At 38.3% G+C, this 65,561-nt stretch overlaps 5 protein-coding genes, 1 long non-coding RNA gene and 1 pseudogene across 11 annotated transcripts in view; 1 reads left to right on the top strand and 6 right to left on the bottom strand.

The window, feature by feature from the left end:
• Nucleotides 1–844: 844 nt before the first annotated feature.
• Nucleotides 845–1,756, bottom strand: LOC140857828 (uncharacterized; annotated as a pseudogene).
• Nucleotides 1,757–3,136: 1,380 nt separating this feature from the next.
• LOC105035627 (pathogenesis-related thaumatin-like protein 3.5) lies at nucleotides 3,137–5,501 on the bottom strand. Its single transcript, XM_010911239.3, has 3 exons — nucleotides 5,387–5,501; nucleotides 4,081–4,376; nucleotides 3,137–3,646 (listed from the first exon to the last, which is right to left on the bottom strand). Exons 1-3 carry the CDS (start codon nucleotides 5,454–5,456, stop codon nucleotides 3,227–3,229), a joined length of 786 nt encoding a protein of 261 aa, XP_010909541.1. The 5' UTR covers nucleotides 5,457–5,501; the 3' UTR covers nucleotides 3,137–3,226.
• Nucleotides 5,502–7,463: 1,962 nt separating this feature from the next.
• Nucleotides 7,464–8,412, bottom strand: LOC140857732 (uncharacterized). The gene is made up of 4 exons (XR_012141212.1): nucleotides 8,272–8,412; nucleotides 7,944–8,188; nucleotides 7,661–7,864; nucleotides 7,464–7,558 (listed from the first exon to the last, which is right to left on the bottom strand). It is a non-coding gene; the product is annotated as an uncharacterized lncRNA (long non-coding RNA).
• A 12,680-nt stretch (nucleotides 8,413–21,092) lies between these two features.
• LOC105044504 (uncharacterized) lies at nucleotides 21,093–28,501 on the bottom strand. The gene is given in 6 exon segments (XM_010922434.4): nucleotides 21,093–22,236; nucleotides 22,326–22,509; nucleotides 24,215–26,239; nucleotides 26,678–26,766; nucleotides 28,110–28,178; nucleotides 28,181–28,501. Coding segments are annotated over 6 exon segments (3,039 nt in total). The 5' UTR covers nucleotides 28,224–28,501; the 3' UTR covers nucleotides 21,093–21,607.
• A 13,162-nt stretch (nucleotides 28,502–41,663) lies between these two features.
• Nucleotides 41,664–55,209, bottom strand: LOC105044502 (uncharacterized). Of its 5 annotated transcripts, none has more exons than XR_831917.4 (11): nucleotides 48,441–49,096; nucleotides 47,955–48,050; nucleotides 47,136–47,220; nucleotides 46,822–46,943; nucleotides 46,629–46,653; nucleotides 46,452–46,535; nucleotides 46,316–46,345; nucleotides 46,077–46,182; nucleotides 45,879–45,943; nucleotides 42,109–42,182; nucleotides 41,664–42,009 (listed from the first exon to the last, which is right to left on the bottom strand). XR_831917.4 is itself a non-coding variant. In XM_010922429.4 (10 exons), exons 1-9 carry the CDS (start codon nucleotides 48,528–48,530, stop codon nucleotides 45,880–45,882), a joined length of 702 nt encoding a protein of 233 aa, XP_010920731.2. In that variant the 5' UTR covers nucleotides 48,531–49,094; the 3' UTR covers nucleotides 41,664–42,009; nucleotide 45,879. The 5 variants fall into 5 exon arrangements, 3 of the variants coding, with proteins under 3 accessions (XP_010920731.2, XP_010920730.2, XP_073113299.1); XR_831918.4 differs by having other exon boundaries at nucleotides 42,109–42,177; XM_010922429.4 differs by lacking the exon at nucleotides 42,109–42,182 and having other exon boundaries at nucleotides 48,441–49,094.
• Nucleotides 55,082–56,209, bottom strand: LOC105044501 (protein SLOW GREEN 1, chloroplastic). Its single transcript, XM_010922427.4, is given in 2 exon segments — nucleotides 55,082–56,040; nucleotides 56,043–56,209. Coding segments are annotated over 2 exon segments (1,002 nt in total). The 5' UTR covers nucleotides 56,086–56,209.
• A 7,918-nt stretch (nucleotides 56,210–64,127) lies between these two features.
• The window catches only part of LOC105044500 (probable glutathione S-transferase DHAR1, cytosolic), a 6,012-nt gene continuing 4,578 nt past the window's right edge, over nucleotides 64,128–65,561 (top strand). The window contains exons 1-3 of one of the 2 annotated variants that reach the window (XM_010922425.3): nucleotides 64,128–64,339; nucleotides 64,443–64,533; nucleotides 64,651–64,797. In XM_010922425.3, coding sequence (XP_010920727.1) covers nucleotides 64,273–64,339; nucleotides 64,443–64,533; nucleotides 64,651–64,797 — 305 coding nt within the window. In that variant the 5' untranslated portion in view covers nucleotides 64,128–64,272. The remainder of the gene's footprint in view (nucleotides 64,340–64,442; nucleotides 64,534–64,650; nucleotides 64,798–65,561) is intronic. The other variant, XM_010922426.3, reaches the window with a different exon arrangement.

Here is a 65,561-nt window from a genome sequence, read left to right as displayed (position 1 = left end):
GAAGGTTTCGAAGGCATACGGCAGTGGTGCAATCCATTCTTGAGAAGGACGATTGGCAGTGGACTTGCAAAGATAGCTGTAGCACTACGTCAAATTAAAAAGGATCCTGATCTATTCTGTGTGGAACATCGTTGGAGAGCTTCTACTTTGGATCCTTGTAGAGATTTTTCTATTACCAGATCCTCATCTTCATGTTTGGTATATGACTTCTGATCCTTTGTTAATATGCATGTTAGAATTGTTTGTTTGTAATCATCAAGGAGTTCCTAGGGTTTGTGTTCCGGTAGTCATGTTTTAATTGTTAAAACTTGTTTTCAATAGTTGAATGCATGTAAAATTTTTGAAAAATTATATTCCACTAGTCACTGAAATCCAACAAATTTTCTTCTTTCGGTGCTTGCCACTATAGGAATTTCTATACCAGACAATTCTTAACAAGCATTTGGCTTCAAGAAAATTTTTTAGACAAAGTCATCCAACTATCATAGAAGATCAGAGGCATCGAGCTACTTCAATAATGAAAGATTTACATCTACAACTATTAACAAGAGATATATGATATTTGTGGAAGCATAGTAGATATCTTTTTTTAGTCCATCAATATAGCTACACCGCCTTTTCTTCTAAGGCTCTGGATGGAATACTCTTCCATGAACCAAATGCTCTTTTCCTATTTGCTCAAGGGATTGCATTCCATATAGCTGAATTTCTTCTTGGAGCCAATAATTTGACCTTCATTATTAAGCACTAGTTCGCTTCATATATTGATTAGATTTCCAACAATCTTTACCTGCAACCTAAGATGCCCTGCTTTATCTTCCACATCTAGTTGCTTTTAAGTGGCCTAGTGAAGAAGAACCACTCCAAATTTTAATTTGCCATAAAAATTCGAGTTAAAGAAAGGAAAATAAGAAAAGGATAACGAGTTAGAAATCTTAATCGCAACCAATGTAGATAGAGAAGAAGAAAAAGAAGGGATCATGGATGTTAATCTTTATATATCTTTACTTATCAGTAAGATTAATGTGGTGGTGTCCATAGACATTGGGTTCTTTGATTATATATCATGGAAGTGGTTGATGGAGGAGCTTCTCCGTGAGGAAGGAATGTAAGAGAGCTTCTCATCCCTTGGTTGCAAAATAAATCTAGATGGCACCATCTTGTATGCTGGCTAGTATTAGATGAGAGGGAGTTAGCAAAGGAGAAAGAGTAAAGTCTAAGGGTGAAGTTGACCAAGAAGAAGAAGATGAGAGAGAGAGAGAGAGAGAGAGAGGAGTAACACACCTCCTTCATTCTCCTTTTCATTATAGGCTCTGATGTAGCACTACTGACTAATCTTGAGAGCTTTTGATGTCATGTAGATCCTGTAGATGACCCAATCATCTAGCTATGAATATTAATCCTACAATCAAGCAAAAAATAGAGCAACAAGAACATTGATAGTTATTTAGGGTGATATGAACCTTATTTGTATCCCTGATCATGCCAGCACCACCTCTCCTTCTAAGGTTCTATGTAGAGAACTTTTCCATTAGCCATATACTTTTCTCCTCTCCATCCTTCTAATTCTATTCTATTCAATAAAAATTCTATTTTGAGCCAACAATGTTACCCTTGGAATCCAATACCATCTTGACACCATTAGTATCCCCTTATCATCTTAGGCCTGCATGTTGAGTTGTCTAGTAAGCATCGCACGTGGATGCTTTAAGTAGTAGAACTGAAGAAGAAACCATCCATAATCCTTATTTGCCATGCTATATTGCACCAAAACAACCCATGAAAACCCCATTAGAAATCCTAAATCAAGATAGTCTTGATAGAATGCAACAACGAAAGAGACAATGGAGAAGCAAAAGATAGTTACAAGCAAGTCCTTTGGGTGATTCCTATAGATATCGGCCTCCATGATAATGTCGTAAGGAAGTAGTCATTGGAGTATTTTGTTCTTAAGGTAGGAGATGAGAAGATCCTCATCACTTGGTTTGAATAAGAAGTCGAGTGGCAGTATTGTTGTCTCTAGCGATCTTTTTTATACTCCAAGCTTCTCAGATAAAGAGCAAAGGATCAAGGAGAGAGAGAGAGAGGGAAAAGAAAAAGATGAGGAGGACCAACTGATTGAAAGTATATATATGGGAGATATTCTTGAGATTTTTTCGTACCAAGGCACCCCCTCTTAAATAGTGATATTTTTTTCTCAATTTGTTATGTGTGACCTAGATTTGCTCTGATAGGAGTCTTGGAGATTTCTTGAACTTCTAAGCAACACAATATCTAGCTAAGCATATCTAGCAAATTAGAAGACTATCTATTAAATTATCTAAACCACATCTCGAGATATTTCAGGTTCTAAAGTCACAGCATAGGTTTGGCTGGCCTTGGCCTCACTTAAAGTAACCCATTATATTTGTTGGATTAAATGTGGCCTTGAAAGACAAAATTTTGCATTGAGTTACTTAACGAAGAAAATTAAATGACAATGCCTTTTTATAAATCGAAATTTATAATAGTTAATTGGCTTTCTGAATAATCTTTTGATAGATTTGGTTGAAGAATTAGGAAAAAAACCACAAAAAGAAAAGTAAGATTTAAAAGAAGCATACAACTATGCTGCATAAATATTTTGGACTTGGCTCGAAATCAAGCTAACAAAATTTCTCCATGCATTAAATTATATGCTACTCTTTTGTCCAGTCATTGGGTGTGTGCCCATTTACTAAAATATTTCTAGAGATACATTGATTCTTGCGAGCACACTTTTATGTGCATAGCTGCATGTATATACATGTATATGTGTGCCTCTATGTCCAATTTGTATATTCATGTGTGTACATATGCATGCAAGTGTATATGAGATGCAGTGTTAATTAGTATTGTCAACAATCAAGCAACCTGAGCCAATTCTTTTTTCATGAAAATATGGTGCTGTATCTCGCTTCTTGCATACAAGGTTCATGCAATATTGTTTGACACAAAGCATATTGATGTTTATTTCCTTGCATGTGTAAATGTAGCATTTCTCCTTTTGATTAATTTCTTGAAAGGAAGAGGAGGAATGTCACAGTGGTTTTTGTTAAAGCCAGTTGCTACATGGGTTAAAATGCAGTCTTAAGTTTACTAGAGCTCTCCATTTTGTAAGTTATAAAGAAGCATTTTTCATATAATTTCTTTTATCCTTACAAAAGTAACTTAACAATGTATACTGTCCCAATAGTATAATTTTCAATTACATAGATAGGTGAGTGCTCCATTTGGAGGGGCAGAATGTGATTACATAATCTTTGGAGTAGCAATTCACAAGTGGAGGTGGACTATCATAAGCATAGCTGAAATAGGAAGGGCATGCATCCTTGAACATCTTAGAGTACATGCTGGCCTTGCATTTCTGAGGCTTCCCATAGGAATTTCTACAGCAGAACACATCCAAATCGAATGCTAGACATGCACTCTTGCATGCGATAACACCTCCACTTTGATCTAAAACCTGGAGTTCTGGTGGGCATACGCTGTTGATGCTCTTTGTGCACCCACCAATCCAACACTTTCGATCAGCTGGCATGGTTGAGACAGAAATGGGTAGATTGTACCCATCAACCACACTAACATCATAGAAGCTAGGTTTGCTTTTATCTTCCTGCAATGCAACCTGCGCAAGCCCAGTGCACCAGTAGGTAAGTAGCATCTATGTTCTTAAAAGGGCATAGTCCTGATAGGATCAGGTGTGCTAGTGCTGGTATGATCACACCTATCAGTAGGGCATAGTCAGATGCATTCTCTTCTCAATAAAATTTTGATATTCTACATATTGTAAAAGTATTAATCAACAGTAAGTTTATTTTGACAGCAGTCCATATTCCTTGTGTACAATGCATGAATACATATTTTGACATGAATATTTCTGATAATGAGAGATTGTTTTTTTGGATTCCAAAAGAGTTGCTTTTGTTATACATTTATTTCCAAATCATAATATTATGGTATTGTTAGCATCTGACAATCAACGAAACGAGGCTTTTCAGAGATGTAGAACGGATATAACAAGGAAAAGAGTTAGAGTCAAAGGAAAAAAAAGAACACTACCTCAACAAGAGTGGCAGGAGGCATGCCTATAGATCCATTGCATGAGAGAAGGCTATCGCAGTCGCCAGTTTGGCAAAGAGGTTTAGAGGTGGAGTTGAAGTTGCAATCGGTTCTGGCCCAAAAGCGCCCATTCCATGTGGGTGGGGCATGGACTCGCTTGGTTTGTCCAGGTGGGAGGAAGAAGCCACCATCACCGATCACAGGATGGCCGGCATTAGGGGCAGCTGCTGGCCATATTGGGAAGGGGCACTTATTCGTGATGTGGAATGTCACCAGCTGCCCATTCACAAGGCTACCTGAAAAAAAAAAAAAAAAAAAAAATGATATAAGTTTTAAATAACAATGAATGAGCTCTAAATCCAACTGCCATGAGAAGCAAGAACTGACCAGCCAATGTTGAATTCATCAAAATTAAAGGTTTTTATTCCCATTGATTAATCTGCTTTCACATTGGCCTTCTTCATATCATTGATTTATGCATCTAGTAGTATATGAGAGGGTAAGTACTTGTGAATGTTTTATCATGGTGGATAAATCAGTGGGAAGATATTATTACGATTCATGCTTAAAGGTGAACAGTTTTAACTGAAAGATACCAACTGGAGATTGGTGCAAGAAGTGAGATTTTCTACTTGAACACATGCGCGTGGATATAAGCGTGTAGGTTGGTGTGCACAGAATATGGGGGATCATATTAACAAAATATATTGTTAAATCTCAATCACATCATTTTTCTTTTTTATCCTTTTAATTTTGTTTTTTTTGTCCTCTTTTTTTTTTTTCAAAAGAGAACCAAAGGCATTTCCTTCCAACCAGAGATGACCCCACTAAGTTCATTTGCGTTTAGTCAGATGATAGCTTGAACTCATCAAATATTAGTTGCCAGATACCAGCTGGTTTGTCAAGAGTGACTAGCACGACGCATTGAGTTGGTCATGTGTTTAATCTCACTGAGGTGCTCTGTAATTAAATCTGGATTCATCAAACGCGTGGCCTGTTGGAGGAATTTGTGATACAGTGAGCATGAGATGAACCCATGTAGAATAATTTTCTTCGAGCCCATTGTCAATTTGGTGGTTAGAGGCGCTTCTGTTCTTCCTTTCAAGTCCCTTTTTTGATTTACATCACAAACTATATCATCATAATGTGTATTAAAACAGTACAAGAGGGTCTAAAGTTATTGCAAAAAATACAAAAGGAATTAGGTCATGCACCAGCTGCCAAAAGAACTGCCTGTAATATTTCATTATAACTAATAAATAATTAGAAGAACATGAGGCAAAGTAAAAGAGAACCATTATATTACCAAACAAGATGAACTGCCATATCAAGGGAAAGAGGACAGAGGTCGAGAGCTTCAAAATGAGCTGCTCCATTGGGTTTGAGGCATGAGGAAACTGCACGAATGTGTAGGATTTATATCTTTGTCTATATCCTGTGCTTGTTGCAGTTTGATAGTTCCTTTTTATCATTCTTGCACTACAATTCAAGCGTTTTTTGGGATCAGAAATCTTTGCAGGCACGTTTGGTCCATGGTAGGTAGAATTAAAGGGACCAGGCTGATTTATAAGTTTGTTGGGTTCAACAGTGAGGACCTTGGCACTTCAGCTATTGGTTCTTTGTCTCATTTGGGTGGATGACACCGCTTTGAGTAGGAGGAGACGGGAAACAATGGACATGTCTGTCCTGAGTCACAAGCATAAGGTTTCAGTTCTCATTCTTCATGATAGCACTTGGAATGCTGAACTAACTTATTATGTTGTCTCTGGCACTACAGAAAAAATGGTCATTAACGACGCTATTAATGTTATTTTACGACGCTTTAAAGCGTCGCTATTTAGCTTTACGACGCTTCGAAAAGCGTCGGCAAAGCATCGCCTATGTAAGAGTGGAGAGGAAAAGCGCCGACGCTTTTTAAAAGCATCGTTATTTTTTAACGATGCTTTAAAGCGTCGTAAAGATTAACATTAACGACGCTTTAAAGCGTCGTTAAACTTGTCTTAACGACACTTATAAGTGTCGTTAAATATATTTTTAACAACGCTTTAAAGCGTCGCAAAAAGCAATTTTAACGGCGCTTTTTAGCGTCGTTAATGACTCCGCGTCATCCACTCTACCAAGACGCTTTTCGAAGCGTCGGCTTTTTTGTCTTTAACGACGCTTATAAGCGTCGTTAAAAAAATTTTAACGACGCTTATAAGCGTCGTTAAAGGTTTTAAGAGAAAAAAAAAATACAGGTATTATCTACAAAAAAAAAAAAGAATACATACATTCCTGTACGAAATTATATCAATTATTCGAACATAAACCTGTACAATCACCACATTCACACCTGTACAATCACCACCATTCACAGCAAAAGCAAACTTAAATAGAAAATTTAACCAAACCAAAAGATAATATTTTATATAAATAAAAATAAAGTACTAATCATCCATTACAATCAAGAGTAATATAAAAAAATATAAAAATATAATAAAAATAAAATAATATCAATCTGCAGGCGGATGGTCGTCGTTGTCTCCACGTGACGTGCCTCTATCTCGACGGATGCCTGATGTGCCAGGAGCCTACAAGAAACATATCAAAAGCATGATTTGTATATCTATAAATAAAAATATATAAATCATTAAATTAATACAAAATATATATTTAATATTATGTGTTTACCTGAGATGAACCATACATCTCTAATAAAGATGTAAGGCGATCAATCTGTCCCCTCATGGCCTGCATCTCGGCACGGCTCTGTCGCATCTCCTCCATCTCAGCAGCACGACTCTGTCTAATCTCTTGTATCTCCGCCTCGAGTCTGCGAACGCGTGAATCCTGAGCATCTGCTGTAGCATGCTGCGTATATCTACTAACCTCAGATAACTGAGTGGGGGTGACTCCTACTCCATAACCCCTCACTCGGCCGTAGCGCTCTGGTCCCATCAACTCTGTGAACACCTCGGCCTCGATACGGCTCTGCTGCGTAGATGCTGCGGACTTGTCGTCACGCTCCGCAATGAGAGATGTAGCCCTCTCCTGTATTTTTTTTGAAAACAAGAGTTATACATTAATAGCTAACAAAATTAAATTTAAATCATTGTAAAAAATATAATATTAATAATACCGTACATATAAATCTCTCGACTCATCTTGAACAAAAGTACCATCCTGATGAGTATGAGTCATCCGGTAAAACTCCACTTGTCCGGGTTCCCTCCCATGCTCATCCTCCTACACAAATAATTTCAATTTTAAGCAAACAGTTATAATAATTTAAAAAAATATATGAGTATCATGATACAGACATGGTCCACGATACATAATGATATTAGTTATATAAATATTTCAACATAAAAATTAAAAGTTAATTATGAAAGTTTAAGAAACATACAAACTCCTGTCGGAGTCGTGCATAACTCTTCGACCCCGATGTATGAGGAACAGACTGAGCTGCTCGTGCAGCTCTACCAATAGCAGAATAAGTCTGTAAAATAAAGTAAAGAACTTGTTATATATATAATGTATAATAAAAATCAATATTTTTATAAAATATTTAGAAAAAAAAGATAATAAACAGATAATATACCTGTGCCCTCTCGGAGAACCAATAATGAACCAACTCCATCCACTGATGAGGGGGTACATCAGGAGGACAATTCCTAGCAACCTCCTCCTCTGTCATACCCTGTCTCATATAGTCCTTCTTCAATTGTGCTCTATATTCTTTCCATTTGCGGTTGAGAGACTTCATTACAAAATCATGAGTGGATGGAGGGAGAACAAACTTGCTCTATAAAAAAAAAAGTTAAATGAAATAAATTATATAAATAATTAACAATTAATATACAGTATGAACATCAATTCATTACCTCTATAACTCGGAGGAGCTCAACTTTGTACGTTGGAAGCATGTCATTCTATTTTGCATAGCCCAACGGACATAGCTGAGGCCTCCGAGCAACAGTCCCCAAAAATGAAGTCAATAAGCAGGCAGCTTTCTTAATTGGCTGACCTAGCTGATTGCACTCCACAACAATCCTCTCGCCCTCACGCATCTGCCACACATCTCGTACTACTGTGGGTCCGCGTCTGGGGCGTACTCTCCCGGATCCGTCTGTAAAAAATACATAAAAGTAACTATATCATAAATATACATAAAATGAAATAAAAAAAAATTACATGAAAGACAATATATACCCTGCACGTGTATCTCATCATCTGGCTGATGAACAGGAGGATCGTGCTGTGCTGATGATGAAGGACAGGGCTCAGAATGCTGTGCAGCTGAACTGGCCTCAGGCTGCTGTGCTGAAGAAGACGTACCGGCCTCTGTCTGTGAATGCTGGAACTGCACACCAGCATATCGTCCCCTGCGACGCATGATGTCACCTAGCATTTATATAAATAAAAGGTAGAATCAGTTAATATATGGAGTAAAATAACACAATAATTAATACAAAATATATACATCATAAATAATTATTACCAGTAACAATCAAGCAGCAGTGTTTTCTTCGAATTCTGTTCTAACCAACGTCGTCGTAGCATTTAAATCATCAGCTGGCACAAAATTGTAGGGCATACATTGTGTATAAGTGTCATCGTCATCATCCTCCACTTGGTTTCCCATATCATATAAGTCTCTAGGTTTTGTTTTGATGACAGTAAACCAATCTTTATCTTTTGCGTCTTGTACATAAAATACTTGACGAGCTTGAGATGAAAAAATGAATGGGTCATCCTTCAATAACACACCAGTGTGTATCAACCTTGAAAAATTTATAAGTGTAAATCCATTTACATCTTGTTTCAAACCCCTTGGTGAGTTTATGTCTATCCAATCACATCTAAACAGTACTACTTTAAATTTTCATAATAATCCAACTCATAGATATCTTTAAGTGCACCATAATAGGATTTTCCATCCGCTTCCACCATAACACCGCTATTCTGTGTTTTTCTAAATTTCTCCCGTTCTCTAGTATGAAATTTAAAGCCATTAATTATGAAACCGTTATATCTATTCACAATCTTGTTAGGTCCTCGAGCAAGAGCTATTAGTTCATCTGAATTATTTGTCTCCATCATCTTTGATACCTAACAAAAAATGATATGACGAAGTGCAGTTGAGTTAAGAAATATTAAATATGTATCAAAAATTAATATATCCCATAATTAAATATAAATCACACCTGATTCGAAAGCCACATAGGGAATAACTCGACCAACCATCACTGTTCAATCCTTGCATTAGGACGAATGTTATGATTGGCTCGTCTTGATAAATTAAAAATTCACTGCATAAAATATAAATATATCATTTAGAACATTATATGTAATATAAAATTTAAATTTTGATGTCATTCCTTAAATATACTAACCTGCGATGGTCAGATATTATGTCACTATGAAGTAACATATAACGATGTGCTTGTGCTAAGGATTTTTGATCAAGTATAATACTTTCAGCTCTTCCCAAGAATTTTCCAGCAGTTAAGAACTTATACAGTTCTGCATTCTCCACAAAGTCATTATGCCGTTGAGGTCGACTAAAAATAGTCTCTACACCTTGAAGATATCTTGAACAAAATGTCAAACATTCATCCGCAATATATGCTTCAGCAATCGAGCCTTCGGGATAGGCTCTATTTCGCACATAATCTTTAAGACGCACAAGATACCTTCAAGAATTAAATATTTATTAAAATATCAGTATGCTGTTATTTCTAATAAAATTATCAAAAGATTTAAGGTTTGTAATAATACCTCTCAATAGGATACATCCATCTATAATGTACCGGTCCACCAACTTTAACTTCTGAAGCTAGGTGAATGAGCAGATGTACCATAATAGTGAAAAATCCAGGAGGAAAAATCTTTTCCATCTGACAAAGTGTAATTGTAATATTGGATTCTAACTGATCAAGTTCCGAGGATCAATAACTTTGGAACATAATGCCTTAAAGAATGACGATAATCGAAGTACAATTGTAACAACTTGTTTCGGCAATGACGATCTTAAAGCTATTGGAAAAATATCTTGCATCAATATGTGACCATCATGACTTTTAAGATTTGAAAGTTTTCGATCCTTTAGATGCACACATCGTGAAATATTCGATGCATATCCATCGGGTACTTTGATACTTTTCAAAACTCCCAAAAAATTATCTTTTTCTCGAGCAGACATTGTGTAACATGCAGGAGGCACATAAATTCTATCATTAGCAAGCATTTTAGGATGAAGTTCCTGTCGGATACCCATTTCTTTTAAATCAAGACGTGCCTTCATGTTATCTTTGCTCTTTCCATCAAGGTTTAAAAATGTTCCAAGTAAATTATCGCAAACATTCTTCTCTATATGCATGACATCAAGATTGTGCCGAATAAGATTATGTTTCCAATAAGGTAAGTCAAAAAAGATACTTCGTTTTTTCCATAAATGTTTACTTGGCTATTGTGTAGATGCTATCTGTGTGTCTTCCTCATTTTCATCCTCGAAATAATTGTCTGGATCTTGAAACACCTCTGCATCTATAGTACTGATACTGACTTCCTCTGGTAACCCTTCGTGCACTGAGCTTTCAACATCATCCCTTCTCTTTTTTTAGAGGACTTTGAGTGCTTACCATAGCTGTAATTCATGCCATCCATTTGTCTATGAACATCAATTCCAGAAGGTGGAATAGGGGCACATCCTAATTCTATAGTACCATCAAACAAATCTTTCTGAAATCGAAACGGATGATTTGCTTCCAACCATCGACGATGTCCCATGTAACAAAATTTACCTCCATGTTTTAACCAAATTGAATGTGTTGAATCTCCACAACAAGGACATGCGACCCGTCCCTTTGTACTTCAGCCAGATAAATTGGCATATGCTGGAAAATCATTAATAGTCCATAACAAAGCTGTCCGTAGTTTAAATGTTTGGCCGTTGGAAGCATCAAATGCATCAACACCCTCCCACAACTGTTTCAATTCCTCTATCAAAGGCTGTAGAAAAATATCAATATCATTGCCTGGACCCTTATCTCCTGGAATAACCATTGACAAGATAAGTGATGATTGTTTCATGCACATCCACGGTGGCAAATTGTAAGGTATCAAAACGACTGGCCAAGTGCTGTAGGTAGAACTCAGGGTCCGAAATGGATTGAAGCCATCAGAAGCTAAGCCAAACCTAACACTGCGAACATCAGAGGCAAAATCAGGATGCCTATCATCAAATGCTTTCCATTGAAGACTATCTGCTGGATGTCTCAACATTCCATCCTTTGTACGTCCTTCATGATGCCATCTCATTGATGAAGCTGTTTTTGATGATGCATAAATCCTTTTCAATCTAGGTATAAGAGGAAAGTAACGCAATACCTTGGCCGGTTTCTTTTTACTCCGCGTTGCATCCAATTCATTCAGTACATCATCTCGATCTTCTTTTTGTGTTATCCATCTTGAAGATCCACATACATTGCATGACTCTTGATTAGCATTTTCACCCCGATATAACATACAATCTTTCGGACAACTATGAATCTTTTCATATCCAAGATCCAATTCCTTTACTACTTTCTTGGCTTCATAATACGATGGTGGTAAACGAGTGCTTTCTGGAAATGCATCCTTTAATAACTTGAGCAGCATGGTAAAACTCTTTCCAGACCATCCATTCAAATATTTTATATGAAATAAATGTACAAGAAAAGAAATCTTAGAAAATTTTGTACAACCCGGATATAATTCTTCGTCTGCATCTTTCATTAAGATGTGATAACGAGCTGTCTCATCATTAGATGTATGTATGGGCTCCTCAACATGCATACGTTCCGTATGCGTACATCCATCAAACATCCCAACTGTTTCTTGTATACTACTGGATTCTCCTAAATTTTGAACATCAAATCCAAAAGCATCTGTGATCAAACCCCTTATATCATCATCTCTTGCAGAATTATCTTCTAGGCTAGTGGATCCAAAATGAGTCAAGGGTTGGTTACATGATGATGGCAACATAGATTCTCCATGAAAAATCCAGTCGGTATAACCTCTTAAAAAACCATTCCATACCAAATGTTCTTCAACATTTTGTGGATCTAAAGAAGAACTATTTACACATTTCCGACATGGACATAAAATCTTTCCATTCAAACTACTTTTCTCCATACCAAATTTAATGAAGTCATGAACTCCATCTAAATATTCTTTACTATTCCTTGGTTTATTTATCCAACTTTTGTCCATTGTAGGATAAAACTGACCGAACTTGCAATTTATCTAAAAATAAAAAAAATTATACAATCTATATTAATGCAATGAGTAAAAAATATCAGTCATTTATAAAATCCAAAAAAATAACAGCTAGATAAAGTTTACATAGTAAATGCTTGCTATCATCAACTAATAGGTAAAGAAGGTCCTATCCCATTCAGAAAATGCATTAATTCTATAGGTCAATTACAAAAATCAAATGATATGCAACAAGAGCCGAAAAAAATTTCAGCAGCATTTTCCCTTAGTTCTTCCGTATAGGAAGAACAAAAGGAAAATACCATCCGAAATTTATTCCGAACCCTCAGCATACCATTTGATTATGGTAATGACCTATAGAATTACTCACATTTTCCAAACTGTCCATACTGGACAATCAATTGATCAATGTACATAATTCTTTTATCCGTATAAAAATAAATAAATGTACGGATACAATAGAATATGTACATTAATCAAAAGATGGGTCTATGTTTCTATGCAATGTAATTTTTTTTTAAAATTAATTCATAATTAACATTGCCTGGCATTAAATTCACAACCATCACAAAAACACCCATGAAAATCTACTTAGCATGCATTTGAAAATCTAGCCATTTCTGTGATAAAAGTTGCAACTAATACTATAATTTAATGAGAGATTATCAACCAACTTGAATATTTCACAATGATATAGAAAACTATGCACCATGTGCTCATAATCTCCATATAACAGAAAAGATATTTAACTTTTCAATCACAACAAAATGAAGTCTAATCTGATAAATGAAAAGCTTGATATCTCGCTAGCATTAGGCTAAGAGCCACAAGGAAAAAAAAAACAAGTGTCATTTGATTGGACTGATCAGTAGTATGTGAACATTAGACCATACAAATCAAACAAAGCCACTTTCAACCATAAATACATGTCAAATAAGGACATACAAACTAGATTTGGGTAGTCACATCCTTTGTAGTTTACCTTAGATATTATTAGTATTTTTTGGTACAAACCTTGAATACCGTTTGATCACTCATATTTTATTGTATTATGATATTCCTTGCATAACCTAATAGAAACTACTATTTATACTTTTCACAAAAGGGAACCTAGTGTTGGAAGTGAAAAGGAAAGTAGTTTAAATTACTTTATTGTGCTAGGTAGTTATCTGTAATTTTTAGTTTCATCATGAGTGCATGACATGTATAAGGCTTGTGGTTTTGTTTTCTTTCCTGTTACTCTATTCTTTTTAATTTGTTAAAATTGTCACCCTTAATGACTAGACTTACCATTTTCTATTAGATATGCTTACTATTTTTATGTGTTGTTACAATCAATGTCTGGTGATCGAACCAAATGATACTTGAGCTTGCACAGGTCTGTCTTGATTTGTGTATTGCAGTTTTAGTAATCAAGCTTATGTTGTGTCTGTCATTTTCTTGTGTCTCCATATTTGGCTATTCCACTGAGACTTTGCCATGGTCAATTTGTAATCAAGCTTATGTTGTGTCTGTCATTTTCTTGTGTCTCCATATTTAACTTACAATCTAAACACTATTAGACATCTACAATGCTACTCCTGTTCTTCATTGACATTTTATCACTCAAGTAGTGCACAGAACAGAAACGGCAGGCAACACTAATTAATGGAAGAATCTGCGAACCTATTACAACATTCCGCAAGCTGCAATCTAGCTAAATCAAGATTACAAATTGGACTACACAATAAAATCGCGATTGCTATCAACGAAAAGTTCGATCAAAGAACACAATTTGATCACAGCGAAAGGACAGAAAACCGGGAAGGTGATACATCTCCGCAGTGTCGGCGTTCTGGAAGATGGATTCAAAGTAAGAGAACTGGAGAGCGGAGTCCGCGCCCTCCCTTCTCTGAGTTTCTCCATTGTCGATCTGCCTCCTTTCTGCGAACCTAGGGTTTGAGAGAGGAAGGAATGGGTGGCCACTGAGGAGGCGGAGAAGGGATGTCCACCGTCCGTCGGCCTATTGATTCGTGGAGAGCTTCCATGGCCGCCGGCGAGAAGAGGGATCGCCGGAGACCTTGGGAGGAGAGGCGACAGACAAAGGCGAGTCGGGTTCAAAATAAGCCACCAACGATTGGTAGGACGCTTTCGCTAATTTTACCCCTGCGTGACCATAGAATGTTAACCGGTTCCGCGCCACCGCAGCCCACCTCCCCCCACGATCCGCGGTTCTCTGCGCCACCACGCCCCGTCGGAGCCACCGCCCACCTACCCCCCGACAGCCCACCCCCTCCTATGGCCCGCGATTTTTCCACAGCACCAACCCCCCACCTACTCGCCCCCCCCCCTCACATTACCAAGAACTCAAAAGCTTAAATGACGAAGAGAAAAAGGGAGGAGAAGGACCAACTTCGGAGGACGGCGGCGGAGAGATACTCGAGGACGGCGGCGAGGAAGACCGGAGTGCACCGGTGGCAGAGATGGGGTCGGCGCGCGGAGGAAAAGATGGAAAGGGACGGCGGTAGATAGATTAGGGCACGGGAGGTTCGGGTATTAAACGAACCTAACGACGCTTTTTAGCGTCGTTACATAAGGGCGTAAAAAAGCATCGGCATTTTCTTTATTTAACGATGCTTTTGCTAAAAGCGTCGGCATTGACAATGCTATAATTTTACGACGCTTTTAAGCGTCGTTAAACTACGATGCTTTTTAGAAGCGTCGGCAGGTCAGCGCGACTTGCCGACGCTTTCCAAAAGCATCGGCAAAAAATCGTCGTCAAACACCTTTTTCGTTGTAGTGTATGTTGGAGAAGCTGTGTGATTAATAGCAAATTTAATACCTAAAATATGATAGTCTGATGATATATTAAGTTCATATTGATGGACCGATCATAATATATGGTCCTGGTTTCAGGCTTTGTTCACGGTGAAATATGTCTTATAGCTGTTGGTATATATTGTGCAAAAGCGGTCTATCCGTATTCGTCGGAGTTAAAAGTCCTCCAACGTTATTTTTAGTTTTCGATCGAATTCTTTTATTACAATGGATATATAAAATATATGAGGGTGGAAATGGCCGAGCGGCAGTGGCGATTATTGTTACAAGTTGGATAATCTTTTATAGAATTCCGGCGACTTTTAGCGATTAAATTGTTCCGATGATGCTTCCTTGGTTTCACGTGATTCCGGGGATGTTTCTTTCGACGTTAAGATATTGGAGACGCATTTGCAAAGCTCGACAGCATTCATGATACAAGTTTTCGGCGGTTTCAATTTCGAAGCTTTTTTTAATAAAAATTTTATGCGAAAAGCATAATTATTTCTTTACAATTTACCTCCACTAAATGAATCCTATCACATAATCAGTAATTGTGCCTTTATGATCTAAAGTTTAATGAGGTGACAAAGGAGATATATACGATACACATGGTAAACTATGGCCATGCATTTGTTCTAATGTGTAAAGTATTATCTAGATATAGATGCACCACATATTCTTTATAAATCTAGATATATCAAATAAGGGTTTCTTGCGTTTATATCCTCCTAAATATTTAAATTTACGTGAATACCTAATAAAAATTAATATTTATATTTATATTCTCATAAAATATTTATTTTGCATGTATACTCTTATTTTTCTTTATTTTTATATATATACCCATATCATCTAATATCATTAAAAAATTAACGATTTAAAATTGAAAAGAATAAAATACCCATATAGGTAGATATGCAAAAAAAAAAAAAAATGATAAGGATATATGTGCAAATAGAAATTTTGATTAGGGTATTCATGCAAATTTGAATGTTTAGGAGAGTATATATGTAAAATTTTTAATTTAATTTTTATCTATTACATCTTATTTTAACTAGATAGAAAGAATTCAAACATATTAATTAATATCATAGTAGGGATGATTCAAATACATTAATTTTGATCTCTTGTTTCTTTGTTGGTGCTTATAATAGGGACGGTTCCTTATTTAAAATTTTTTTATAGGTACCTATCGAAAAATTTTTTAAAAAAATAATTTGATCTAATTATAGGAGGTCTCTCCACAGCTTCACCCACCACTTTCTTGCCAATATTCTACCATCGCTGTTTGCAATATCACTTGAGAGAACTACCAACATCATTATTTTAGCAAAGTATATCCAAAAGTAATCTAAATGAATGCATAACACAGATTAATGCATAACTACTGCAAATTAGAAGCAATGAAGAAAAAGTAATAATAAAATAATTTTCATTTGTACTCTCCTCATCAAATAATATGCACTCAAATAATGTAACGTCTAATAAAATCACAATTAGAATTCATCATCATCTTCCTCAGTAATATGCTTCAAAAACTTATGTTCTCTGCGTCATAAAATCAGCAACCCAAACTCTAAGGAGTACTCGGCTTGGAGAACTCCGATAAGGTGTCGGGCATGAAAAAATCCGACGAAGTGCTCGGTTTGGTGTAGACAATGATCAGGATCAGCGATATCTGATGGAAGGAGATTCTGGTTGTCATCCTTGGCAACGACGATAAGTAGGAGTATGAATCTGGCACCGAAGAGATCACCGGCGAAGGAACACAGAGAGACAGTCCAGCTGGTCATACATGGGAGCGACGATGGAGGGACTATGAGTTCAGTGCCGAGGGGATTTCTGGTGAAGGGAAGAGAAGGAGAGTTTGGCTTCTCGTTTTTGGGAGTGGCGAAGATAGGGACTGAATCTGACAGTGAGAAGATCTGTAGCAAAAGAAAAAGTGATGCCGACAGTAGAGAAGAGAGTCGAGAGAAGGTGCTCGATGCTGTTGATGACGGCTTCAAGGGACGTCCGATCGTGAAAGGGAACGACAATGCGATCTCCGATGGAGAGAGGATCGACGATTAGGATCAAAGATAGAATAGGATTAGGACTTTCACAGAAGTAGATGTGCCAGTGATAGAAACAGTACCAAATTTTGAGAGAATGAAAGAAAATGGGCCTGGTGGCTTCAATCTAGACCCATTAACCCATTATCTATTTTAGGGATAAAGATGTAATTTCATAATTTATATTAATTTTTAATTTATAGAAATCTATTTTTAGCTAACGGTGTTAGAATTGTCGTTACGTGGAGGGTAGTTATGCAAAAATAAAGTTTTATAAGGGTATATATATATAATTTAATTTAAAAGGGTATCCATGTAAATTTGAATGTCTACGAGGTTGTACATTTAAAAATCCCATCAACTAATAATGTTTAAATAATCTAAAATAAATAATATATTATAATACTTAATTTATGCAACACTGGGATAGCATACATATCTAGGTTGATATCCATAATTAAATTATAAAAATAATATAATAACAATATTTAATTAATAAATACTTGCTTTATAATTTATATATTATATTTATATTATTAACAAAAGGGAGATAATATAGACCAGTCCAGGAAAAGAGGATTATCTCACCATCCACTTCGTGATGACTATTTCAGACCAACCAAACACCAAAAGTATGGAAGTGACTTTCTATAGCTTCCTTAAAAAAAATAAAAATAAAAAATAAAAAAATGAAAATGAAAACTTTCTATAATATACAACTGAATAGCCAAAGCTATGAAAATTAATAAGGATTAGTTACTGGTACCATTTCAAAGTTATTTTCACTGGCAGGCTCTGAGGAGAACTCACTATAGGCTGATGAAAAAGGTACCTTCAGCATCCGCATTGATAAAGAAAGCTAGCATAGGTGGAAATCCTTCCATCTAGATTTTTCTAGTCCGCTTGCAAAACTGGCTATTCAATCGGCTAAGTAGTTTGCTTTATGAAGAAATTAATAATAATTCAATGCACTCCTCCCATCATAAGAAATTAATAAATTTATTAGGCTACACCTTCGGCCACAGCCTATTTAAAGGTAAAGGTGCGGCGGAAATTATGTGGACCACCCAATTTGGAATGCAGACTGGCCTTGGAAAGCTATTTGAGGGATGGGAATCATGGCAACTTTATATATATATATACACACACACATATGTATGTATGTATTTATATAGATACATACATACATATCTGTGTGTGTATATATATACACATACATACATATGTGTGTGTATGTATCTATATAGATACATACATACATATATGCGTGTGTATATATATATATGTATGTATATGTGTGTCTGTACATACGTGTGTATATGTGTCTATATATATATATATTTGTTTCCATCGGTTGATTTTTTGTTGGATAAGATCTGGCAATTGCCCATCTCTTTTTCCTTTTATTTCCAACCTTACCATTAAATCATGATGTACACTTGCAAGATAAGTGGGTTTTACTTTAGAGACTACAGAATAGAAGAGAGACATTAAAATATGAAAGTATTTGCCCGCAGGGCAACCTTGCTCCTTCTAAAACTTGGTCCCTGTTACGTGAAGGGATCTTTCAATAAAAAAAAATAAGTTCGACCAAAAAAAATAATAAAAAAAATAAGTTGGTATAAGTTGGCCGGTCGAGATGGTGTTAGTGGTACACAAAGAGGTCGCGTTGCATTAAAGAGAGCGATTACCTTTGACGGAGACCCAAAAGATAGAATTTTAAAAAAGCTAAGTCTGCTTTTCAGTGGATAATGGAGGGTCTCTCTCTCTCTCTCTCTCTCTGCTGAAATAATGTGTTCGTTGGGGCTTACTGCCCCTTTTTGGACATGTCATGATATTTCAATGATATGGGGGAGGACACCATGGATGTGGACCTGACATCATCTCCGGACACTGTAGCTCCAAGGGTTCGATATTGTCAGGCCAGACAACAATATTGTAAACATAAATGTAATTGGTAATATTTTGAAATCCGGATAGTTGATCACATAGAAAGCTCACTAAGCCAGAGGTTTGTAGCATTGAAACACTACATCCAAAAAAAATCTTTATTTAGATTTTTTAATTTTATATAAAGATCTAAAATTTCTCTTCAATATATAATCGATGTGAAATTAAATATACGATTATCTAAATTATTATATTTTTTTTCTATTTAAACTATTGTATCCTCATCAAATTAAAGATCACATTCAAATCTAGTCATGAGTACTATAATTCTAATCATAAACACCACAATCAATTTATAATCATTCTAAATGAATCCATACTGTAATGTTCATTAATTCATAAAATTAGAAATTCAAATAATACCTTCCAATTAATCTTTTTGAATAACATTTTGGATTGTTACATATAATAATAAAAATAGATTTTCAAAATTGTCTTGCTTAGTTTTTATCAAATAAAGTTTTCGACATGCTAAATATACTGTAGATCTTATAGCCCATGGATTCATATACATAAAATACCTACGGAGCTATCACCATATAATCCACTTATTTTCAGAGAAATAAAAACATTTAAAAAATATCTATGATTCTCCAATAGATCTTCCATCAATACGTATAGAGCACTATCATGAACCGTATCTTGTTAAAAATCTTCAACGACTCAAAAGACCATTATGTAGATCAAATAGACGAGCAACAGTTCCAAAAAAGGAAAGGTGGAAAGCCCACTATTCCACTAAAACACCTTTGTTCTTTAAATCCTATGTGTCCCTATAAGCACAAATAAAATCCCACAAAGCTATTTTTCAAAAAGAGTATTGATGAAACTCTATCAATTAAAACAAAGATGATTAAAACTCAAAACATCAGAGACCCATAAATAGAAGAAAGAACGAGGCACACAGGTGGCAAAGTCCCTCCTAACCATCGTGCTTCAATGCAAGCCAATAGTTCAATCGCTGGTTCTTTTGTTCCGGTTTTTGGAATAATCTGAACCATCACCGGGCCGGTTGATGGTTCAACCGATTCATCCGGTTCGATTTTCAAAATATTGGTAATTAGGCCTCATCTTAACCCGAGGCCCCAAGGTCCCAACGCCGGGGCCTACAGGCCTGAACCCGGAATTTCCAAACCATTTTCTGGTTCGTGACAAGTTTTACAGGCCCTTCTATGACCACTTGTTGGTAGCTTTTCTTACAGATATAATTAGCGCAGTAGGAGTTCTAACTTCTACGGCACCGTTTGGAAAGGGGACAAATGGAGTTTATGCCCTTCATCCTGCGAATAACTCCCAAAAACCTTCAGCTACCAGGTGGATAACTACAATCCATTTATCTCATCAAACACTAATTATTACACTTATACAGGGACGGGGTACAGTATACACCGAGCGTTCCATGCTACAAGTTTAAACCCGGTATAACTTGGTTTTAACCTCTCCCTTATACCCTCTGTTATTAGTGAAAATGACCAAATTAGGATGCCGAAAGGACAACTCTTCTCCAGCGACAATTAAGGTCGAACAGATACTTCCATGACCATTTTGACAGCAAGGAATAATTATGATCCAGGAGATTTCTAACACCAGGTCTCCCTCAGCCTCCGCCTTGAAAACGACATTCCAGTTTACCAAGCAATGGAATCTGGCAATCTGATGATCTTTTCCTTACCTGAATTATAGACTGACAACAATACCCATCGATATCAGTTCATTATTAACCGTCGCAAAGTGCTTCTAGAACTGCCTCTTTCCTTCTCTTCCACATGTCCCACCATGCAACATAAAGAATAATTGTCCAAGATTAGATGAGCGCACAGTAGAAATCTGAATCTCCCTGTTCATTTAAGATATCAGAAACCTTCATGTCTGATCTGAAATCATCATCATATCCTACATATAACCAGTGAATAGAAAAAAATTGAAACAATTGATCAATGTATTGGGTCCTCCATGAGACAGCCAATCTTGCATAAATCTTTGATTCACATCATTGAGAAGTTGCATCATCCACCAGACAACTTGGAAAATAAGTGGTATGTTCAATTAAAAGTTCATTATGTCACAAAACCTCGGTACCAGAAATTAGCTTTCAATATAATGTGAATGTAGTATAGACATAAGCTCAGACGCAACCTGATTCGGAGGAATGATACCTCACCTATGAGTTGTAGATTACAATAGCTGAAACAACACTTGATGATTAGTGACCAATGATTTGCACCAGCCTTCTAGACAGATGGATTGGCTTTCCAATGAATTCACTAAATGGACTGGTGGAGATGCCACAGAGTTTGTGACAACCTGGTAAATCTTGTATGATGGAGGACACCTGAAATAGGTGTATGCTGAACCCAGTCTTAATTCCGATCCTTGAGGAATGTCAAGCCATTTCAATATTTATATGGGTAGTGACAAAGTCATTGATTCCTTGCCGTTGCCATCTAAAACTTCTAATGACAGAGCTCTAGCAGTCCTAACTCCTACCCTAAGATGAAGTCAGAAACCAGTTCCTCCAGAAGGTCTTCAGTCAACATCTTCTCTATCTCTCTTCCAATTGTATCAACATTTTCTTCTGTTCCCAACCACCTTGGTTCCACAACCAGCTCCTCCTGATTGCTGGCTATCTCTTTCCGTTTTCTGACCACGATCCGCCACACCCTTTCAACAAGACCCTCACGGTCCCACATGGGCTTACACCTTTTTGAGACCAGCCACGGCTGCAGATCCATGCATGGGGCAACCAGATCCACTAGAATGGAATTTATAAGATCAAACAACAGCTTCCTTTCTGATGTTGACCACAAAGCCAGCACATTGTACTTCTTTTCAAGTTTGTCAAACACACCTGGACCTACAGGAAAATCCGGTGAGTAGAATGCATCAGAGAGTCTACCCTGATTAACTCCATGAACAACAGATTCAATGAGCATGTCAAGCAGGTATGAGAAGTCTCTGTCATCATCATCCCTAAATGCTTGAAGCATTGATCCTTTTGGTAGTGGAGAGTGACAGCATGCAACAGTATCCTCATCGCTCATAAGAACCTCTGGTTCCTCTGCACAGGTGTTTGCTGACTCCAGCTTAAGAAGTCGAAGTTGCATTCGAAGCTCTGAAACAATTATATCATATTTTAATGGTCACAAATGTCCAGAGTAGGGTATTTGTAAAAAAATTAATAAATTGACATTTTACACTTGCCTTTAAGATCTGCACTGATTCTCTCAAAGCATCCTGAACTAGAAGTTTCTTCTTCAGATGGAGGCTCTAGAACAGAGATTGGACTTGGCTGTTCACACTCCTTAGAGCTAACAGGTGGCCCTGATTCCATTGCAACATACTTAAGGGGTAGGGAATCCACTTCAGGATGGTCAGTTGATGTTCCCTGAAGACACAGAATTTGTTACTTAAGAAGAGAATGGCTACGTAATTTTAAAAAAAACACAACTACAAACTGCAATAACTTTTTCAATTTTTTTTTTTTAAGAGTTAGGTAATACTTTGTCGTAAAAAGTTAAATGGATCGATAGAATTAATAAAATAGGCAACAGAGTATCACATTAATATTGTAACCACAGAACCTAAAATTAATAAGTCAGCAATCCTATGGGAACAAGAGAAGTTGGAAAAGAAGGCATAAAGAAATAAACAGGTATGACTAAAGATCAAATACAAATACAAAGTTTTGTGACAGAATTGTTGATGGAAAACTGATAACATGTTTGCTATTATTTAGGCCTAAAACTGTGCACGTGCTCACTAGCATGCTCATAGTCAGACATATACATGCATGCAGTTCTTGTTTGAGACAAAAGGGATATAAATTTAATATTCCATTTCATGATAAGACAACCTTGTATCAACAAAAATTCATGTATAAGTCATGAAGGTCTAGCTTCGAGCGTTTTTCCATTCCATTGCAATCAAGAATCCACAATATCGAGAAGAATCACAATATTAATGTGAGATATATACCTTTACAGCAAGTTGACCAGAATCCAAGATTTATAAAGATATACAATTGACATTTAACAACACAAAAGGTGCTCCTCAGTACCAGAATCTGTACCGGTAAAATTCTATCATAGTGTCGATATGCAGTATAGTACAGTATAGTAGTGTTGGTATAAGGCGGTATAGCAAACCAGTACAATATGGTATGCCCCATACCGGATGGTATGGGGTGGTATAGCAAACCATGATCCATACACATAGGCTGGTCAAATGTATCAAATATGACAACACTCGAGCAAGCATAAAAAATGATACTGATTGCAAGGAAGAAGACAATAGCATCCCTTTCTTTTAAATCACAAAGATTCTGATGTACCAAACATAAGCATCTGAAACATTAAGAAACCCATTATTGTGTATGGTAGCTTGTTTCTAGCATTATACAGATCCACCACAGCTGAGTCAAGGAAACTACATGATGCACAAAGGATATAATTACCCATACATTTTGTTGATGAGTTTAGTATGAACCTAGATATGGTAAAGAGCAGATTTTATAATTTGAAAGATATACAATTTGAAACACCAGATAACATTCTTTGATGGATAGAAGGATGCCAAGTCCAATTGCACGCTAGCCAATAACTGGCTCAACATGCATCTCTAGTAACATAAGAAAGAATAGAGAAAAAATGAATATGAAACAGATGACTTTCATTATGAAAAGTGATCAAACAACCATTAGAAAAGAAGAACTCACAGAAAGCATCATAATTGATGCTGCAAGAAACCATTAGGAAGAACAAGGATTGTATAGTTTAGAAAATTAAACTTTACATAGGACTAAAGCAAGAGTTCGGTGACTTCAAACAAAGTGAAAATGTAGACAAAACACATCATGCTACAAGTAGCAACAGAAGTCAACTTATGCTAATATATGTATAACAAGTGATGGCTGGGTAACCAAAAGTAAATAAATTATGTGAGATAATACAAACTTATTATGGCATACAATTCAATCAGGGAAAAAGAAAGATGAAAGGAGATGAAATCATATTAATTTATTATGTTTCTTTTCATCTGTTGCACTAAGAGAAAGTGCTATTCAAGTATCACAGTTCATGCAAGAAACATACCTCTATGACTATATCGTCCTGATTATGAGCAGAAAGTCCTTCATCATCCGATAGCATGTTAGATGCTATCCGCTGCTGCACCTGCTCTTCTTGAGCTGTTGGAAGCTGCATTACATCTCTACACCCAAGAAGCATGGAACTCTCAGTCAGATATTTTCTGTCAGAAAGAGCATCATCAGGGTGTGCAGGTCGTACAGGCTCCTCTTCATCAGGGTGTGCAGGTCTTACACGAATGTTATTCCTTATTTCTTCTGAATTCACATGAATCTCTTGTTCCGGCAGCATAGTTTCCTCTCCATAAGAATCAGACAACTGAGGCTTGTTACTGCGATTCTTAGAGCTCCTGCTCAATGGCCTCCGTCTGCAAAAGTCGCCATCTGAAGAATCATCTGGGCCCATATTAAGTACATCCTTGAGCATATAACAATTATTGTTTCTACCAACTCGCTTTCTGTTGCTTAATTTTGGACTTCCATAAACAGTGGATGAAGCTGGAAGAGACTTGGACCTTGTTAAGTTTCTAGAACTCCCATCCTTCCAGCCATCTTTACTGCTGATACCCAATGGACAATCCCACATCCCAAGTATCTCATCTCTGGCCAGCTTTTCATCTGGAAGTTTCTGAACAACTAATGGATCCAGAGTGCTTTCTCTGTCAGATAAAGCAAGCATTTCACCCAATGTGCTCGAACCTCTAGCAACAAGTCCCACCTCCTGATACTGGTGGGTCATTTTCCATCTTTCTGACAGGCGCTTTCTAGCTTCCCTGCTCACCGATGATTCAGTTGAATATGATGATGAGGGGCTGAAATTATTACCCCAGACACCGCAGTGGTCGGAAGTTCGGCGAAATGTCTCAGAGTTGTTGGTCTTGGATATGCCTGACAAAATATGTGAGCTTTCAGTCCCAGTGTACATGTTCAGTCCTCGTGCAAACACTTTTTTGTCAATGCAACTTACATTGCGCTTCATATGTTTTGTAACCTCTCTAGCAATTTCTCTTGAGCCCTTCGCCTTATGCCCCAACATTTCCACATTATCAAACAACCTCTGCTGTTCCATATATGACTCGTGAATTCCAGATAATGGATATTCCCTGTGCCTTCCGTATCCCAGCTGAAAATTCTGATGGGTCAGTGGAACAGCTTCTGCCATGCTTTGGACCTTCTCAAGGCTTGGTTTCAAAACAACAATCCGAGTGGGATGATCAGAAGCTTCAGTTTTGCCTGCATAACGTGACTTTGACATCTTATTTGGAAGTGAATCATTGAGATCTTTGGAAGAGTGACTAATAAGGCTAGTCGAAGGTTTCCTAAAAGCATTGTTAGCTTCTTTTCGCATACAAGTGAACCTGTCAGAATTTCTCTCTGATTTAGAGCGTACTTCACCGCTTTCATATTTAGTAGTTTTAGACGATTTTAAAATTGTGATGTGGCTGGCATGAGAAGATGGCAGTGCATGATTCAGATCATGGAGATGCTTCGTAAATAAAGAATCAGGTCCTTGAAGAAATTCTAGGAAAAGATCCTTATTTGAATCTAGGACTTCCAATGCATCATTAAATTCCTTAGAGTTCTGAAGCACTTCATCAGTTGAGAGACGCTTTGCATCCATGAATTTCTGCCTTATCAAGTCCATGTCAGCATCACTTCCTTTAGAGCTTACCATCCGCTTTCGAACAGGCTGGTTCTTGTGTCTCTTAACCTTTGATGTATCCATGACTTCAAAAACATCTTTGAATTCTTGGTGCTCATCAATGCTATTTCTGCACGAATGGTCCTCAGAGCATGCACATTTCTCTTGAAACCCTACAGATGATGCTGTCTCGAAACAACTATCCTTATTCTTCTTTTGTTTGTGGACCATCTGAGGAGGAGGCAGTGTATCAAGACCCATCAATCTTGCTATTACACTTGGTGATGGATGTCTAGTTTCCATCTCTTTTGACATGTCTTCATCTATTAGTGTTTTCATAGGTGTGCTGTTGGCTTTCTTACAAGAGCTCTGCCTGAATTCAAGGGCAACCTAGATGAAAACATTTAAGTCAGTCAGTACTAGTAACTAAGTAATACACAAGGGCATTAGTTGAAAACCTGGAAAACACACTCACACACACACACACACACACACACAATTTTCTCTTGCAATCACAAAAGGGAAGTGATTGAAAAAAGATACAGTTGATAGTGAACATCAATTAAATATCATAATGCCCGTTACAGATTATATAGGAGCAGCACATTACTTTTGTAATGATAATTGATTCCATGGATGTGACTCATGCTGATATTTCATCAAGCAAACACCTAACCAACTCACTCTCTTGACACTTGAAGGTTTTATCATTCTGCATATCATAAATTATATCAAAAATTCTTAAAGTTTTGTTACCACTGACTTGCTTGATGCTTCCTTGCATCAGGTATCTATGTCAGATAAGCTTAAGGTGGGGAAAGCACTTACAGAATTTTCTTCTATTGAAGAGCTACCGCGACAAGAAGAATCCAATGCTAACTTTGACGCACTTGTTTGTTTTTTTAATTGAAAATTTCCTGAAATAAAACCTTCTCACTATAAGGATTCATCAAACAGCAGCACTTCTAGGCAAGAAAATATAGATAACAGTATATGTCAGTGCGTCATTCACAGACAATGACTCTCTACAAAACTAGCATAATAAGAACATTCAATGTATAAAATTTTTATCCAGGCAAATATGGAAGTCAAGAACCTCTAATTGAAAATTCAAATGGATGGAGAAATATGAAAGAGCGAACAATCTTCATCCATGAAAAGCTACCTCTAGTTGGATTTTGGTGGAAGAAAATATATAAGCATTTTGCCCCTTGATATACAATTAGAAACTTTTATTCTTCATATTCCAGACAGGTCAGTAAAATGAAGTTAAGGTTCAGAGAACCATAGACATTTTAAGTGTTATTAATTAAGTTGAGAGCTCCAAAGCAAATAAGCAATCTAAGAAACCAGTAATAGTTTGCATAAAAATGGTTGAATAAGCAACTACTATGCATAAAATTCTTTGACATATGAATAAAGCCCATTTTGCCTCTTAGCTTTGAATGTCATAATTTGTCTGTGTCCATGATCATAAAAGAATTCCTATAGTTCCTCCAAAAATCATACTTGTTCACGTGATGAACAAGAGCAGCCTTGTCAGCTTCAGATTATTTGTTTTCGCACCTAATATTTTGGATGAATTCGAGCTCTACAACTGCACACCATCAGCGCTGATACTATATATTTGGACAAACATCAATCCCCACTGTTAATATCATAATTGAAGCTATTACAAGGACAGGCCATACTGGCTAACTCCACAGGACCCAATCAATATAATTTCTCTGTATAACAGAATGATGGTGAGAACAAATTTTGACAAGCTACTATGGCAATTACAGTAACAGTCACATAGATCGTCTTAACGCTAGCCATGTTCCGTCACTATTTATTTTGTTATTTCTTTAATCTGCCTCCGATGAAGAAAAATAATACAATCCTCCCAGCCTATGTATTAAAAAAGAACAACTTGGACAGACCTAACCAGAATCCACCTCAGAACTTAAGAGAGTCAAAAAAAAAAAAATTAACTCGATCAGCGAAATACCAAGTCTCACGACACAGCAGGAAGATCTCAAATTTCACATTGTCCCATTTTTCTTTTTTTAAGGAGAAAAACGATACAAGAAATTTCACGAAATTACTCAAAACAAACAACATTTTAAAAAAGACTCATCACGGAACCCTAGACTTCTATAAACGAATCCCCGCCGACAGCTTCTTTAAATAAAATTATTTAAAAAAAAAAAAAAAAAAAAAAAAAAACAACAACAACAGCTAGAAGCCTAGAATCGTAAAAGTGGAAGAGAGCATGGACCTCCGCGGTCACCGGAGACCGGCTGGAGCTCGGAGGCGGCGATCGCGCTGGCCCCACCCGCGCCACCGCCCGGTGGGGCTTCTCCCTGACTCGCGATCTGGTACTCCGATACATTCCTCACGCCCAAGAAAAAGATCTTCAAGGAGTCGCTCAGGAAAACGAGCGCCTCAGCTGAGGAACGAAAGATAGCGTCGAGATCGGCGCCTGAAATCCCTGAAGACCGAGCTCCGAGCAGCCCAAGCCCAGCTCCGCCGATCGGAAACTATTCGATCTCGAGAACCGATATGTAGAGAGGGAGAGAGAGAGGCGAAGGAGGGAGGGAAAGCTTTTTGGGGTTTGGAGAGAGAGGAAGCATTAAATGAGGGCGTTGCAAGGGAGGAAGACAGGAGAGCCAAAAAAACAAACACATTCTCTTCCGCTTCCTTTTGTTACCGTTTTAATAATTAATATTTTGAAATTTTAAACGACCCGGGCCCCGCTCCCGAGTCTTCCGACACAAGCCAGGGCGCGAAGCGCGGCATCTCGATCCGTCCGTGAATACCACCGTATCCTGCAGGCACGTGTACGAAAATTCTATACGGACGACGGATCTGCCGTCCGTTTTGCCTCCACTTGGTGTCCGCACATTGAATGGAGATACGGACGCTTGTACTGGGTGCACGCGTGTCGCGTGCGAGGAGGAAAGAGCAGGAGAAATTATCGCCTGCACTGCGTGCATCAGCGTGGCCGCGCACGGAGTCAATCACAACCGTTGATTTTTGTGATACGATGCATCGAAATGCGCGTTTTGATAAATGGAATCCATAGAATTCAGCGGTCGTCATTGGCTGTGTTCACGCCACGTGGTGCATGGAGGGGCCGGTTTGGTTGGGCATCGGTGAGGAGGGTGTTTTTGGTGATTTGGGGCGAAAGAGAAGAAGACAAAAGACGGAACGGGTGGGTCACGGACAAGGCGATGTCAACTGTGCTCTTTATATTTTTTTTCTTTTCCTCTGCTCCACAGAACGGTAAGCAGTCATTAACTAGCGGAGAGCCGGCAGCCATTGATTTCTCTTTTTTTTTTTTTTTGGTAATACAGAAAAATATTATATTAATTTCCCTTTTTTTTATTCAACCTGGAAGCTAGCTTCTCCAGTTTAGTAGATCTTTTATTCTGTGTTTTTTTAGCCAGTTATCATTGAAGCATTCGATCTATCTCTTTTTTTTTTTTTTTTTTGATAAAATTTATCTCTTTTTAATTTGAAAGATAACACCTTGCCATAAGCTAAAAAGATTATTGACTTTTTAAGTTGATTATCTACGTTAGCTCCTTTTTAAAATTGATTCATATTTATTTTTATAAAATTGTTAAAAAAAACTTCATAATTTTTTGGAGCCACGTGCTCCTATAAAGATAAGTAACATTGCAAATAAAAGAGCAATTTATGTAGCCAACCATGTTAATTTTTTAATTTTTATGATTGCATTTATTGTAAAGTGATATGATGAATTTGGTATACCGAAAAAATAAAAAGAAGAGCAAGATAAAGTAGCTTGGTGAGAAGAAAGAAGCTAGATGAACTATTATTTGAAAAAATTTTATTAGTTTTGATGCATTAGTTTTTCATACAGCAGGAACATTCTAAATGGGTGCTTGATTTGCCACTTCTATTGTTATTGCTTAGGATACCGTCCTACCAACTGACGTACATATTGCTATTTAATTATATGGTCCCACCTCGACAGCACACATGGACTTGACTATATGACAAATAAAAAAAGAAAGAAAAAACAAAGTTACCTGCATATAAATTCCAAATGAACGGAACCTGACCCGTAGTTCAAGAAGAGGCCAGGGACGAGGAGAGAAAATTTTGAAAGCAAGAAGAATCACGAACCATGTATTCTATTATTTGTGTCCACCGCATTATACGGGGGTAATTACATCAACCTCTGATTCACGGCATCCGCTGAGCCTATCAAAGTCAAAAAGGGACGGAGTGTCTTTTTGTCGCCATGTGCACTGGTCTGAAAACTGGCATCGGGACACTCCATGTTCCGCTCCGTTTAATTCTCACAGCTGAAAGCCATCAGTTTAATGTACATTACCTATATCAAAAATATATAAAATATTAAAAATATATATTATTTAAAATATTTTTTATAATAATATATTATAAAATATTAAAAATATTATTATCTAAAATATTATCTAAAATATTTTATAATTACTATGACATATTTTTGAATTAGGAAGATTACGTGATTGATACCGTGATCTCTCCAATTTCCTGTCTGTTTATCTCTTCTTCATCTCTATATGTGGATGTACATGTCATAGTGAAATATATGAAAGATATCTTCTCCATTTATTTTTTTTATATTTCTCCTCCTTTTTCTGCATCTCTCAGACTTTTCTTTTACATGGTATCAGAACAGGGTCGCCATTGATCCAAATCTTTTCCTCGATTAAGTGCTTACAGCAGGTTGTTGCTGAAGCGTCCTCTTGCACGTAGCTGGAGGCAAATAATTGCTACATCCTGTCCTCATCAACATGTCCGATCAAATCGATCAGAGCACCACAATCGAATCTATGATGGATGGTTCGTCATCGACCTTAAATGCTGCGTATGATCCGACATCTTCCTATTTCATCTCACCTTCAGAGAATCCTGGGAATGCCCTTGTGACATCTCTACTCAAGGGACCAAACTATCCTGCATGGCGAAGGGCCATTATCACTGCTCTTCGAGCCAAACGAAAAATTTGGTTCGTTGATGGGACACTTGCACGCCTATAGATGGAGCGCGGGATCATTTTTTCTGGGATACGTGCAATTCAATGGTGATGTCATGGATCTACAACTCTGTTGTACCAGAAATCTATGACAGCATCTTTTTTTTTTAAAGTGCTCGAGATATTTGAGTCGATCTTGAGAAAAGATACTCTCAAGGCAATGCTCTCGCATTCATGAGTTAAAGACCCAAATCTGGAGTTTCAGGCAAGGCAATGATATGACTATTGCCGCTTATTATGCCCATCTTCATGGCTTATGGGAGGAACTTACGGTTTATTCCAAGGTGCCGACTTGTTCGTGTGGAGCCACTAGAGAGATCCAAGTTGAGAAAGAAGAAGAGAGACTACATCAGTTTCTTTTTAGTCTCAAGTACTCCTACGACACATTGCGAGATCAGTTGCTGTCCATGGAGCCATTACCAACAGTTAATAAGGCATATGCCTTATTGATTCGAGGTGAAAAATAGAAGGAAGTCGCCGCTGTTCGAACTTCTCAACCCGAAGCCGCGGCTCTCGCTGTTAAGCCCATGACAGAAAGGGCGAATAAAGAGATCGGCTCTAAGAAAAGGAATAAAAAATATTTTCGATGCGACCACTGCAAGAAGACAGGACATACCCGTGATAGATGCTTCGAGCTAATCGGGTACCATCTGGATGGCAATCCAAAGATCGATTAAGGGTAGAGGCAATGGAGCCGAGACCGGTAGTCAGCACCAAGGAGGGGTTGCTGTGAATGCTACTACACCATTGAATACAAACAGAATCTCTCCAATACCGGGTCTTTCTCCTACACAATATCAGCACTTATTTCCTTTCTTGGACAAGATAAGACTCAAAGTGCTGTAAATTTTGTTGGTAAGACCTCTCTTGGTTCTTTTCATCATTCTTGGATCCTTGATAATGGTGCTTCCGAACACTTAACCTTTTGTAAGTCCTTTCTTCATGATATTGAACCTCTTGACAATGCACTCCCAGTTACTTTACCTAATGGAGTCAATATGCCTGTACATTCATATGGTGATGTTACTTTGACCAATGATATTACCTTGCACTGTACTTTATATGCTCCTAATTTTACTTGTAATCTTGTTTCAGTAAGCAAACTTGCTCGAGAACTTAATTGTGCTGTTCTCTTCTTTTTCACATTTTGTGCTCTACAAGACCTTGCCACGAGGAAGCTGATTGGATTGGGTGAACTCCGGGATGGTCTTTACTAGTTCAAAGGCTTGGCAATACATCCTGCACGGACAAATAAAGTCAATGTTTCGATTAATCTCTGGCATGCTCGGTTAGGACATTGCTCTTACAAGCGTTTGAAACTTGTTCTATTTCTTTCAAATACTTCTTTTGATTCCATAAATAATTGTTGTGACATTTGCTATCGTGCAAAACAGACAAGAAAGCCTTTTTCCTTGAGCATTAATAAATCTGCTTCACCATTTAATTTAGTTCATATTGATATATGGGGACCATATCGCACCCCATTACACACGGGAGCTCATTTCTTTCTCACTATTGTTGATGATTGCACAAGGGCTACTTGGGTTTATCTATTACAAAGAAAATCTGAGGCATACCAATGCTTTGTTAATTTTCATGCTATGGTCAAAAATCATTTTAATGCCAACATTAAATACATACGTAGTGATAACGCTCAAGAGTTTGTAGCCGGACCATTGAAATCACATCTTCTAGAACATGGGATTATATCACAAATTTCTTGTGTTGGGACACCAGAACAAAATAGGGTGGTTGAGCGTCAACATCGACATCTATTAAATGTTGCCCGTGCTCTAAGATTTCAAGCCAACTTGCCTGTGTCATTTTGGGGAGAATGTGTTTTGACTGCCGCCTATTTAATTAACTTGACACCTACACCAAAATTGAATGGCAAGAGTCCCTACGAACTCTTATTTCATAAACCACCCACCTATGATCATCTGAGAGTTTTTGGTAGCCTTTGTTATGTGCATGAGACGTCCAGTGATAAATTTCAACCTCGTTCTCGTGCTTGTGTGTTCGTTGGATACCCTCTTGGTCAAAAGGGCTATCGTGTATATAACCTTGAAACTCATGAAATATTTACTTCAGTGATGTTATCTTTTATGAGAAGACGTTTTCTTATTCTCAAATATTATCTTCTTTTTCTATTATACCTTCTTTTTCACAACCAAATCAGACTGATTATGATGTGGAATTTTCTTTGGCAACCAATAATTTACCTCATGTACCTAATTTAGGTCAGACCCAAGGATAGATTTCAAATCCTATTCTTTCTCATGAGTCAGATCAAACACAAACCAATTCCATTGATTTGAACCAAATGTCAAGTTTGAACAGGACTCTTGATGCAATCGACACTATCTCTCCTGAGCAGGCTTCACCTTCTAAGATCATTGGACCTAATTCACGGCCCGTCAGAGATAGAAAGCAATCCGTTCGATTACAGGACTACATTGTCGATGCCCTAAGAGTGGAGAGACCCCCGGACACATCCGTCAATTCAGTGACCTCAGGTAAGCCTTATCCTATTTCTTGCTACCTTACTTATTCTAAGCTTAATACTTCCCATCAAGCTTTTATTTCAGCTATTACCTCTCATAAAGAACCTAAAATCTTTTCTCAAGCCGTAAAGGATCCTAAGTGGCGAGAAGCAATGGGGCTGAGCTCACTGCTCTCCAGCAAAATGGCACTTGGACTTTGGAGCATCTACCACTCGGAAAGAAACCCATTGGATCGAGATGGGTATACAAAATTAAATACAAGGCCGATGGTTCTATTGAGCGATACAAGGCTCGGTTAGTGGCAAAGGGATACACACAAATAGAAGGCCTTGACTATACTGAGACTTTTGCTCCGGTGGCTAAATTGACTACAGTACGGTGTCTCTTAGCTGTTGCTTCCGCTAAACATTGACAGTTACATCAGTTGGACGTCAACAATGCTTTCCTTCATGACGATCTTCATGAAGAAGTATACATGACACCTCCGCCAGAATTTCTAAAACCAAATGATACACGTGTTTGTCGGTTGCGTAAGTCTCTTTATGGACTCAAGTAAGCATCAAGATAGTGGTTTGAAAAGTTCTCCCACTCCTTGCTCCAATATGGTTGTACTCAATCTACCAAACAGGATGAGGACTCTTTCATTGCCATTCTTGTTTATGTGGATGATATGATTATTACAAGAATAACCCTTCGAAATGTCAGGCACTGAAATAATATTTGCAAGACAAGTTTCACATTAAAGACCTGGGCAACTTAAAATATTTTCTTGGATTAGAAGTGGCACGATCACCTTCAGGCATATTTGTATCACAACGAAAATATACTTTTGAATTCTCCAGAGATCGAAATTATTGGGACCAAGCCCACAAAATTTCCTATGCAGCAACATCTCAAGCTCACGATGGATGATGGAAAACTACTTGATGATCCAGGTCCATATCGTCGATTGCTGGGACGACTCATTTATTTGACTATCACTAGGCCTGATATTGCATACTCGGTGCATGTTCTGACACAGTTTATGCAATCTCCTCGGCAACCACACTTAGACGCAGCCTTCCACATTTTGCGATATTTGAAAGGATCTCCAGATCAAGGCATATTTTTTTCAAGTGTCAACACCTTTCAGTTATATACTTATTGTGATGCAGATTGGGCAGGATGTCCCATGACAAGGCGCTCTACTACAGGTTTCTATATTTCTTTAGGAGATGCTCCGATTTCTTGGCATGCTAAGAAGCAGACAACAGTGTCTCGTTCCTCTGCAGAGGCCGAATATCGGGCTATGGCACACACTATCAGTGAATTACTATGGCTTCGAGCCCTCTTATCCGACCTCAGTGTTTCACATAATAGTCCCATGTTCCTTTATTGCGATAATCAAGCAGCTTTACACGTTGCTGCAAATCCTGTGTTTCATGAGCGGACCAAATACATAGAAATTGATTGTCATTTTGTCAGAGAGCGACTACAATCTCAAGACATTGCTACACGATATGTTCCTACACATTGTTAGCTTGCAGATATCTTTACCAAAGCTCTCGGCTGTGATCATTTTCAAGAGATTTTATGCAAGTTGGGCATTCGAAATCTCTATGCGCCAACTTGAGGGGGACTATTAGGAATGTACATTGCCTATATCAGGAATATACAGAATATTAAGAATGTATATTGTCTAGAATATTTTTTACAATGGCATGTTACAGAATATTAGGAATGTCCATTGTCTAGAATATTGTCTAGAATATTTTATAATTATTATGGCATGTTTTTGAATTAGAAAGATCACGTGATTGATACCGTGATCTCTCCAATTTCCTGCCTGTTTATCTCTTCTTCATCTCTATATATGGATGTACATATCATAGTGAAATATATGAAAGATATTTTCTCTACTTATTTTTTTTATGTTTCTCTCCTTTTTTGCATCTCCAGACTTTTCTTTTACACTACAAGCGCTTAAAAATCATCTAATGGTGAATCACCTTCCAGCCATTTGATTTAAATTCGAACTGATGAATTGCTTAAATAAGACCACTCCGTGCAGCTTGTAATTCAGGAAGCAGGACGAAGATTATTTGAATTTCTTCTTGTGGCAGCACATATAGCATTACCCTCGTGGTTTCTTATGATGAAGTCTACACTTCAGCCCAAGAAGTTTTAAAATCCACTTTAACCACAGGTGGAGGATTATGAGACAATATATGGATAATATTTAGATAAGTTGTAAGGACTTAATTATATTGACGTATTTAGTTTCATATTAATTATTCATAAAAAAGATTATAGATATTTATATAGAATTAAGGAGTTTAAATAATATCTTTTAGTTGATCTTTTTAAATAAAATCTTAAATTATTGTAAATGATATCAAAGTCAATTCAGCTTATAGTCCACATAAATTATAGAATACTTTAGCATAGATTCATTAGAATTAACCATGAGCTAATTATGGTATTTATGAATAAAATTGCATAAATTTGGATTCTTAACCTGCAAGGATGCCAATACTTAAATAAGAGGAGTATGGGAGTACGTGAGGATCCATATTGATATATATTTAGTCCCAAATCGATTATTTATTGAGAAAATCTTGAATACTTGTATAGGATCAAAGAATCTAAATAATATCTTCCGTTTGATTTTTTTAAATGAGGTCCTAAATTATTACACATCGAGCTGTTAATTTTTTGGTCCCATAGATCATTAGGGTCAACTTAATTTTTCGTTGTGCTGAAGCATTCATCAACTAATAAGATGATAAGTGGGGATAGCATTATTTTGTTTGCTCTAAAAATAAGCACTCATTTCTAGCGTTTTCAGATAGCCAATATAGTATAACTAAATAAGAGATCAATTGTACTCACAAAGCAGGTGATTAGAACAACGTTCAATAAGTGATCGAGTTTCCAATCAATAACGTGATATGTTACATACTAATTATGATGAAATCTCCAACATGAAGATACTATATCACACAGTATCCAAGCAAGAAGCAAATTTGACACAACCTACTGTAGTCATGTGACTCAAATGACTCGTTGCGTGGTAAACTGATGGCTCAAGCAAAGACTTGGCTACCACTTGAATCATGTAATTCCTGCCATTTCAACGACACCTACACGATCAAAACCATATAAACAAAGAAAAAGAGTCAGTCTTAACATCGATATCTCCCTTGAATATGCGACGTGTCATGTCATTCAGGTGACCACTTTTGTCATCGCCAGTAAATTGATTTGTTAGCATGGTGTTAGGTCGGCTCCAAGGGTTGGAATCATTGAACATTTGATCGAAAATAATGATTTTTTTAGGACAACTTTACCGAAATTTTATCCAAAGCGAGTTACGCCGTAACCAAAAAAAATTATAGAATCATCAAGTATTAAAAAATTTAGCCATGACTCTTGAATTCATCGTCATCAAAACATCTCCATCGATTTGACTCCCATCAGTGAACATAAAGGACAAGCCTTTCATTCAAACGAGTCCGAGGCACTCTTCAAATTGGAAGCCTATCCATGTTTGGTAAAGCTAATCGCTTTGTTAGGCGGACCTAGCTTCTTTGGTTGGCCAAACTCTAGACCGTCCATGTGGAATCAAGAAAATGCTGGCAACTAGTTGCCATAACTGTCCTCACTTGTCTCCCTTCATTCTCACAACATCTTTATTTATGCCAACCGCATATTTAGTTGGAGCAAGTAACAATCTAAGGACCTCTTTTTCAAAAAATAAAAAATAAAAAATAAAAGCACGACCCCTCTTTGGAGAATTATATACTCGATAGTATTCATACTGTATATGCAGTCAAATCATAATCACCCATTCTCGTAGCAGTATATCAACATAAGTATTTGATGAATAAGATTCATAGAAATGAATGAATGTGATCGGCAGTGTGCACGATCATGTCGTGCATTTGTGCATGATATAATCTTTTTTTTCTAATTGGGCTAAGCTCCAAACTTTAGGATTACAGAAGGTTGAGTCAAATCCAGGTGCAGAAAAAAAACCATAATCCAACCTAACTTGGCAGTAAACCTCGAACTGGCCTAATAATTTATTGGTCCAAGTGCTAGCCTAAGATCTAATCGAGTCACGTCTGTCCTTGCCGTGTTGGGATTTCACCCAACCCACTCTGCACCGAGCCTATCCAAGAAAGCAAAGCAGTCTCCATCCCAGCAAAGCAACAACTACCTGAAACAAATTCATAGCCTACCACCATGACAACCAGAAGTGGGCGGCCCCACGGAAGAAATGGTTCTATGCAAAGTCAACATGCGAGCTACCTAATAACTATCTTGCAGCATGTTAATTGGATAGTTTGGCACTTTATAGATTCACTCGTTCTCCACAAGTTTGACCTTTTAATGACCATTTTAAAGGTGATAACTAACAGTGTTTTGTTAAAAATTGGCAAATAAATTAAGCCTGAGGAGATGCCAAAGTCCCATTGGTCCTCATGAAGGCTATCATTAGTTTAGTTGCATGACGTGTGTTCCATTATACATAGACAGAATGAAAGTGGTGCAAACTGGGCTACCACGTGTGTGTTGAAATTTTAGCTAAGGTAATTTGCATGCTTCTTGCTAACTTTTATGCTTCTAGAAGTTCAATTCGATGCAGTGGTGACAATTTGCATGCGAGGTCTTATGAGAACATGACGTTGAGAAGAATTTTGGGGCAACATTACTGTACCAAGCGAACCATGTGCCTGGCCGAGATGCTCTTTTTTCTAATCAACTTTGGGTAACATATGTAGATTAGTGACAAACATCAGAATATCAGATAGAAAATTGTGCTGCCATTAGAATCAAATTCTAATGGCAAGATTAATATACCCTACAATGATGGTCGATGGTGGCAGAGAAAGAATTGAATTGTCATTTGGGGGATTTGTCCGGAGAAGGTTATTGTTATTGTTGATGCATGCACTCCCAGTGAACAAAGCAAACTTACCCATGATCATCAAACCAACTACTGATAGCAATCCTCAAGATAAAAGGATGCAAAATATGCTAGTTTGGTGAAATCAATTATCATGGCATCATTCCTTTATAAGAGTTAGGGTCCTGCTTCAGTGTGTTTTTTTTTTTTAACAAAAAAAAAAAAAAAAAAATCTTTGCAAAGTCTTTCAACTTCTTCAATGGAACCAAAAGCAATGATAATTATCAATTGTCGACTCAATCAATACTAAACTTTTCTGACTTCATTCATGCCTGGTAAGAACATGGAAACCTGTCACCTTTTTTTTGGAAGAAAGCAGATTAAACTAGGCTCCTCTATGATGCATGGACCGTGCCATAGAGTATTGTGCATCTCTCGAAGATAGCCATCAGAAAATATCTATTAAATAACATGTACTATCTATGATACAGTGCATGCCTGTGGACTGCCTCGTGTAATAGCCATCTCTTTCTAACAATAGCCATCAAAGGCTACATAGCACTTTACATTTCGGCCTGTTCATCATAGAGAATCCGTGCTCAAGCAAATTAACCTCCATCATCCCATTATCCATCACTCACCATGGGAACATGGAATGAATGCCTTATTATCATTTGGCAGCAAGGCCAGAAACCATTTTAAATGGACGGTTCCTATCTGTTCTTATCTTGGATACATCATGTTTTCCTTCTCCTGATAGGCAATGGCCTTTTGTTTGAAAGAAAAGCCAAGAGCATTTAGTGGAGAAATTATTGAGGGAGAAAAGACAAGAAGTGGACGTAAGGACTTGTTGTTAGCAGGGCCACCACCCAAATAAATCTTGAACAGATTGTTTTGGGACTTCCAGCCAAATAATTAGAATGGAAGTTTTTTTATTTTTATTTCAAAATTCAACTCCCTCAACCAAACATATCTAGGTGTTTCTGAAAAGGATTATCTAAAAAGAGAAATACTGAAGTGATCAAAACTTCCTTTCATGTGAAGGCTTATTGATATTTATTGCTCGTGGCGGAAACATAACTTTCCTCTTGCAATGATGGACTCATTTGGTTTATAAAAAATTTTTACCTCACTAGAATATATTTTCAGCAATTGATATTTGAGTATCTTGTACCTAAAAAATAGTTTTATATGTTTGATTGATCATGAAAAATAGGAAGTACAATTTCTAGAGTGATTTATATCTGGTTGAGTATTTATTTTCTAAAAAAATTATGTAAAATAACTTATATGCCCTTAATAAGTTGATTACAAGAAAAAAAAAAAAAACATAAACCACTACGATTAAGGTATTTTTTAGAAAAAATTGGTTTTTTTCTTGATTCACAATCTTAAAGAAACCGAGTCTTCTATATACCAAATGTGATTCTATGTTCTATAGGAGGTGGGAAACTTATTAACATGGGAAAGCTACTTTCTCATCTCTTTTATTTGAAAATCCCAACCAAATAAGCTACGTTGTTATTTTCCAGTTGACCACACTCTCTCCTCTTCCTACGAACCAAACCAATCCAGTATATTTCATTTCTCTAGCTTAATAAACAATCCATCATCACGATTGAGCAGCAATGGATGGCTCAAATGCAACTCCTTTCAGATTCAAAATGAGTTGACCATTGAACAGATTTTTTTTTTTTTTTGATGAAAAGGGGAGGTATAAGCACCCAGATTCTTAGCCATGGGACAGAATAATAGCAGTGCTAATTGTCTACTCTTGTAGGATTCAATTCTTTGGCTTTTACATGACCATAGGTTTGAAGGATTAAAAGCTGGCATGGAGGGCAACATCATGAGCATCACAATCCCACTCTTCTTGCATGTTCACTCACACCCCATGATTTCCACCACCTATAGGATAAGAAAGTGAGCTGATGAAACAAATATCTCAAAAGAGACGGATGGAGAAGTTTTCTTACCTGAGTGCTCTACAAGGATAGGAAATTCATAATGGGTGTAAAGCCATCTTGTGTTTTGCACGAAGTTTTTTGTGGATCGTCTATGTTATGTATCTAAATTATCTCTGCTTAGACTACTATTATATCTTAGTATATAGAACAGAACTTATGTAACATGTGGTCGTGAGTTTTTATTTAATGAATCAAGGGTGATGCTCTTTAACCCCCCCCCCAAAAAAAAAAATTTGCCTTGCTCTCATCTTTAGTCTTCACAGAAAGCTAGCACGACTTTCTGCATCAAATTTCAACTTCTAATGATCCTCCACCTAGAGGACATATCCATCCAAGTATTAAAATCCTCACCTTGCTACATCTGGTCATGATCAGTTCTGAACATGCCATCTGCATAACTTAGAGAGTTGTAACACTGTAGCTTATAGCCAAGGGTGCATGCAGAGATGTGTCAGCCACCGTCCGCTTGTTCTTTGAATGACATGAAGAGATACCAGGCATGTGAATGGAGCCTTCCCACTAGTGCTTCATATCATGTCCCCTTCTATGGTCCCACCCCAAATCAATCAATTGTAAGGGGGAAAGGGATGGCACCCTTTGTGACAAGCCTTACAAGAATAAGTAATCCTTTGACCACCATGAGACATCTTTACATCCATCACACAATTGCTTGTAGACATGTAGCAGGGACCTCCACATGAATAGGGAATGCATGGTCGAGCTGACATGCTCTTCCATTTATCACTCTGATGCCAAGATACATGCAAATAGAGCTCAATTATGTCAGCCACAGTGACTGAGGTGTTCCACAATCGTTTGCAACTTTTTAGAGAGACAAATGGCCAACATTACAGAAGTTGGATCACGTCTGGTGCCATGTTTTTTTTTTTTCTTTTGATGATAATCTGGTGCCACGTTATGTCTGAAAAATGGTACAATAATCGTCTAGATTGTACAAGATCAAAGAGAAGTTACATGAAACAAGTAGTGATGCAGTTTTTTGCTATGATTGAACTGTTGTTGAGAGAATAATTCATATCAAATTTCAAGTAGAGGGCATTTTAATGAGAGAATTCTGGTAAAGCGAAAGCAAAGAAATAGCAGGCATGGGAGGATCCCTTGGCCAGATAAAGCATATGAATAGCAGAAGTCAACAGTAGAAAGGATGTAATTATTGGTGCAACCGCGATGAGGGGGCTGTGAGCTCCTCAGTGTAAACGCTCCAATCCACTATCAAGATGGCATGATTTGACAGTTAGCCACCATTACTAGTAGCACAATCTTTAGATATGTGTTGTCAAACGAATTAGATTCCACTACAAACAGATGCTGCAAATAGCAATAAAAGATATAATTTTCCATTTTTTAGGCATAACATATGGTTAATATTGGCATCCACAGCAATGGGGCATTCTGATTTGGAAAAAAACTAATTCATTGCAGGAACACTTTGATTAAAAACCATTAACAAATCAGAAGTACAAAACTAATTCTATAGCAAAAAAGAATGATCAGCTGTGTTTGAGACCCATGAATGTTGAAAGGTCGGATGAGAGTCAATAGTGTCATAAAAGAATAATGAACAAAAGCATGTATCAGCTATGGCCATTCATCACCCCATAATTGATCCAGGAGGACATGTATCAGCTAAGGCCATTCATCACTCCATAATTGATGCAGGAGGATAAATTGTAAGCCTGATGCAATTTGAATTTCTGAGCATGAATTTCCAAGCAACAGGAACCTCTTGAAAGCACTCCATCCTATTCAGAGAGGCAAGAATCCATGTAAAATTGAACCCTGAGAACAAGTTAGACAAAAAGGATAAGCACAACCGAAGCTTATCTCATTGACTAACATACAATGATGGATCAGTTTGACAGCTCCTACTGGAACAAGCAGATGCAATCAGCATAAAGGGTTCATTCCTTCTATCCTACATTGAGAATGGTTTAGAACAACGAAGGATAGGAGGAAAAATGTTATGATAGTGCTGTTCACAGTGCATGGGTAGATGTCACAAACAAGCAGCAATATACCAGTTGACCGAAGAATGACGATACTGCTGCCAGTTTCATCAAGCACATACTTTAATCCATAGAAAAGAACTTACGATTGTCAGAAAAAATGATTCTATAGAAAAAGCAGCTTCTTTCATGCCATGGTGTTTTTAATATTGCACGAGAACCAAACATAATATGTTACATCTGATCATGCAGAGATGTCCTATAATCTGAGATAACAAGCTATAATGAGTCACAAGTCATGTTCCTTTAAATAATGATTAATCACAAAAACCAATCAACCCTCTAGAACAGGCATGATCTCTTTAATAAGTCACATACACAGATGAATTTGAGGTCAGGCACATCAAGGTACAAGCCCAACATTCACAAGGAATATAAAATCCAAATTCACATTCAAATCCAACAAGTGCATTTTTTAAACTCTATAGCATCAATTTAGAGAAGTGACCTGATTCTGGCTTTTAATCCTTCGATTAGATGGACCACATGCACGAATTTATAGCATCCTTCAACATGTTGAGTTTCTAAATTGATTCTCAGCCTTAATGATCCTTAGGATGATGGATATGTCAAATCCAGAGTACATGCACATTTATAAGGTTGTTATTATTTTATACTTTTCTCTTGCCTTATTTTGACTTAAAAACAAAAAATCTTTCGTGTACAGTACTTCAATTAGTTAAGGTATGATAAGAAATCCAACACGTAATATTAGATTACAAACATAACACATAGTACATCAGTAGCACTAGCATATTAGGAGAAGGCTGAGCCTTGATGATAATGGCATAAAGTACACTAAAAAAAGTAATTTGTCGATACAGGTATGATACATAACATAACATGCAAAATACATATTAAATGCATATCCAAGTTAGTATTTCAAAACAACCAAACTCACACCCGATTCAATAGACAATGGATCCTGCAAACAGAATTCAAGCCTGACTTAATAAGTTTGTTGTCCAGGTTTTACATACTGCTTACAACCCTATATGGCACGAAGCAAATTCAACCACTAGTGGGTAACAAAATGGCAGAGGATCAAGAAACTGAAGAAACAAAAGAATGACATCTGGGCCGAGAGTTACTTTGGCACATACAGAAGTTACTTTGACACATATGGAGCAACATACCTAGAGAACTCAAAAGGGCTGAAAATGAAAGCAAGGAGCATATCAAGGCGTAAGGGCATAGAAAAGGTTTGAGTATATAAAAGTGGGTAAAAAGAAACTCTTCTTTTACTTTGCTTAATGGTTAAAAAGAAATTTCAGCACACCAATTTTGTGGTGATTGTGGAACCTGAGATGAATAAAAAGCAAAGAGCATAGAAGACCTGTTCATGATGGAAAGACCTCAGAAGGTTCTGAAAAGAGGTTCAGGCAGCAGATCATGCTATAAGATGGTGCAAAAATAGCACGTCTCCAGAACAAGAAAAAAACAGTAAGTGCCCATACGGGTTCAAACCTGCATGATAACACCAGAAATGTCCTCCTAGAGGTAACAACAAAGAATTAATAGAAATAATGAGATTCTCCAAAATGGATTCGTGAGGATCAGAAAATGAAAGGGAATTAGGTCGATTTTAGTGGAATGTGATGATACCTGGGCTTGTCACTAACTCAGTAATACAGCTCTTCCAAAACATTAGATAACAAGCCAGGCAGCATGATATGAGGCTAGTACAGTAGATATGATCCTTCCTTGAAAATCCTTGCCAAAGAAAAGGTTGGACCCAAAGAGGTAACTATAGGGGCTTCCAGTTTCTCCTTTCTGATTTCAAAAGCCCCACTCAATCCAGCAGATGATGAAACCAGGGATAGGATTGAACTCCCTCAAACAAGGAAGAAAACCAATTGGTTCGACCAAATTTGGTGATTCATGCTGCCAATGAGCAATAATACACAGAACTCTAGGCCCAAACTAAATTGGTTGGCTACCGTAGCATCATGATGAGGGATTACGTCAGTGAAATCCAATTAAGGCAATGAACAATGAATGGCTCACTCATGCAAAAAAAGTTTACAAGCCAGTTTTGAGAGCTCAGGATTCCTTTGATAATGGATAACATGTAATTTGAACAAGTGTTGGAAAATTGCCAATATACAGTAATCTCCCACAATGGGTGAAACCCTAATAATTCAATTACATTGAGCTATAAACTTTCATCTCTAACATGCAATTATGATATGGGAAAGTTAAAAAGGATGCAGACAAAAAACCATGAACTTCAAATACAAGAAAATATACTTATACAAAACATAACTTATATACTATAAGAAAATTCAAGAACATGATTAGAATTTGTTTCTAAATACACAATGTTCTGGTCTTAAAGAGGTCCACCAGTAAATTCTAAATCACTACTTAAGATACTCTCATTGATTTTTTTTTTTTTTTTTTTAACTGCTATCTTCATGTTTAATGCAGCATAAGTGCACATCGAAACATTTAAACAAAAAGAGAGTCCTTTAAGACCACGGAATGGACGCCTTAGATTTTTTTTTCCTCTTTAAGGTAAACATATTCATCAACCAGGTTCTGTGCATAGTCTACCATATGCGACAACCCCATTTTCCAAAGATTCTTTTCTATCCTTTCCCTTCTATATTGTAATTATTAATGCTTGTTAATTAAATTTCTAAGTCACTGCTTCAAAGATAGTCATATTGATTTTTTACTGTTATGTTTCCTGTTTAATTTTCTGACAGTGCATAATCAAAATTTAGAACAGTAGGATAAGTCAGAGAAGACAATGGACTTGGCATATTAAATTTGTCTCCATTATGGCAAACATAAGCACTATGTTCCTGTTTAATGTTCTGTCAGTGCATAATTTAGATTTAGAACAGTAGGAGAAGTCAGGGAAGATTACGGACTTGGCATATTAGATTTGTTTCCATTATGGGAAACATATTAATCGAGTAGGTTTCTTGCATAGTCTACCATATACAACAACCCTGTTTTCCAACTCAATCGCTTTCTATTTTATCCTTCTATTCGGTGCTTTATTGATGCTCATTGGTTTTTTTTCCATCTTCTTGGGGGAGCCAGGAACAGTAGTAAACTGTAAGTTGTTAGCGAAAAGGATCCCAAGAGTATTTACTCTATTTCGTCTGTTAACCTTATTGCTGAAGCAAGAAACAATCACACTCTCAAAATTCTTTGAAGTTAAGCAGAAAAAGACACAGAAGTCTTCTTTGATATTCAAGGTTGTATTCCAGATGTTGCTATGGATTCTGACTAAGATTAATATGTACTATCTTCATTTTCCGGTTCATTGACATTCAATGAAGAAAATTCTGTTTTTCTGTCCTTCGTAGAACTGAAGTCTCTTAAACAGAGTTAAATCCCCCTTCTTTTCTTTGCAAGGTTTGTGAAATCATAACTGCTAACATGACAGACAGAAAACTAGGCAAACTAGCATTATATAGGTCACTGACCTCCCTTAGAAGATCTAAAACACATATATCAAAAGAACTTGATAATATAAGCACCTAATCAGGTTCACATTATTCCTTTACACATGACGCAGACTGCTAAAGCTAAGATCATAACAAAATCAATTATTACTAAGACTAATAAACATGTAAAGTAATTAATACCTCAGGATAAAATAACAAGACCAAGGTAAATGGATCCGCATAGAAACGCAAATGATATCAGACCCCTGCAAGCAAAATCAACAATGATTATTTAGTAGAGCAATAGAAATCATGCATGCTACCATGAAAGTCTCCTTCATGTATATAAACAGAGAAGTCATTTCACAAATAAATTGTATTCTAGGAACAGAATCTCACCAAATAACCCCCCATCCAACACCATTACAAGGGCAAGGGCAAATCTCAGCAAATTTCTCAGCATCACTTGAGTGGACTCTTCGGGATATTAAATCATCATAGATATCTGCAACAGGAGCTGATTCTTATGGGACTGATTTTGGTGAACTCCAGATATTCCATCCAACTTATAGGTGCTGAATAGTTGGTTTGTCCATAATAATTTAGTTGAATAAAATCTAGGTAATAATCATGCTTACCATAAACTGAAAATAAGCTGTTCATTACACCTGCAGTTTGCAAAGAAGCACATGTAATTTCTCTGAGCTATGCTACAAGTCATGTCCAATGAATAATCATAAAGAAAAGAAAATATGCAGGTAGACAGGTTCGCACCTATGAACAAAATGACATAGCGAAGAATGTGGACCTTTGTAGTTTCTTGTAAAACCCAAACAATTGCAAGAAATATGATAAAGCCTAGACAATTACATGCTCATATATTAATTTTGCGCAGATCTTGAACATCAGGTTATGTATTTTGATTAAAGTAAAATGATCATATATACACACCTATGCACAGTCCTCGAAGAGTCCACTGCATGATCCACAATAATATAATCAGAGATACATCCAGAAGATGAGTGTCGAGGGGGAAAGAAACATAACAAATTGACTTTCCATCTAAGACTTTGGTAAAGAAGTGGATGACGAAGAAAATAATGGAAGCTAATAGAAACTTGTTTTAATTAAATCAACTGCTCACATTTTCAGCAACAAAGAGGACAACAATCAGCGCGACTATAAAGCAACCAGCTGCAATTCTTGTAGTGAGAAGGTTTGTAGATGCAAGTATGAAAACCATTCCCCAAAATGATGACCCTAGATCTGGATTGTAAAGAGCAGAATATTTTATTACAAGGGCCATCAAGAACCAATAATGATATTGATATTGTATGGCACATTAAGCAAGATCTACATAAGAAATTCTGGCAACTGGATTTTCCAAGCTTCATATCAAGGAATATTGCACATTGAAACTAGAAACAATGAACAATTAGAGAAGGAAAAATGCATTACATCCAGCAGGCAAAATTAACCAGTAGATGCCACCACGGGTTTGCGTGACCCCACCCTCATTGGCATGAACCTGCATACCCTCCACCTGCATTGAAGATGAAAACTATGAATAGGCTGTTGGAATGTCCAAAAAGGCATCATGATATGTAAAATGATAAGTTGGGCATGGATTAGCATTTGATCAAAACACCACATATTGATATTAGAATACGTAAATGCATGTATAGCAGCTCCATGAATAAAATCACAACACTACAGATTCACTTCACTGAGGGAGGGCAAAATTTAACACATGATGATCATTAGATCCAGAAGTTTGGTAGCCTGTCTTGAAAGCACACAAGCACTATGAGTTTCTAGAAGATCTGTTATGACAATAATCAAGAAGAATGCTACAATACATATTCAGTAAAAGTGTTGATTAAAAAAAAACACTTTCGCACTTAGTGACACCAGTTAGACATTTGGAAATCAGGACTTCTTTATTTAGGCCAACTATTTTGTGCAACTATTAGGTTACTTCAACGAGGCTCAGTAGTCTACTAAAAGAAGCAAAACAGAGAATTGCTTGAATTAATTGAAACATGATACGATGTGCTTGATATTGCTCCAACATGGTGAGATCCAGAGCATGTTTAAGATAGACATAATTGAGAACATCCAAAACCCGCATGCATCTACCAAAAAGAATTCTCGAGCAAAACAATCAAGCTACTCATTCCAGATCACATCAAACTGATGCAGACCAAGGGGGATTACATGTCTGTGCATTAGATATGCTCTGAATTGGAATTCACAAAGAGTATTTTAACTTCATACCTGCCCACATGTCAGTTTGCACGCAAGAGCATGGCTGGTCTCGTGGAGAAATACGGTGATGAGCTTGAAAGGAGTCAGCAAAATCGTCCTCCACAACTACAAGTAGTTCACGACATGACACACCAAACAACACCGCAATATTAGGAGAAATATGCCTCATTTAAAACAGCACGGCAGAAGATGCCAAGGCAAAACTAGATCCAATCAAAGGGGAGAGTTTGTCACAACCAATCGGCATCTTCGCTATATTGGGACTTTTATGTAAAAATCTACGGACCTTTATAGGTCTCCAACGCAGAAAATAGACAAACTTTAGTAAAAAGTTCAGTTGAACCGACTTCAGCAGTGTCCTTTAGGCTTTATTGAGTAGGAAAGGGGGTAAAGGGGGTTTCTGTGTCTCGCCCAGAGGAAAGAAAAGAATAAAAGTTAAACGGGAGATTGGAATACTGGAGAGGGAGGAGGTGGTGAGGTCGGAGAGAGACATACGGCGAGGATGACGACGGTGAAGACGCTGATGGTTGCGATGAAGACGACCTGATCGTGATCGCAGCAGTGCTTGAGCTCCCAATTCGCCATCTTCGCTCCTCTCTCTCTCTCTCCCCCCCCCCCTCCCCACGACCCTGAGATTTGTCCCAGGAAAATAAACCAGACCGACAATTGAGAAAATGGGAAGTAAATATGGCCGATCTACCGAGAACACGAGAGGGAAAACCAGGCCACCTCCCGGCGAGTTGGTGAACGTAGACGTAGGGGAGGTTGGTGGTGGAAGGAAGGAAGTGGGTTGGCCAATCCGCGTTGAAAACTCGAGATTCCCAAAAGAGAGAGAGGGAGAGGGCGTGTGTGGGAGAAAAGATCTCAAGGGGGAAAAATAAATTGGATTGGCTCAGGAAACTTCGGAACAAAAAGATGGAAAGGTCTTCGATTATTATTATCATTAGTATCAGTATTGGAGAGATATACTGGGCTTGCCACTTGTGCTATTTATTACTTTTTTTGGCATTAATTTATTGGGTTTTTGCTTGGCGGATGTGGTCAAACATGGGCAGACTGCGTCCGGGCACCGTAGACTCAACCATGCGCATGTCCCAGAGGACAGCTCTGCGGTAATATAGCACAGGTCCAGCAAGCTGAAAACAGTCTGAAAAAGGCCAGCTGCGAGGAGAAGTGCTTATGCGATCAAGACGGACATGCAAAAATTTGGGAAAAAAAAATTAGAAGGTTGGAGCCGTCGCCCTTCGGTCTTTAATTTTTTATATTTTTAAAAAATAAAAAATAAAAATCTTATTTTAATTTTTAAATTTTAGAAAATATAAATATGATTCATATGGTTAATTATTTTTTGAAATATAAATATGTTGGGGGACGATAACGATGGCAACAGTGCTCCAAGGAGACAACAAAGTTAACAACGGTGTTGTAATAGTTTATGACAGAGTTAGTGATGATAACGATGATGATGATATCATCAATAATGATAAAAAAATATTAATAATATAATATAAATAATAACAATGAAGATGATGATATGATTAAACAGCAACGATCTAATAGAAAAGATGTTAAATATATAATAAAAATAAAAATGATGAAAATAATTATACTGTGCCAGCATAAATGATTGTAGCGAATGCCCCAACAATATGATAAAAGTATGATGATGGTGATAATGGTAAGATGAACACGATGAAAATCGTGATAACAGCGAGTGACGATGACGAAGATGATAACGATGATAGAGCTAGTGTTGATGGTAACGATAAAAAAATAATTTTTTTATTTTCAAAATATTAAAAATTAAAAAATTTTATTTTAATTTAAAAAATAAAAATAATTTTTAAATAACATCAAACATATTCTTTATTTTGATTTCAATAAATTTTATATTAAAAAAAAAAAAAAAAAAAAAGATGATGCCAGCTCCCCTCCCTACCCCGACCATCCTCTTTCATTTTTTTTTTCTTTCTTTTTCTCGCGGAGAGCCAAGCCTGGCCTAAACTCTTGCGACTAATTATATCACTTTGTTTGGGCGGCTCAAACTCTCCCCCTGCATTCGAAATTTGAATAGTAGGCTATAAAAACAGGATAGAACAAGTTGAAGCTTTTACTAATTACCTACAGTCATCCTAAATATCATGGATATTTCTCTTTTATAATTCAACATTATGTCACATGTCATCCCAAATGCGACCTTAAAAAGATATAAATGGAAGAGAGAGTATTTGGGATAAATTGGAGAAAATATATGAAAATTTTTTGATCCATATCTTTGGACTGCATTTTTCCTTATTTACAGGAGAATACATGGTACAAAATCACTCAATCAATCAATCATTTACATATGGTAGATAATCAAATTAAGTTGTTATACTTACAAGATTCTTTGGCATCCTCGGATTTTGTCAAATCATGTCTAATGTTATGGAGATCTCCCGTCAATCTTCAATCAAAGATTCTAATGATTCCCTTATGTTGGAAAATCGATGCTAATCATGCCCAACTTGCTAATTTTGCTCTTTAATCTATTTCTTCCAACAGATTTGGTAAATATATCTATCAATTGGTGTTCCATGGCGATATATGGAGTAAAAATTATCTTGGTTTACGACTCACGGACAAAATGGCAATCTACATCATCTCAATAGGAATGCAAGATTATTGAAGTAATATGCATGGAAGCTTGGTTGCCACATTTCATCTCAATAGAAGCATCATGATCAAAGCCTATATCCTCAAGTTTTTAACCATACCAACATGTTGTCAATGCCATTGCTTTATACTCTGCTTCAATACTTGAGCAAAATATTATCCTCTGCTTTTTACTCTTCCATGCAAACAACTTGCCTCCAACTACGGTACAATATTCAGTGTAGATTGCTTTATCCATCGGACAACCGACCAAAGCAGTATCAGATTACCCAGAAATCTTCAAGTGACTATTCTTGCACCATAGGATACCATATTGGCTAGCATAAATAGTACAATATTGGCAAGCATCAAACCGTTCACCCATGCAAGCACAAGCATCCAAAGAAAATTCCACCCAATTTGAATAGTTCCAAAATCAATTGAAAAACCCTTCTGCTGACAGTGCCACTGAGCTTGAAAGAAATGGAAAGGACTTCCAAAACTTAGCAAAAGCATACTCCCACGCAGCAGTATTAGTCATATCAAGTATGGACATGGATCAAGATGTCATCTTATATATAGCCAGATCAAACCCAGTGAGATGTCTTATTTGTCACCAAACAACAATGCAGAGCTTCCTCTGCTAACCAACCATTTCCCCTGCACAACGTACCTGTAGGATAATGCTTAACAAGGACTAAAAAGAACCAAGAACCAAAACCTTGTACATTGCAAAGTTTAGATTGCAACCCCGGGTTTCTGGAACTAAATAAGCAATACATGTTCCCACACATGGTTAATACTAACACCCCAGTAAAGCAATACTACATTTTTGATACTCATCATTCTATTTTCAGAAACACTGCCCTTAATTGGTAGGGTATGATCTGATTGATGGAATAGAATCTGAACATCACACTTGGTCAATATATTGTCACGTTGACAATGTATCCTGCAATCTTTGCCCACAAATATAATAAACTCCAGCATCCATGCTTGTTTCATCAGAACCCCAGAAGATTGTTTAGCAATATATAATGATGGAGCAACCATGGCAGAAGAACTGTACCGGTTTTTTTCTGCAGCACTGACTCCCCACTAAATAAGTGTCCGTTTTCCTTTTTGCCTTTTCTTTTTCTTTCCCCTACCAAACCAACCCCCCCCCCCCCCCCCCCCTCTCTCTCTCTCTCTGTGTGCGCGCGCGCGTGTGGATCTGTCAAAAACCTTTCAGTGACCATATCCATGAGATGTAATTTTAATATTATCCCCAACGTTGAAATTTGTCCATATGCTAAGCTACGCTTATAAGAACTGACAAACCTCCATTACCCAAGTTGTATAACCCCGTAGAAAGAAGTCCTTGTATCACAAAACAATTTAAAAAACACTTGAAGAGTAAACACTTCTAGAAATCAACAAATCTGACATCATAACATATCATAGCAGAATGCAAAGGTTGCTTATCCCTAAATTGAAACTTCTCTTATTTTATTGAAAAATAATCAAGTTGGGAAGCGATATTTTAGAATGAAGAATTTGGAGTTACAAACTGTGCTTTTCTAAGTAAACCTGCGCAAGAAGATTTCTGCCCTAACAATATGTTTTATTGTATGAAAAAAAAGAATAGGAAAGTAATTGTTGAACTCCTAAACATTAAATGGCATAACCAGAGCTTCATATGTTGCCAAACTCAAAACCAGATCTTTAAGTATTAGTTTGCCGATTGTAATTTTCCAATCCACATTTTTCTGAATCTATATTCAAAAATACAAGAATTAAATAAAATTAGAGATGACAATGACATTCTTCATCCAATATTTGCTGGTTTCAAGATGATCATACAGTTAAAGGAATGATTCTAATAATTCAAACAAATTAATATCATGATCAAGGCATGTAAAAAGCCGTTAAAACATTACTATATGGCATTGTTATCAGTGCAAAAGCAAAGTTAGCGACGAGATTGATAGAATTTTAAGATCATTTGGTCAGGATAAGAAAAGTTCCACGTTACTAGTTGATATAAAGTATATATTGAATATATATCATATATAGGCTCGCAATCATTGATGAAATGATAGTGCAGTGAATGGGTTTTTCTGACAGTCACTGTTTTTCTATGTGACAGTGCATAAGACTTAAAATCAGCTTCTTACAGATATCAACAGAGTGAATAAAAGAATACAAGGTAGAATTGAGCAGTTGGATTTTCCTAACACTGATATATTAAACTGAAATGGCAATATGCCACTAGATGAAATTGAAGCAGCAATACTGTTAGATTCAATCACTTAGTAACTTTATTGGCTGATAAGTTGAGATATTTTAACCATCATATATATACACTGAATGCTGGCATGTCAAAAAAAACACTGGATTTTGATTAATAGTCCTAGCCAACCCACCTAGCAGACCACCCTATTTCTCTCCCTGTGACTATGCGATGTTTCACTCATCGCAAAAGTCCTACCTCCCCACGAAACACAACAAGATAAACCATTGAATTTTGAATAATGGTCCCCATCAGCTTACATAGTGTGCCACTACTCTCATTGTATGAGAAATATGTTTCACCTTGAGTTCCTCCAGCAAGAGATGTGCATGTAAAAACTAGTCATATATACTTAATAGTAAAAACCACAAGGGAATAAATAAATAAATCCATCCCACATGTCTTTGTGTCAATCTGAAGCACTCATCTGATGCTCTTTTTAAAATATCCATCCTGATATCAGACAAGGGTCAAGAAGGTACACTAATTATAATGACATTGGTTGATAAAAGCACTAGAAGTGACACATGAGACCTTTTAAAATATCATCCTCAACCCTCATGAAAAACTATCTAATGTTATACACAAATACATTCATGTGTCACTAAGGAACCAGCATTTTCTCTTAAAATAACTTTAAATCCTTCAATCTAGATATGATAATATGTAAGTAATGCGAAATCAATTCTGAAGATGTTGTTTTTGCTGCTTCAGGCTCCAGTTTTCCTGTTACTAACTAAATCAGGCTGAGCAGTCTCTTGGACCAGGGATAGATAAGACACAGATTGGAGCCAAAATCGAGCACAACCCCAAGGAGTTAAGATATAATTAACATGCAGAATCTCAAGTCAGCTTACCTTCTAAGGACCCAACTTAGCAATTTATCAATAATTTCCCTAACACAAGTTCATCATGAGCATAGGATTTCGGCTACTCAATGTTTATATAATAATATCCACTAATGGCCCAACTCCTTCTCTTCAGTCAAGGTACACTGCTGTTCTATTATCATATATCAGATGCTGCCCATTAACCCTATACATATAGCATCACTAAAGCTGACTCCAATACCGACATCAATGCCACCTATGTCAGTACAAAGTAATATACTGCATTAACATATATTAGTATGATATCTGATAAGGATATGATTGATAAATACTTCTTTTGAATCACCAAAGCTGTCCTTCAAAAATCTGAATCACTGAATCTAAATGCTGATAAATATATCAAATTGTACCCCATCTCCAAAAGTGAACTAAGAATCCATAACTGTATATATAATGATTGCGAGAACTAATACTGGTGATGATATAATCAAGAAAAAAAGTAACATTTGCGGAACATCGTAACAGACCCATATCACAGTATTTGATACAAAGGATTTAAGCTACATTTGGATGCCAACAGAGTACCTGAAACAAAACTTTTTTTTTTTTTTTGTTGGGGGGGTGGGGTGGTCTGCATGACATAAATTATTCCAAGTTTCATTTCCTTGTTCCCACTTTCACATAAACTACGAGAACATAGGTATGATACAAAAGGGGAAAAAAAAAACATATAAATGCCCTCCGAATAATGTAGAGAAATCAAGAACTAACTGATGTTTTGAACAGCTTAGGATCACTATATTGTGAAGTAGTTCATTTGGCAATTATACACTTCGAAGCTGATGAGGCACCTGTCTGGAATCCTAGATGCATAGGTGCCACACAATAGATAGGATACCCTGACCAAACTTGTAATCGGCTGAGAATGAGAACACCATTCCTGCCTAATGGGAATTGGTTTAAGTTTTCTAATTCCAATTCTAAACAACCAAAAAGTGGCTATCAGGTATTTTAAAACACTATCGTTTAAATAAGCATGCATGCAAGAGCCTTGCTAGGTGTTGTGCTGCAAGAGAGAGAGAGAGAGAGAGAGAATTTTTCAATGCCAGACCTCAATGAAACTCATGAATTAGGAGAAAAAATTAATCTGAAACCATGAAAGCTTCAATTTAACCAGCTCTATTCTGACCATCCAAGTTAACAAAAACATTAGAAAGGCCATTATTGGAACAACTTCGCCACCAGCCTAGTGAAATCAAAATGTCATCACGAATCAACATAACTACTGCTGAAACCAGAAAAATTGACCAGCAAAATTTTGAATACTAACATATAGAAAATTCAAATTAAAAGGGTCCAACCGAACTCCTATATGAACTGTCCTCCTTACCGATAACACCTTAGCTCTTGAAAGATCCTCTTCTTTTGTTCTCCTCCATCTGCCCAAAAATCTTTATCGCCATCATGTTTTCCTCAAAGTACCGTGCATAAGGATGACCCTTTGGAACGAGCCTTCGGTACTTCTGGAAATGCTTCTCGGCCTCATCCTTCTTCCTCAACAAAGTATATATAATCCCCTGGCACAGATAAGGCCTGAAATCCCTCGGCTCCTCCTTCACCAATTCATCATATATCTTGAGAGCCTCGTCATACTTCCCTTCGATGACCCTGATCTGAGCGACCAGCAGCTTGAAATCCCTCAAGTCCTCTTTTTTCTTTGCCTTCTTGCACATCTCCATGGCCTCCTCGACTCTCTTCAGAATGCCGTCCAGCTCCTCGTGGGAAGAATCCGACTGGGAGGCGGCCATGACGAGCCCGTGGTAGGCCTCGACGCAGAAGGGGTCCCGCTCAAGGATCTCCTGGAACCCCTTCTTCGCTGTCTCGGCGTCGCCACTATAGTTCTGAAAGTGGGCCTTGAGGAGTGGGAGGTCCCCTTCGTCGGGTTCGAGAGCGATGAGGCGGTCGACGATGTCGATTGCCTCGGGGAGCTTCTGGGACCTGACCTTGAGCTCCATCAGGGCTCGGAGGGAGCGGATGTCGTCGGGGTGGGAGTCGAGGTACTCCTCGAGGGTGCGTTCCTTCTCGTCTTCGGTGAGGGTGTCGGATTGGACGGTGGCAGGAGGGGGGGAGACGGCGGTGGCGGGGGCGGGGCATTGGAAGCGAGCGAGGAGGAGGGCGGCGGCGGCAGTGAGGACGACGCCGGCGGGGCGGATGAGAGAAGAAAGGGGGTCTAGGGTTTTGGGGGAAGGGTTGTGGGAAGTATAGGAGGCGCGGAGGGAGAGGGGGCGTCTGGGTTTGGCGGATAAGGGTTTAACGGGGAGGAGGTGTTTGGAGAAGGCGGGGCGGGAAAGGAGGGGGGGTGGAGAGGGGTGGGGTGGTGACGGAGTCGGCAAACGGATTCCATTCTTTGCTTCGACGAGGAGGAATGGAATTGGAGTCCCGATCGATTGGGGAAAGGAAGTGGGGGAGGACTACGGAGCTCGGACGAGTCGGAGTCGAGCAGCGGTCGGACAAACGTGTTGCGCAAGGATTAAATTAAATCAAAACAAAAAAAATCCCTGGTAGCATCTTCAAACATTTATTTAAAAAAAAAAAAAATGTTTTAATGATATTTCAGAAATATGGCATAATTTATGAATCGGTAAACATGAATATTTTCGTTGAAATGGCCGGCTAATTGTACCTTTTTATTCCACATTTTGCTACACCGGCCTTTGACATATTGATATAACAATGTAGCAGAAAAGTTGCAATCCTTGTATTCATTGTATGATCCCTTTTTGATGAAGCATGCAGTTTAGCTATCTGTGTGTGATATTTACAACCGTAAAAATTTATATCAATGACATGGGATAAGATCAGATCGGTCTACAATCATCATGGAGAAAAATGAAACAAAATATGAAAGAAAAATTAAAAAATATATATTTTTATTAATAAATCAAAAATATTTTTAAATCATAAAGTTGATAGCCAAAATATTACGACTCTCCCCCAGATGAGAGGACTCAAATCTACCATGTAGGTGCACTCATATGGAAGGAGATGGTAGCTTTACCACAAGATTGAAGATATCAAATGTGAGTCACACATTCACATTATGACAAAAATTTTATGATCTTTATTTACGTAAAGGACAATATAGCTACTCTCTCCATATACATCTGTTGTAAAATCATCATATTCAAACACGCACATAGTGCGCGTATACATACATACATATATATATACATACATATATACATACACACACGTATGTATGAATAATGAATACATGTATTTTTTTATTTTTTGATAAACTATGCATACATATAATTTTCTAAAGCCCATCCTGATTCAGAAACCAACTTTTACTCTAGCCCATTAATTTAGTCTTGGCCTAAACTCTAATGATTAGAAAAGACAAAACACCTATGCATGGGAATAAGATGGGGTAACCAACTAGGACAAGATTGATTTTGGAACAAACAACAAAAATATAATCCCAAATAAACAGGGACTCGATAAATCGGCAACATCATCTAATTTATATTATTAAAATTATGAAAGCAATCCCATAATTATATGAGCTATATTATATTAAGTGTTGGGTGGATGTCTGGCCAGGACACCACCTCCCAAGATCCTTTCAGTACCACGCGATGCAGCAGGAAGAAAGAAGAAACAAAACAAAAGGAAAAACAATCAAAATACGTGGATCAGCCACAAAAGGGCTCGCCTCCACGGGACATGCAAACTTCACTATGAAAAGAAAATTTTACAAGAGGAGACCTCACCCTCAACCCTTGTACACCCAATTCTCTCTCACATGAAGTTCCCCTCACAAAGCTCTCTCTCTCTTGGAGACCCCCTGAACCCCTGAAGAGCCTGGCGACCGCTGTCCAGGAGCCTCCTGCTCCTTCTCTCACAGCGCCTCACGCCTCTCTCTCTCTCTCCTCGGTTCGTACGGCGGCGAGAAACCAAACCGCTCGTTCTCTGTTGTGTCTCAGGCCTTTTAAAGCCTTAAACATAGGTTAGAGGGTGATTAGGAATCCTTAATCAAGCCAAATCACGTCCCAAGCCGTCCGATCAACACCGGGAGCTCTCTGGACCCTTAGATCGCGCTCCGGTCCACGGAATAGGGCCGTGGACCGTGAGAATCGAGTGGGAAACGTCCACGCGGTCCACAGGCCGCGCCGTGGACTACCCGGTCCACGGTGGACCGGGGCAAGGGCCAGCAGGCCGCTGGGTCGCGCGTCCCGCGCGGGCCTGGGCCTGGGTCGCGCGTCCCGCGCGGGCCTGGGCCTGGGACGCGCGTCCCGCGCGGGCCTGGGTCCCGCGTCCCGCCCGGGCCTGGGTCCCGCGTCCCACGCGGGCCAGCGGGCCTGGGACGCGCGTCCCGCGCGCCGCCGCCTGCGGCCGCGCCGCTGCCGCCCGCCGCCGGTCGCCGGCGGTCCTCCGCCGCCTCGGTTTTCGTGCTATCTTCGAAAGCTCGTATCTTCTCCATCCGAGCTCCGATTCAGGTGATCTTGGTCTCGTTGGACTCCGTTTTTCGCCGCGAACCTCACTGTGGGCTCAATGTGGGCTGAATCTCGAGGCGTCAAATCCTAACAATCTCCACCTCGACTCGATATTCGGCCTCCTCCAAACTTCGAGAGCATCTGGATCTCCTCGCCCCCATGCCCTGGGGCAATCGCCTGCTGATCATGGATGGGCAAACATGGGAGTCGAGCCAAGCTGCTCGATCCTATCTCCGTCGTATGCTGTGCTCCTCCTGACCTGAGACCTGCTCGGGGCATCATCCTGCGGCAATAGGAATCTTACCTTGCGACGTCGCCTCTCGTCCTCCCGAGTCTCTTGTCTCATGCCCGATCCGCCTCCTGGAGCTCCACCTCGCTCTGGGCTCCACCTGGCTCCCGATGCTTCACCTCGCACTGGGCTCCCTGCCAGGTAATAATGTCCTCTGCTCCCCTTCTTCCCCTCCAGCACAATCCTATCGCCGCGTAGCACCCTCAGGATTCCTCCACCAGCTACCGTCCTGTAGCCTCTCGAATCCAGTCTGCTAAGTGAGATAAGATTCCGCCTGAAATCGGGTATGTATCGGACCTCCCCCAATCTCCTCACTGCACCGTCATGTGTCCTCCAGCTGACCGTCCCAATGCCTCTGATCGCACAGCTCGATCCATTCGGCAGATATACAGTGCTCTCACTGTTCTCCAGGGAGTCAAACTGCTCCTCTCTGCAACACACATGATAGGGGCATGCAGAATCTAATATCCACTGCTGGGAAGAAGTAGATACCTCGTCAGATATCTCCAGGACATCTCCATCTGAATCACTGCCGGCCGTCGCTACAGCAGCCACCGTCCGATTTTTCAGTTGAGGGCAATCTCTGGCTAGATGCCCCAACTCCTCACACCGGTAACACCTGATTTTGCTCAAGTCCCTCCTGGACTTAGACCGCCCTCGATGCGATCTCCTATCGCTCCGTCTACCGCCTCCTGCACCTCCAGAAGCCACCAAAGCTGAGCTATCGACACCTGAGCTCAAAGCTGGGTTCTCCCTCCTGAGAACCTCGTTCTGGAGTATCGCCGCGGTGACCTCGTCCATCTTGATAGTGCTCTTCCCCACTAGAAGAGCAGTCACCAAGGACTCGTACGAAGAAGGAAGCGACGCCAGCAAAACCAGCGCCCTGGTCTTCTCCTCAACATTCTCACCAATGCTGAGAAGGTCGGTGAGGATCTTCTGGAAGTGGCTCAGATGCTCCTGCACGCTCTGTCCCTCAGTCATCCGCAGTTGGTAAAACTGCCTCCAGAGGAAAAGAGTGTTGGTGAGAGACTTCGCCATGTACAACTCCTCGAGCTTCGACCATAGCACCGTCGGGGAAGTCTCGCTCAGCACATGGATCACCACCTCATCCGCCAGGTACATACGGATGGTACTCACCGCCTGCATCTGTAGCCGTTTCCAATCCCGCACCTCCATGGTGGTCGGTTTCTCATCGCACAAGAGAGCTTCGATCAACCCCTGTTGGATGAGCACGTCCTTCACCCTTGCTTGCCACAAGGAGAAATTGCTCTTACCATCAAACTTGTTGATCTCCATCCTGATTGTTCCTGTTTTCTCCATCTTCAGTCTTGCTCACCACCACTGCAATCTGCGTTCTTGTACCGCCTTGCTCTGATACCACTTGTTGGGTGGATGTCTGGCCAGGACACCACCTCCCAAGATCCTTTCAGTACCACGCGATGCAGCAGGAAGAAAGAAGAAACAAAACAAAAGGAAAAACAATCAAAATACGTGGATCAGCCACAAAAGGGCTCGCCTCCACGGGGCATGCAAACTTCACTATGAAAAGAAAATTTTACAAGAGGAGACCTCACCCTCAACCCTTGTACACCCAATTCTCTCTCACATGAAGTTCCCCTCACAAAAGCTCTCTCTCTCTTGGAGACCCCCTGAACCCCTGAAGAGCCTGGCGACCGCTGTCCAGGAGCCTCCTGCTCCTTCTCTCACAGCGCCTCACGCCTCTCTCTCTCTCTCCTCGGTTCGTACGGCGGCGAGAAACCAAACCGCTCGTTCTCTGTTGTGTCTCAGGCCTTTTAAAGCCTTAAACATAGGTTAGAGGGTGATTAGGAATCCTTAATCAAGCCAAATCACGTCCCAAGCCGTCCGATCAACACCGGGAGCTCTCTGGACCCTTAGATCGCGCTCCGGTCCACGGAATAGGGCCGTGGACCGTGAGAATCGAGTGGGAAACGTCCACGCGGTCCACAGGCCGCGCCGTGGACTACCCGGTCCACGGTGGACCGGGGCAAGGGCCAGCAGGCCGCTGGGTCGCGCGTCCCGCGCGGGCCTGGGCCTGGGTCGCGCGTCCCGCGCGGGCCTGGGTCCCGCGTCCCGCCCGGGCCTGGGTCCCGCGTCCCACGCGGGCCAGCGGGCCTGGGACGCGCGTCCCGCGCGCCGCCGCCTGCGGCCGCGCCGCTGCCGCCCGCCGCCGGTCGCCGGCGGTCCTCCGCCGCCTCGGTTTTCGTGCTATCTTCGAAAGCTCGTATCTTCTCCATCCGAGCTCCGATTCAGGTGATCTTGGTCTCGTTGGACTCCGTTTTTCGCCGCGAACCTCACTGTGGCTCAATGTGGCTGAATCTCGAGGCGTCAAATCCTAACATAAGAATGCCATTAATCTAAATTATTTTTTTCAATGAATAACATGAATGTAATCATTATTTTCAATAATAGCATCTGTCTACCACATTCTTGCCAATATCTTGATCTATGAATAGACAATGTCAAACAAAAAGGTAGGTTCTATATGGAGTTCAATTCAAAGCTCATCACTTGGATCTAGTACTAACCATGCAGATATTGTAGGACTTTAGAGAAGAGATATATGTGCAATTATTTCTTGTTTTGATGAATAATGTAGTTGTTTCATGCATCATAAAAGCATCATATATAATTCCGTAGCAGATCTTGAATTGCTTTAGCTATGTTCGTTCGGTAAAATTTCATTAAATCGAGATGCATATGTAGCCGATGGCAATCAAAGAACTTGGATGTTACACCATTTTTATAGATTGATTTGATGAAGAGTGCTCTTTCGTTGTTACATCATTTAATGATACATTGATGCAAGTAAAAAGAGTTAAAACATGAGGTGAGCGTGTGTTAACGTATCATAAGGAGCTAATGCAAACCTTTTTGTATTTTTTGAGCAGTTGTTTTTATAGCTTCATAACTACGTTTATCCTCTTGCATAGGTATATAATAATTGAGAAAAGTACATTACAAATGTCAACATAGTCAAAATCGGTGATGGTTGACATTTCATTTGTTAAACAGATTCCCAATTGCCGTCTTTCTATTTGTTTGCTCTTTGTCTCCAATCTCATCTCAGACATTTAAACAAATAAGCCGGGTTTTATAATAAAGACAAGCAAGTTTATACTTCTTTACTTTAGAGAGAGAGAAAGAGAGCGAGAGTCGATTCAAAGCGCCTAAAATATTTTTCTTGACAATTTTTCTTAAAATTGCTTTTAAATTAGGTGTTCCGTGATCCTTGCACTATGGCATTGCACAATACATTTAATTAAAAAAAATTTTTATCCACCCTTTCAATTGAGAAAAAAATATACTACTTCATCGAATCGGGCAATATAGCTTAATTAATAATTAGAAAGACATTTAATATAACTCAATTTTTTTTATTTTTTTTAACAAAAATATTTTTTTCTTCAAAACATCATCTTTACTTTATTTTGATCATGCTTGATCAAAATATTATAAATAATAATAATAAATTATAATAATCGATAGAATGTTATATGAATAAATATAAATTATAATAATGATATGACATCTATAGTATTGATATGACATCTTTTTACACTATATGAATAATTATCAGAAAGTAATATTACTAACATAAGATATCATACCACATAACAAGATGTCAGAACATTATTCGAGATATTATAAGATTCACAAGAAGTCATATAAGGCATCGAAAAGTAATAATAGTTTTTTTTTATTCTATAACATCTTAAAAAATATATATGACTGATATCCTATTGGTTATTATTATTTTTGTATTTTGAAGAAAAAAGATATTTTTATAATAAAAAAATTAAAAAAAATTAGCTATATTAAATATTTGCTCCATTATTAATTATGTTAAGTGGTCGATCCAATGAAATAGTGCACTTTTTTTTTATTGGAAGAAATGGACAAAAATTTTTCCACCTAATTAACATCCATGGAAGTTGTTTGGCCCACCAAGCCATTTTTTCAACCGCAAATTGTAGTGCAAGTTTTAATAGCTTTGCATGCTATCAATGGAGTATGTTGGGATAGATCTCATCACTTAGCCGACCTTCATCTACGCCTTCCTAATGACTAAGTATGCGACAACTTTTTTTTTCCTCATCTCCAAACCAATTAAGCATACTATGTTATGAATTGAGCCAACTGAGATTAATGGGATCTGACCAAGTCGACATTCGACCGACTTGGTCTGATATAAAATCAACAATTGACTGAGAATGATTCAATATATAGTTAGTATCTGATCAACGACTTCCTTGACGTTATGCCGACTATCTCAATCCCATAAATTTGAAGATCAAATAATGGTTATTCGACACGAACATTAACTACTTACGATTGTGGGTACGATAGTCGCCTACGATCTACTCACTATTCAGTCTTAATGCGGTTAATGAGATAATCACTCAGTAAATACCATAACTCTCATATTTCGAATATTCAGAGATGAAAGTTACACAGCAATAACAGTTTTTACTCTATAAATAGTGGTAAGTAACGAGGGATCTAGCAAGTGAGATTAATTATAAATTTTTGGGTTCTTTCTTTTAACTCTTTACTATTGTTTTTTTTTCTGACTGATTTTAAGTATCGAAAAAATTTTATCGGATAATTTTTGATAAAAAAAATTATTTTTTAAATTTTTTACTGTCCAATATTTAGATACAATAATTTGGAGATTGGCAGCAACGTAATACAACCGTAGCTCGATGACAACCAAGGGAAAAAAAAAAAAGGGCGAGCGCAATGCAATTTGAATTTACAAAGCACCAAGCTTAACTTGTTTGATACGAAAGATGTATGAAGGAGATTGATTGATTTCAATGGTTTGTGATAATTGTGATGTGGGACGACCATTACAACGAATATTTATTCGACAAAAGATGCGAGTGTTGCCTGTATCCTATGTCCTCTACCTTCCACCACCACGTCCACCATGGCCCCCACCCGTCCGTCTCTCCCTCCCGAATCTCCTCCTTCACTTGCCATGGCATCCCAACTAAATCTCCGATCTCACCCTCGTGCCCTCAAAATTAACACCATCTCCGCCTCTATCTCCACCAAGACCTATCTATCCAACCTCAACTGCACCCTCATCAAGCACACCCACCAATGGAGCTACCCCACCTCACCTATGACCTCTTCCTTGACAACTCCACTCACCTCACCTCACCTATTTAATCGTGAGCTAGCTCCTCTCTTATGGTGACTTTGTCTAGATCACCTATCACTTTTTTCACTCCCACCCTGCTGTCTCCTCCCCCACTTGCCCCCACCACCTCCTCCTCTATAATTGTTCGGAAAGAGTGGCTAGTGTTTCGCTTGGAGAAAAGAAAGCACCGGACCACATCCTCAATTTATTTATTTATTTATTTGAACTTTGAGTTAGAAGTATCTATCCAGCGGCAGGCTGTACAACCAAGTTGGCAGACCGAGCCTCAAAATAATTTCTCATCATATCCGTTTCCAATTCGATCCTATGCATTATTTTTATTTTTATTTTTTTTTTTGAATTGCCGCCTCCTTAGTCTCGTCTTGGATGGCTTTTATGATGCACCGCTGATGCGGTGTGAGGTATAATTTCCCTTCGACCGGCCTTACTGCGCGGCAAACCAACATATTTGACCAAATAACCCCCTACCAAAAATTCTGCGGTCACACCATATCACGAAATTTCTAGAAAGAAAATGTGAAATCTTGCTATAAATGGACGCTCGCCCTTATTTTCTTACCGCTTTTCACCTCTGGAACGTCACCAACCTTCAGCGTCCACCGCCCTCCATCGCCAATGGCAGCAACACCCGTCGAGGTCTGCGTCAAGGCCGCCGCCGGCGCTCCGGACATCCTCGGCGACTGTGAGTCTCTCTCTTCTCTCTCCCCCTTGTTTGACGATCTCGCTTAAATTTCACCTCTGATCAGTTTCTTTTATGCTTTCTTATTGATCGGGAAAAACGATAGGCCCTTTTAGCCAGAGGGTTCTTCTTACGCTGGAGGAGAAGAAGGTGCCCCACGAGAAGAAGCTGATTAACGTCGAAAACAAGCCCGATTGGTAAGCTTTTTTCTTTTTTTCTTTTTTTTTTGTGATTTTTTGGGTTCTAAATAAATTGCTTTTGTGATGAGTTATTGTTACGAATATGGGTTTCTGTGGATGGGGTGACGGTTTCAGGTTCTTGACGATCAGTCCCGAGGGGAAGGTGCCGGTGTTCAAGTGCGACGATGACAAATGGGTTCCCGATTCGGATGTCATCACCCAGATCATCGAGGAGAAATACCCCAACCCTTCTTTTGTTACTCCCCAGGAGTTCTCGTCGGTGTAAGTCTTGTTTTTTCTTCTTCTTCTTCTTCTTTTTTTTTTTTTTGCTCCTTTCGTAGAATTCGATTTGATTCCAGTCATCTTGACATTGGTTAGATAGTCTGTATTTGTGGAGAGTAGTGTAGATATTGGATGGCATCCCCGTTCTTGTGATTTGGGTTTTTAGTTTTGATTTCTACTTAAAAAAAATATAATTAAGAGATTGTAATAGATTAGGCCTTAGAGTGAACAACCATCCCCCCGCCCTTTCTCTCTCAAAATATATATATATATGTATATGTAGATATATGTATGTAGTATGTATGTATGCATGCATGCATATACGTATATGTATATATGTATTTATTAGACTCTCTACAATTGCATTTAAGGTTCAATTGAACGCCTTGAATTAAGGCCTTAAAACTTCAAACGAACAATAATAGATGCAGAACAACTAAATTTATTGTTGTAAGAGTCGAGGCTGCAGAATGAGCGGGACTCACTGAGGGATGACCGTCTGTGCTAAACTTGAAGGATCAAGTTTTACTCCGAGGCTTACGACATCCTGGTGGTTTATATATAATTTCACTGGCTTTGAAGCAAATTTGGCTTCAATCTCTTCATGATAATAGGAAGCGTAATGTGGTGCAAGCATTATAATGAAAAGGTGTCATCATTACATCAAGTCAAGCAATTTAGAAATGTATGTGAACAAATTGTGTTTTGGGTGACATGTTGTAAATGTCCACTGATCAATGAATCTTCTACAAGAGCTGTCGTAA

This window comes from Elaeis guineensis, chromosome 5 (genome assembly GCF_000442705.2).
Source record: "Elaeis guineensis isolate ETL-2024a chromosome 5, EG11, whole genome shotgun sequence".
NCBI lineage: Eukaryota > Viridiplantae > Streptophyta > Magnoliopsida > Arecales > Arecaceae > Elaeis > Elaeis guineensis.
The sequence above is the reverse complement of the archived record's forward strand: the minus strand, read 5'-3'. Positions and strand labels throughout refer to the sequence as shown.

What these genes read in the sequence shown, in the direction of transcription:
- LOC105035627 (XM_010911239.3), bottom strand. Translation starts at nt 5,456, where the DNA reads ATGGAGCAGCTCATTTTGAAGCTCTCGACCTCTGTCCTCTTTCCCTTG. An exon ending in ATGGCAGTTCATCTTGTTTG is followed by an intron (nt 4,377 to 5,386) that starts GTAATATAATGG and finishes TTTTTTTTTCAG; the next exon opens with GTAGCCTTGTGAATGGGCAG. An exon ending in CTCCTGCCACTCTTGTTGAG is followed by an intron (nt 3,647 to 4,080) that starts GTAGTGTTCTTT and finishes GGGCTTGCGCAG; the next exon opens with GTTGCATTGCAGGAAGATAA.
- LOC105044502 (XM_010922429.4), bottom strand. Translation starts at nt 48,530, where the DNA reads ATGGCGAATTGGGAGCTCAAGCACTGCTGCGATCACGATCAGGTCGTC. An exon ending in GTTAATTTTGCCTGCTGGAT is followed by an intron (nt 46,944 to 47,135) that starts GTAATGCATTTT and finishes TTTACAATCCAG; the next exon opens with ATCTAGGGTCATCATTTTGG. An exon ending in GTTGGATGGGGGGTTATTTG is followed by an intron (nt 45,944 to 46,076) that starts GTGAGATTCTGT and finishes TTTTGCTTGCAG; the next exon opens with GGGTCTGATATCATTTGCGT.